At 43.4% G+C, this 72,089-nt stretch overlaps 2 long non-coding RNA genes across 3 annotated transcripts; one reads left to right on the forward strand and one right to left on the reverse strand.

The window, feature by feature from the left end:
• Nucleotides 1-21,765: 21,765 nt before the first annotated feature.
• On the reverse strand, nt 21,766-34,361 carry LOC146172604 (uncharacterized). Of its 2 annotated transcripts, none has more exons than XR_014702520.1 (5): nt 34,152-34,361; nt 32,935-33,023; nt 32,170-32,224; nt 28,312-28,380; nt 21,766-21,913 (listed from the first exon to the last, which is right to left on the reverse strand). It is a non-coding gene; the product is annotated as an uncharacterized LOC146172604 (long non-coding RNA). The 2 variants fall into 2 exon arrangements; XR_014702519.1 differs by having other exon boundaries at nt 28,289-28,380.
• A 2,393-nt stretch (nt 34,362-36,754) lies between these two features.
• Nucleotides 36,755-41,631, forward strand: LOC146172605 (uncharacterized). Its single transcript, XR_014702533.1, has 3 exons — nt 36,755-36,783; nt 38,015-38,071; nt 41,598-41,631. It is a non-coding gene; the product is annotated as an uncharacterized LOC146172605 (long non-coding RNA).
• The last annotated feature ends 30,458 nt before the right edge of the window (nt 41,632-72,089 follow it).

The raw sequence follows: 72,089 nt of genomic DNA on the forward strand, positions 1-72,089 counted from the left end.
TTCGACTTGTGCGCGCTCCGATAGTTTCTGTTTTTCATCCGGAGGATTTCAAGCCTTCGCAGATCGTCGGCCTCTCATAACCGAACGGAGCAAGTGAATACATCTAATGGCTGACTTCATCTGCAAAGTTGGCACTCTGAAGAATGGGTGCGCTTCGCAGTGTCCCGAAATCAAAATGCGATGGCGAAGGCGACGTACAGAAGAAGACGAATGAAAACGAGTGAGGTTGATAGCGAATGCTCCATCCCATTGCTTTTTCTTGCGCTGATTCTAACTGAAGAATTTGTGAGCATGAATTTCGTGCCGTCATAAAACTTTACTTCGTTCGACAGAGCGTTTCGTGGAACTAGCCGTGGAATTGGCTATTTTACTCAAGGGCGCCATTTGTACGGTGTGTTTACCTCTGCCAGCGCAAACTCAACGCGACTGAAGTTACCCACGAAACCATTCAACTGCAAAACTGAAGCATGCTGCTGGATTTTTTTTGATGATGTTGAACATGAAATGCAGCTTCTTGAAAAAATAGAGCATTAGCTAATTTATTCAAAAGCTATGAGATTAGTAAGAAAGCTGGACAGGCCGCCATTGGAAACTGACCCTGACAGCGTTTAACGCTAGAACCCTAGCTAGTGAAGCTAGTTTAGCAGTGCTGTTATAGGAACTAGCGGGTATGAAATGGGATGTCATAGATCTTAGTGTGGTTAGGAGGCCGAATGAGACATCTACTGTACCGGAGGATGGGCATCTACTGTGTTATCGAAGTTTATCGGAGAGGAGAGAACTAGGAGTAGGTTTCCTTGTGAATAAGTATATAGCGGGTAATATAGATGAATTCTATAGCATTAATGAGAGGGGGGCAGGCATCGTAATTACGCCTAATAAGCGGTATAAACTGAAGGTTGTGCAGGCCAATGTACCCACATGTAGTTATGATGACCAGGCAGTTGAAAGCTTCGACGAAGATGTAGCATCGGTAATGCGAAAAGAAAAGACGCAGTGTACTGTACTAAAGGGCGACTTCAATGCCAAGGTAGGGAAAAAGCAGGGCAGGAGAACAGGCAGTAGGTGACTATGTCATTGGCTTTAGAAATAGGAGGGGGTAGTTACTAGTTGAGTTTGCAAAGCGCAATAACTTAAGAATCATGCATACCTTCTTCAGCAAACGGAAGAACCGGAAACGCACATGGAAACGTCCTAACGGGGAGACTAAAATAATATTGACTTCATACTGTGTTCAACCCCCGCCATTTTGCAAGATGTAGAGGTAATCGGGAAAGTGCGATGCAGTGACCACAGGATGGTGACGTCCCGAATTAGCCTAGATCTGCAGAAGGAACGCAACAGATTAGTAAGAAAGAAACCCATCAACAAATTAGCGGTGAGGAGAAGGGCAGAAGTGTTCTGGATCTCGCTACAGAATAGATATTCCGCTCAAATCGAGGATGGCGACATTCCCCTAGAAGCAATGAACAATAATTTCAGACATATCATTACTGAGTGCGATGTAGAAGTAGGCAGTACGGTAGTTACAGAGGATACCGGTAAGCTTTCTAAGGAGGCATAAGATTGGATTAAGAAACGCCAGAGTATGAAAGCTTCCAATCAAACAGACTATATTGAATTGGCTGAGATATCAAAGGTAATCAGTAAGCGCAAGGTGGCCGATATAAGGAAATATAACATGGACCAAATTGAGCATGCTGTAAAGAACGGGGGAAGCCTTAAAGCGGTAAAGAAGAAATTGGGCATAGCCAAAACCTTAAGTATGCGATAAGGGACAAGGCAGGCAACGTCATTATGAATATGAACTAGATAGTCAAAGTAGCCGAGGAGTTCTGTACAGATCTTTATAGTAGCCAAAGGAGGCAGGACCGTAATGAGATTGGTGGTAGGCAGAAACAGTCAGACGTTCTGTCAGACGTTCTACCAATGACGAAGGACAATGTCAAGAAAGCATTAGAAACTATGAAAAGGGAGAAATCAGCTGAAGAGGATCAGATAACAACAGATTTGTTAAAGGAAGGGGGGATATCGTGCTATAAAAACTGGCCACCTTGTGTACGCAGTGTCTGATGCCATCGACGGTACCGGAATATTCGAAGAATGCAAGCATTACCCTCATTCATAAAAAGAAGACTCTAAGGACCTTAAATATTACAGACCACTCATCTTACTGTCTGTTACGTATAAGGTATTTACTAAGGTAATCGATGATAGAATCAGGACAACCTTAGACTGTAATCAAGCAAAGATCAAGCAGGTTTTCGGAAACGGTACTCTACTATAGATCATGTCCATACCATCAACCAGGTAATATAAAACTGCTCGGAATATAACCAGCCCTTATGCATAGCATTAATTGATTACGAAAAAGCAGTTGACTCAGTTGAAACATCAGTGGCTATGCACGCATTGCGAAATCAGGGGGTAGACGAGTAGGGCGTGAATGTGCTAGAAAATATATATAGTCGCTGCACAGCAACCATAGTTCTGCATAAAGAAAGTAACAAAATTCCCATAAATAAAGGTGTTAGGCAAGGACACATGATCTCCTCAGTACTATTCACAGCTTGCTTAGAGGAAGTATTCAGAGACTTGGAATGGAAGCTGTTAGGGATAAGGGTAGAGGAGAATACCTCAGTAATCTGCGATTTGCTGATGACATTGCCTCGCTAAGTAACTCGGGGGATGAACTGCAAATAATGATTGATGACCTTGACAGGAAAAGTAGAAAGGTAGGCTAAAATCAATATGCAGAAGACTAAGGTAATGTTCAACAGCCCCGGGGAAGAACAGAAGTTTACGTTAGGTAGGAGAGCACTGGAAGTAGTAGGCGAATATGTCTACTTAGGACAGGTAGTAGCCGCAGATCCGAACCATGAAAAGGAAATAACAAGAAGAATAAGATTGGGATGGAGCGCATTTGGCAAGCACTCGCAGATTATGACTAGCAGCTTACCGGTATCGCTCTAGAGGAAAGTATACAACAGTTGCATCTTACATATACTCACCTATGGGGCTGAAACGTGGAGGATAACCAAGAGGTTCTACTTAAGTTGAGGACAACTCAGAGGGCTATGGAATGGAAAATGGTAGGGCTAACATTAAGAGATCGGAAGCGTGCAGAGTAGGTTAGAAAAATAATAAAGTTACTGACATTCTAGTGGAAATTAAGAAGAAATGGGCATGGGCAGGACATGTAGTGCGAAGAGAGCATAACCGATGGTCACTTAGGGTAACAAACTGGATTCCAAGGGAAGGAAAGTGTAGCAGGGGGTGGAAGAAAGTTAGGTGGGAGGATGAGGTTAAGAAGTTCACAGGGGTCAAGTGGATGCAGCTTGAACAGAACCGGATTAATTGGCGAAATATGGGAGAAGCCTTCGCCCTGCAGTGGGTATAGTCAGGCTGGTGATGATATATATATATATATATATATATATATATATATATATATATATATATATATATATATATATATATATATATATATATATATATATATATAAGTTAGCACACAAGTCCTTGACGTGCCAATACACCTCTTGCCGTGAAAATAAGAGGCCTGGGGGGTACCCTGGCGATTATTGGTTGATGCTGCGTTTCGTCATAAGTTGACATCTTGCAGAGGCGCCATCGTGCGTCATTTACACGCCACAGTCTAAAACTTTAGAGCGTGTGCTGTAATTTGGCCGCAGAGCCCCTGCGTAGAAAGCAAGTAGAAATCTCATACCTCATATAACATCATGCAGCGTATGAAAAGTGACATTGTATGACATTTGTATGGGGTCGGTATGCGATACTCGGCATGAGCCTATTGTGACTCAGCAGTTTTTAAAGGTATGTTACTGACATCAGGCAGCTTTGAACGTCGCCCGTTTAGGTAAGTTTAGATGCTCAGGATAATATTATGTGATGAACTATATACACGACGTGCGAAGAAGCTTTTATTGAAACTGTTCAGACCAACAACCTGACTGTGTCTAGTGTTCTCCGAGGATCTTATAATCGACAAAGCATTTATCGCTACGCCTGTGAAATAAGCCAACGAAGAAGTCAGAATTGAACTCTCACCTCATGCTATGAGCCAAACACGTGGACATCTTTTGAAGCAATCGACTTAATTTTAAAATCGTTAATCGGTCCAAATACACCTCATTTGATAATTCTGGCAGATTTTTGCGGATTAGAGCGTAGCTGCGCGCGTTTTCAAATGCCTTGACTATGAGGTGCCTCGCAGGCAGCAGTCGCGTTTATGGACTACCGACACACAAAGCATATCTGATGAATGCCAGCGAGCACTTCTGAGATACGTAAAACTCAGCGGAGTTCAAAAGGTGAAGTAATAATATCATATTGTTACGGACCAGGAAGCAGGAAGAAGGAGTAGTGGCGTGGGCAGGAGCGCGAGCACTCCTGCCCGCGCCACTGTCTCTTCTTCCTCCTTCCTGGTCCGTAACATTATTATATTATACAAGCTGAAGAAGTGCAAGCACTGAGGGCGTATGCAACGTCACACATTATTCTTCAGCCACCTGCGCCAGTTCTCCCTCCCTGGAAATTTATACAGTTAGGAGACAACAAGCCAACTGACATTCGCAGACCGACATCTGCCAACTCGGCATCGTTGCTACGCCAGAAATTTGAAGAGCATACTCACCTGCCTCAAGATTCCATAGCAGTGTACATAGATGGAAGCGTGTAAGGCTGTGAAGCCAAAACGGCAATCTTCTGTCCACGGAGACCTAGCCTGAATCAGACAACTACGTTTCAGCTTTCGGAACAACTTACATCTTTTTGCGCTGAGCTTGTGGCAGTTCAGGAGGCACTCTGCTCCGTGATTTCTATAACCATGCTCCCTACAGCCCACGTTGTCATCCGCACTGACGCACTTCAAGCAGTACGTCCGCTCCGACGTGTCAGCCGCTGCCCTAACATTTGACAGGACATCCACCAGCTTGCGGCTCGCATCCCACAATCAATACGCATTGAGCAGGTCCAACAGGATCTGCGGCCTTCCCAAAGTCAAGCTGATTTTGCAACCCGCCTCGTGAGCCAAGACGCATCAATCCCACGGCTTCTCGAAGTCGACGATGCTACCCCCCTTTTGTCAAGAAAGGAGCACTTTCGGCGCCGCACACGTGGACTTATCCCTCCGTGTGCGATATCCGTTCCCCGCGGTCTCACCCGTGCAGAGGAAGTTGGTGCTTAGGAAGATCCGGGTCGGTGTTGCCCTTACACCAGCTGTAACTAGGGCGTGGTCATACTTTCAACACTTATATCCTCGCCCAGGATACCCGATCTGTAAAAACGAAGATATCGAGGTTGACATCCACCATTTGCTGTGGGACTGCCCAGCACTCAAGCCAACACGAATCCGGCACCTGAGCATAGCTGGCCTTTCAGCAACCAATCCTGCCTCATACGTCACTTGGACGCAGGGACCTCATCATCGCTCACTTCAGGACTTCATAAAATCAGCCAACATTTTTCCATTCATTTAATCATTTATTCATCCTTCATCTCATACGCTACTGATGCCCTGAGGCAATAAATATTGATAAAAAAAAAGAAGTGCATAGCATATGCAGAAATACAACATCTAAGTCGCATTGAGCGGTGAAATCCGTCTGGCCCGGAAGCATCCTCGCCGGCCCCCCATCTACCTGATTCTTAGTGCCAGATATTTCGGTTGTTTGCTTGGTTGATTTATAGGGTTGAACATCCCAGAATAACTCTGCGTTTGTTCACCATCAGATAGCCAACATCCTTGGTTTTAGGTGGCGCAGCCGACATACCTGCCACGTGCTATAAACCTTATCTTTATGTGGATGAAGCTGGTTTGCAACGATGATTCTATCGCTGTATGGCTGAAAGGCCGCGAGCACGTTGCTCTGCTTTACCGACATCGTGAAAAGGTCCGGGCGGCAAGAAAGCGAACGCACAACGTTTTCTTTTAAGATATATATTTTCGTGACAGGCGATACTTCTCTTGCCTTCATGGATGAACATTACGAAAACGTGTGCTCTGAAGTTATAGGTAAAAGCGCGACAACATTATAAGTCTCAATTCTTTTTAATGACATTTGTACTCTATGCGTAACCTGTCTCCTCGAAATCTACTACTTGTGGCTCGCGCTGGTCTATCGGGGCCCTGGCAATGTGAGGAAGGCTTGTTATACCATGAATGAAATATCGGTTACAGGAAAAGTCTACACAGCTCTTTGCAGCTTATATCAGTACATACTAAAAGCACGCTTAGCTGATGATGTAGAAAATAGGGCCATGGACAAGATCATATATCTGCTTATCATGACAGCGTTAAAAACCCGTTTCTCAAAAATAAATAATTCACTCATTTTCATTGCCACCGTCATCTTCGGCTTTGTGAGAAAAATCATGGGTATAGCTATGGCAGCTGATATAGACGGGGACAGATAATCCTTATAATAGCTTAATTACACCACGCGACCACTTGACATCGCCTATTGATAGAAGGTGCCATAACAGGCTGTCAATACAGATAGGAGATTGAGGGGAATCGAACCCTCCAGGAATCTAGCTTTAAGAGTCTGACATATTGTACCCCTTGGTCATTCAGGAACATTTGAATGGCTATGTTAAGAGGTACTTTATGTCTACATTATGTGGTATTTGACATATTGTTGTAGCCGACAGCTGTATTCCAGGAGAATAATTATTAGATAAGAAAGATAACAAAGAAATAGTTTATTCACTAAGCCTGTGCAAAGTTCATGACCACTAATGAGAATATGTATTTGGCGACGCAGACAAGCCGCGTTAATGCTGCGGCGTCATACCAATAAAAGCAGTGTTTAAGAACCCCACGTATGAGACAAGCGGAGGAAGCTTCATTGTCCACTGCAAAAGTGCAGTCGTGCGCAGTGGAAGAAGCATTGGTGTAGGTCAAGTCCATGGTCCCGAAAGCAAGCGTAGACCTGTTGACGCATGTGGAGTGGTCATCCTTGCATCCGACGCTGCTTGCTCCACGAAACACCAGGCACGACGGCACATCTTGCATCAGAACCAGCGCCTTTTCTGACCGGCAACCCCGTGTCTTTGCTGCCGGCCACATCTTCGGTGCAGTAGAAGCTTTGTTCAAGAACATCGTGCTCCTCGCTACGCTGTGGGGCCAACAGGTCCGCGTTGCCATTGAACAGGCCATCTGGCTTGGTCCTAGGGGCGGACTGCTCTGCATTTGCAGACACCAGCAGTGCTGGGGGAAGCTCTCCGGAGCTCTCACAGTTGGAAAGCTTGATGTCATGTGTGTCCGAGAACTCTACCAGCTCTGCTGGCAGTTCTCGACTGGTCTCGTGCCGCGAGTGGCGCTGGCGCTGACACTGGAAAATTACCCCAGGCTCCTTTCGCGGCAGCCGGCTGCTCCGATTGGGCCGAATTAGGGAGCCCGAGAGCTGCATGCCATGCATGGCGTATGTATGGAAGTCTCCTGAGCCGAGACACAATAGTGCGAGCTCCTCAGAATCCCCCGAAATCGGACTCGGCGGAGAGGGTAGTGGGGCCCGGAGTGGGAGGCATTGACCACATCGTCAGCTAGGGCCACGTTTCTGAACCCGAAGGGCCGTCCATACGCCTGTGCATACTTGTCACTCCTGGGCAGAAATCAGGCTGTTAGCTCGGAGTAAATGTCCCGGTAGATTCGGAAACTGGTCTTCTGACTTGGTCAGCCAGCGGCTAGATACGTCACCGCAGTCGCAGCTCCTACGCGAGCCACGTTCCCAAAGCAGCACGTGGCACTCGCGTTCTCGCGATAATCTTCCTTTTTCCCCTTCATGAATCCTTCCGCGGTGACCAGTTGGACTGATTATCATTTAGAAGACTTCGAAAAGATGCCCTTACTATATACTTGCAGCACGAATTCTACCCTTTAGCAGGAGGCGCGGAAAGGATCCTTTACCTAAGAGAAACATGCAAAGGTTTGTCATTGAAAAAATTAATTGCGTTGCATAAACAATGTAGGCCCGTTAGATCATAAATACACATTTTTACTTGAACCACCCTTTGCTGATGACGAGCAGAATAGTTCACCCAAAAATTGCAATTCCTGTCTACAATGAATTACATGATCATGGCAATTGGGAAGATTATTCTGCCCTTTACCAAGGCAAGGCACGTATTTTGAAAAAAGACCGTATCGCAGAGACCTGTACCTTATCTCCTCATTGGTCGGAAGCATTTAATTATCATTTCACACACTTTGAACAGCAGTGCCCGTTCTGTCCTCACCTTCTCTTGTTCCGTCTCAGCGCTACGTTCTTCCGATCTACTTTGTTTGGTTCGGTTTGGTTTTTGGGGTTTAACGTCCCAAAGCGGCTCTGGCTATGAGAGACGCCGTGGTGGAAGACTACGGAAATTTCAGCCACCTGGGTTTTTTTAAGCTGCACTGACATCGCACACAACACGGGCGAATAGCTTTTCGCCTCCGTCGAAAAGCGGCCGCTGATGCCGGGATTCGATCGCGCATATTTGGGAACAGTTGTCGAGCACCGTAACCACTCCGCCACCCTGGCGGGGCCCATCTACTTTTTGTCTCACCAGCTGGCCCTTACCTCTAACTTACTGAGCCACGTGCCACTGCTGGAGGGTTTTTTGGGTCTGTGTTGTTTGCTTCATTCTGATCGCAGTCAAGAACTGACAGCAATAAAACCTTCACAGAAAGGACCGAAATAAGCACCTCCCCCACTCGGTCTTTTGTTAAACCTAACTTTTTGTTAAACATGCGTACGACAACACTGCACGTAAATAATTAGACAACCGCGATAACCATATAACACTTCAAGAAGCGTCCCTCTAATGCTAAGACAATAAACCTGACTAGCATAACACGTCTAACACCTAGCGAAAGAGACAAATGAGATGAGAAAGAGGTATGGCTTGATGTCCCCAGTTAATAATTGTTGAATTTAATTTCAAATCGCCTCAAGTATTATCACTTTAAATGGAGAATGAGAGAATGAAGAAAATGGAGAGAAAAAATGGAGGATGAGATAGCTGTCTCTTTTCTTTTGTTGTTTTAGCAAGCTGCTTTTTTAATTTAGTGAGAAATCTATGTGTGAGAAATCCGATCTCACCATACAAAGGCTGCTAAAGAGCTTTTGCAATATCCATACAATTCTTGCAATATTGGAATGTACGCTGTTATTTATATACTTAAATATAATCCTGTATTCTTGCCGAAATGCTTTTTCTGTTTTTTTTTGCTATATTCAATTCTGTTTAAAGGACACATTTTTGGTTGCGAAAATTCACTTTTCTGCAAGTTAAACTGCGTACCCTTGTAGCCCGCTTACTGTGGCATCTCGAAGTTTCACTGAGGAAGGCGGCGAATAATTAATTCTGTAAAAATTTCACCATCCAAAATTTCGCTTTATATAAAATGATATTCTTCATGTCAGATGTCTATGCGGCTACCTATGCTCGTCGGAGTTCATGTTTTCTGATCATTTCAGGTCTGTTATACCCGCAAATGTAAACACAAATAAAGTCAAAAATTGAAGTTCTCGGCAATTTCGCTGCGAGTAACAACATGTGCCTCGTCGGCAGTCTTTCAGGTGATTATTCGTTGACAGATTTCAATAGTTCATGGCTGATAATGCTCGATTCGCCACTTACGTCGAGATGTCGGTGCCCTCTTGGGACCGCTATTTCGTTCGTTCAGCATATCTGTCAGCTGTTTTCAGAGAGTCCTCGAAGCGGCGCCATCTAGCGAGAAATAGCAGAAATTTTGTGCAAGTGAACTTTATGAAGAAATCAAAAAACAATTAAATATTGAATTTGCGATACTTTATAGAACACCAGCGATAACTGTTCGAATCCACTACGTCGGATTTTTTAGTTATTATTTATTCACAATACACAGCAAGCAGTTAGATTACTGCCATCTTCCATGGGGCGGTGTTCCCTATGGAATGCCTTTGGATGTAAATATATGTAAATCCAGTGGTCAACACAGCAAGGAGGCGACATGAAATGTTAGCGTCCCGTAATGATGGCAATATCGACTTTACAGCACCAAAATAACTTATCGCCTTGTATAGTTGTGTAGTCCCTTTTAAGTTGTATTCAGAAAGCTATTCCAGCTGAACTCACTGTTCACCTTGCAGCGAGAGAACCAGGAAGAAGAGAGAACAAGTTTTGGGAACCTACCGTTGACGTTCCTGCATGACGCTATTACTTTTGCCGCAATCGCGTGTGTAAATTTCCTTGTATATGAAAACACCAGCATCGCCATTCTCCCCGTGTGAGCGTGTGGCAAGTTTCAGCCAACCAAGAAGAAGGAGAAGAAGAAGAAGATCGGAATTACGCCTCGGGGATCCACTCTCAAAATATTACTGCTATAATGCTGGGGTTAAACATGCTCCGGATAAATGACATTCGGGCGTTGATGACGCCTCTAGCAAATGGTGGAGATTGCGAAAGCCGGTGGCACGGTCGGTTACCAGGTAAGGTAGACTTGCTAATCTCGCGCAGTATTCCTTTTCAGCGAAACTAAATTCTTATGTTGCGGGAGCCCTATTTAAATCCTAATAGAGAACGGGGCATTTAAAGAAGGAAGAACTGAGCCGCCTACAACCTAGAAGCACAAGACGCTTCTGCGGGGTGCTGCGAGTGAATTTTTGGCGAAGTGCGTCATAGATGCGTATCTAAGAGCGCAAGATTCCACTCGTAGCGCATCTACAGCGGACGCTATAGAAGCCCTGCCAAGTGCATCGGGCGCGGTTGATATCACGCAGCAACATACCACAAGGTGCTGAAAAGATGATATCTTGCATAACGAGGAGTCGCCAGGAGCACACTGGTATAAAGACATTTTGGCCTAGGAATTAATCTTTCAGACGTCACCAGAGGCTACAACGCTGGTCTCTTAGGAGAACTAAACCAACGCTCACATGTGAGTCTCTCTTCTCAATGCTACTTTCGTGGCTTGTGAACCTGATTTCTTCACAATATATTCTACCCGCTCTTTTTTCTCTTCGACATTATTGGTTTCTAAGTTTGTTCACTAATGAGCGCTCCATCCTGAAAAGATCAATTTTGAAGGGTTTGGTTGTTGTTTTATTTTAACGAAGTAGCTGTAATAGCCCCTTTCATCCGAACATCCAACGTTGGAGTTGTCGGCGTCATCATCGTGAGCTTTTTAAATGAAAAATCGCAAGCAGACGCAAGTAGCTTGCAGCGACAGCTGACATGGGCACTGATTCTTTGACGGCCTGTGTGACTTAACGAGACCAATGGATGCGTTAAAGTTGGGAGGAGTTGTCATCTCTGATTGCTCATTTGCGGCGGGTAGGTTCAATAAGAATGCACCTTCCGGTGCTCCTGGATGCCGTCACTGTATAGCAGGACTACGCAGGCACGTACATTCGGATTGGTTAAAGTTGAGCTTTCGGCTGGCCACATACGCTTTCGCGTGAAACCCTTTATTACCGAGCTTAAATGTTTTTTCTAATTTTTTTCTCCACTGAACAATTTTTATTTTTTGCACATTTTGTTTCGGTTTACAGGTTACTCCACCAAAAATGATGAGCGAAACTACTGTGTCCGGGGAAAAAAACAAACAAGATTGACATTGAACAGAACAAACATTCACTAAGGCAAATTATTTTAAATCAGCATTTTAACGCAGTTCGTCTACCCTTTAAAATTTTCTAGAAACATCTACGGGGCACTTTGCGCTATTAAAATACCATGAAACGAAGGCGTGCATTGCAGGGTGGTATGAAGTCCTCCACTACAGCACTTGTTTCTCTCTACTTTCAATCCCACGTTCCTCCTCCCTCCTTTTTCTTACGGCTCGGTTAAGGTGTCCGCGGATAATTGTGACATCGCCTTTTCTTTCCTGCAAACCAATTCGAAACGCCGATGATACTTGGTGTACAGTTTCTGCTCCTGTGTGCTGTGTGGTGTGGCGTTCAAGGAAGCGCCAAATGAAAGGCGAAAACAGACGCCTGGATCGGTCTGTCGGCGGGGTCAGCTTCGTATATGCGGGAATTGCCTGTTGACGTCCTGACTGGATGTGGTGTCATCATGACGTCAGTTTCATTTATTTGATATGGTCGGATGTGACGTCATGATGACGTCCCCTGGTCATGAAGTCATAGTCAGTCATCTCTGACATCTATCCCTACCACTTCGTATCAGTAACTAGCGGTGGCAGTCCCCATGGCAACCGCGCTGGCGTGACACGAGACAGTGAGAACTGAAATAAGTTTATCACTTGCCCAGCGTGGCTACGCTACGATGATTGACAGCTATAGTGGTACAGGACACCGGACGTGAGTATGAGGAATTAAAGGCTTTCGCCGGAAAACGTTAAAATAATGGTTTGATTTTGTGGACACTGGACTAAGAGGATAACTGAGATGAAATAAAAAATTTTATACAATGACCATCAAAAAACAGGATTTTTTTCGAAACTCCACAGCCCACATCACGGTCCCCTGAAAACTCGAAACAGTCGGATACTGCTGAATGCGCCTCGGTTTCGAGGGGGACGTGGAGCGGCGCTTGTTTGCAATGATGCTGAATTCAAAGCCGTTGGTTGCAATGGTAGCGCAGGCAGACGAGGAGTAAATTTACTAAACATGGTGTGTGGTGAGTTGGAACAACGTATAGTTGGGAATATAGACAAAGCGTGACCTCGAAGCTTCACTCTATGCATTAGCAACCAGTGCAAAACCTACAACAAAAACACCAGCCGGTGAATAATTATAGGAGTTAACGTTTCATTCAAGTTGTTAGACGCTCATACTTGGTGTTCTAGATCGTAACCACAGTATCACTGAATGGATGTAACGCAGTGCAGGTTCCAGTCGCAACGATCATTTCAGTGAAGCGCATCGTCTTAAATGTGTTAACACATATAACGCAGTTAAAGTAGTCGAGGATATGGTTGGCATGATGCAATGTCCAAGACTAAATATTCAAGCGCATCGCATTTTTAGCAAGGGGCCACTAGTGAATTAAATGACCGAAACACTGAAAGCTTTTTCAATCTCAATGATTCACTGTTAGTCGCTGTTAAAGGTTGAGCCTGGAAAGAGATATTTGCTGCACACTATACAGACAAAAAAAGAAATTATTCTCGGCAAAAGGATTAGTAAGTCATTTTATTTCCCCTGTTACTGATTCATTGTTGTCAAAGTACTTGTTCGTACAGAGAATGTGTTACGCGGCCTCTTGGTTTAGACCCTCAAATAGTCACTCAGTTCAGTTCAGTCGTTCAGTCGTGTCCGACTCTTCGTGACCCTATGGACCATGTCACGCCACGCTTTCCGGTCTCTCACTATCTTCCTAATATCACATAACATCATCTGCAGTGCCTCGAGGATGCCATCTAACCATCGCGTTCGCTGCCTACCCCTTCTCCGGCGACCCTCAACCTCTCCCAACTTCAAATCTTTCTCCAGCGACTCCTCTCTTCTCATCAGATGACCAAAGTAGCTAAGCTTTAACCTTCCAATGAGCAGTCAGGGTTTGTGGTCGACTATATCGACTGATTTGATCTTCTGGCTGTCCAAGGAACTCTCAAGAGGCTCCGCCAGCACCACTATTCAAACGGGTCAATTCTTCGGCGGTCAGCCTTCTTCACAGTCCAACGCTCGCATCCATACATCACAAATGGAAAGACCATAGCACAAGTAATACGAATCTTAGTTGGCAGTGTAATTTCTTTGCTTTTTACTAGGCGGTCAAGGCTAACCATTGCTCTCTTTGCCAGAAGCAGGCGTCTCCTAATTTCATGGCTGCAGTCTCCTTCCCACGTAATCTTGGAGCCCAAGGAGAGAAAATCTGTCACAGCTTCCACTTCTTGTCCATTGATGCTCCAGGACTTGATAAGGCAAGACGCCATGATCTTTGTCTTTTTAATGTTCAGTTTAAGCCCAAACTTCTCACTCTCTTCTTGTACGCTCATCAGAAGTCTCTTGAGTTCCACTTTACTTTCTGCCATTAAAGTGGTATCATCCGCATATCTAAGGTTGTTGATACGTTTTCCAGCAATCTTCACTCCAGCTGAAGAATCGTCCAGACCGGCCTTCCTCATGATGCACTCAGCATATGGGGTAAATAGGCAGGGCGACAGTATGCAGCCTTGCCTCACTCCTTTCTCAATCGGAAACCAATCAGTAAGACCATGCCCAATTCTGACTGTGGCCTCTTGTCCTTCATACAGGTTCCTGAGGAGACAGATGAGGTGAATTGGAACTCCCATCTCTTGGAGAGCTTGCCACAATCTGCTGTGATCTACGCAGTCAAACGCTTTCGCATAATCAATAAAGCAGAAGTAGATGGGTTTCTGGAACTCTCTTGCTTTTTCCATGATCCAGCGAAGGTTGGCAATTTTGTCTCTAGTTCCTCTGCCCTTGCGAAACCCAGCTTGCACGTCCGGAAGCTCCCGATCCACATACTGCTGTAGCCTTGCTTGGAGGATTTTCAACATCACCTTGCTAGGATGCGAAATAAGCGCGATCGTGCGGTAGTTGGAACAATCTTTGGCACTGCCGTTCTTTGGAATGGGGATGTAAACTGACCTCCTCCAATCCTGTGGCCACTGCAGGGTTGTCCAAATCTTGTGACATAATGTATGCAGAATGTTAACAGCGTCATGGTTGAGGTTTTGAAGCAACTCAGCTGGAATGCCATCAATACCGCTAGCTTTGTTCTTAGGAAGGCTGGCTAAGGCCCATTCAACTTCACTCTTCAGGATGCTCGGCTCGAGATCAGTAATCACAACCGTCTTATGTTGGGTTTGCACATTCGGGTCCTTCTTGTACAGTTCTTCTGTGTATTCCTGCCACCTCTTCTTTATCTCTGAGGCTTCAGTGAGGTCCTTGCCTCGTTTGTCGTTTATCACGCCCAGCTTAGCACAGAAGCTTCCTTTGATATCTTTGAATGTCTTATACAGAGCTCTTGTGTTCCTTAATTGGCTGTTGTCCTCAACTGCTTGGCACTGTATGTTTAGGAAGGCATTCTTATCTCTCCTTGCTATTTTCTGAAAATTCGCATTGAGAACCTTGTATCTTTTCTCTTTCCCCCATAAATTTGCCATCCTCCTTTCCTCAGCTATTTGCAAAGCCTCTTCGATAACCAGTTTGCTTTCTTGCATTTCTTATGCTTAGGAACTACCTTAGTAGCAACTTCTTGTATTATATCACGAACATCAGTCCACATCTCTTCGGGCTCTCTGTCTTCTAGTTCTAATTCTTGAAATCGATTCCTCACTTCCACAGCATATTCTAATGAAATTTGATCCAGATCATACCTGAGAGGCCTTCTAGTTGTCTGCGTCTTCCTCAATCGAAGCTTAATTTTGGCAACAAGAAGCTGATGATCGGTGCCACAATCGGCCCCAGGCCTTGATTTTACTGCTCGTATGGCGCTTCTCCATCTCTGCCGGCAAAGAATATAATCGATCTAATTCCTGTACAGATCGTCCGGTGAAGTCCATGTGTACAGGCGCCTCTTGTGCTGTCGAAAATGAGTATTCGCTATGGTCAGGTTGTTTTCTTGACAAAACTCTACTAGCCTCTGCCCAGCTTCATTTGGCTCGCCAAGACCGAACTTGCCTATAATTCCGGATATTTCTTCACTCCCGACCTTAGCATTCCAGTCTCTTATGAGAAAAACGACGTCTGATGAGGGGGTGTGGTCTAAAAGGCATTGTAGGGCCGCATACAATCTCTCAACGTCAGCTTCTACAGCAGTAGTGGTCGGTGCATAGACTTGGATAACTGTTATGTTGAAAGGGTGACCTTGGATCCGAAGTGAAATCATTCGGTCGTTTTTGGGGTTGTACCCTAGCACTGCTTTGCCCATTTTTCTGTTTACTATGAGAGCGACCCCATTCTTTATCTTGGATTCGTGCCCACAATAAAAGACATAATGGTCGCCGGAGTTAAATTCTCCCATTGCGGTCCACTTGAGCTCGCTGATACCCAAGATATCAATGTTCAATCTGTCCATTTCTCGCTTGACGAAATCCAGTTTACTTTGCGTCATAGATCTTACATTCCATGTTGCTATGTGATATATCTCCTTGCAACATCGAACTTTCCGGTCGCTTCCCGACACATCCACAACTGAGCGTCCTTTTGGCTTTAGCCCAGCCGCTTCATTCGTCCTGGAGCTACTAGGAATCGCCCTTTGTTCATCCCCAGTAACATGTGGGACGCCTTCCAACCTGGGGGGCTCATCTTCCGGCGCCATATCTTTAATGGTATTGTGACTGGCCATAGGGTTTTCTTGACAGGAAATACTGGAGTGGGTTGCCATTACCTTCTCCAGTGAATCACATTTGGTCAGAACTCTCTGCCGTGACCTGTCTATCTTGGGTGGCCCTACACTGCAGAGCTCACGACTTCATCGAGTTTCGCAAGCCCCTCCGCCACGACAAGGCAGTGATCCATTAAGGGGCAAATATCAAATAGCCACTACAATAATTAATTTGCCAGTACAGGCTTTAACTGCAACAGATACTAAGGCCAACTACATCCACTCTTTGCTTTAAGAATATGAGACCGTTCAGATCATTACTGCCCCGCCGGAGTGGCGCAGGGGTTACGGCGCTCGAATACTGTTCCCAAGGACGCGGGATCGAATCCCGGCCTCGGCGGCCGCTTTTCGGTGGACCCGAAAAGCAAGGTGCCCGTGAGCTGTGCGATGTCGGTGCACGTTAAAGAACCCCAGGTGGTCGAAATTTCCGGAGCCCTCCACTACGGCGTCTCTCATAGCCTGAGTCGCTTTGGGACGTTAAACCCCACAACCAAACCAGATCATTACTTTTGCAGAATTAGCGAAACAAAAATATAAAGTGACGCTTAGAAGCCAGTAGACAACGACTGCTCCAAAGTCACGCGCAAACGAAGTGTATTACTGCTACGTGGATGCACGTTTGACAGCACACGCTACGTTCAGTGTTGAGAAATCCCCGCCGCTGATGCGCAGTGTGTAGGGCGCTCGACTGCTCTCAATTATGCGAGATGCAGTCCTTCTTGCGGCGGACGCTTTTCGGTGGATGTGAAAAGCCAGGCGTCAGTGTGCTGTTTGATATCAGTGCAGGTTAAAGAATCTCAGGTAGTCGCTATTGCCTACGTGCTCCGCTACGGCGTCTCTCATAGCCTGAGTTGCTTTTGGACGTTAACCAAAGGAAATCGATGCTCAGAAAGTTGGCCTTAGAAATGCAACAATAAATACCAATATTAATTTCGGACCTCTCGGTGCAAACTTGTGAAATATATATCAAATAGGACTTCTTAATGACAATTTGGTAGTGAATGGAAGTTATGGCTTAGAATCAGAGAGGAGCATCCTAAACTACACCTGCTTCATCACTCGTGGCTCGTGAAAGCAGCTGAGGCGAGCGATGAGTCTATTTTCTTCTGGGAATTGGAGAACATTAGTATGTCCCTTAGCAAAAAACAGGCACACTAAAAATGTACTTCAAACGCATTGTATTTATTTCGTATTAATTTCGCATTTTTTTGTCCCAATGCCATACAAATATGTTATAAATATGCTAGGAGTACAACACTGCATATCTCAATATCAGTCAGTCAGTTCAGGCGTTCAGTCGTGTCCGACTCTTCGTGACCCTATGGACCATGTCACGCCACGCTTTCCGGTCTCTCACTATCTTCTTAACATCACATAGCTTCATCTGCAATGCCTCGAGAATGCCATCTAACCATCGCGTTCGCTGCCTACCCCTTCTCCGGCGACCCTCAACCTTTCCCAACATCAAATCTTTCTCCAGCGACTCCTCTCTTCTCATCAGATGACCAAAGTAGCTGAGCTTTAACTTTAGAATTTGACCCTCCAATGAGCAGTCAGGGTTTATGGTCGACAATATCGACTGATTTGATCTTCTGGCAGTCCAAGGAACTCTTAAGAGTCTTCGCCAGCACCACAATTCAAACGCGTCAATTCTTCGGCGGTCAGCCTTTTTCACAGTCCAACTCTCGCATCCATACATCACAACTGGAAAGACCATAGCACGGGTTATACGGATCTTGGTTGGCAGACTAATGTCTCTGCTCTTTACTACACGGTCAAGGCTAACCATTGCTCTCTTTCCCAGAAGCAGGCGTCTCCTAATTTCATGGCTGCAGTCTCCTTCCGAGGTAATCTTGGCGCCCAAGAACAGAAAATCTGTCACAGCTTCCACTTCTTGTCCACTGATGCTCCAGGACTTGATAGGGCAAGACGCCATGATCTTCGTCTTTTTAATGTTCAGTTTAAGCCCAAACTTCTCACTCTCTTCTTGTACGCGCATCAGAAGTCTCTTGAGTTCCACTTCACTTTCTGCCATTAAAGTGGTATCATCCGCATATCTAAGGTTGTTGATACGTTTTCCAGCAATCTTCACTCCGGCTGAAGACTCGTCGAGAGCGGCCTTCCTCATTATGCACTCTGCATATAGGTTAAATAGGCAGGGCGACAGTATGCAGCCTTGCCTCACCCCTTTCCCAATCGCAAACCAATCAGTAAGACCATGCCCAGTTCTGACTGTGGCCTCTTGCCCTTCATAAAGGTTCCTGAGGAGACAGATGAGGTGAATTGGAACTCCCATCTCTTGGAGAGCTTGCCACAATCTGCTGTGATCTACGCAGTCAAACGCTTTCGCATAATCAATAAAGCAGAAGTAAATGGGTTTCTGGAACTCTCTTGCTTTTTCCATGATCCAGCGAAGGTTGGCAATTTGGTCTCTAGTTCCTCTGCCCTTGCGAAACCCAGCTTGCACTTCCGGAAGCTCCCGATCCACATACTGCTGCAGCCTACCTTGCAGGATTTTTAACATCACCTTGCTAGCATGCGAAATAAGCGCGATCGTGCGGTAGTTGGAACAATCTTTGGCACTGCCTTTCTTTGGAATGGGGATATAAACTGACCTCCTCCAATCCTGTGGCCACTGCAGGGTTGTCCAAATCTATTGACATAATGTATGCAGTGTGTTAACAGCGTCGTGGTTGAGGTTTTGAAGCAACTCAGCTGGAATACCATCAATTCCGCTAGCTTTGTTCTTAGCAAGGCTGGCTAAGGCCCATTCAACTTCACTCTTCAGGATGCCCGGCTCGAGATCAGTAATCACAACCGTCCTATGCTGGGTTTGCACATCCGGGTCCTTCTTGTACAGTTCTTCTGTGTATTCCTGCCACCTCTTCTTTATCTCTGAGGCTTCAGTGAGGTCCTTGCCTCGTTTGTCCTTTATCACACCCAGCTTAGCACAGAAGCTTCCCTTGATATCTTTGATTGTCTTATACAGAGCTCTTATGTTCCTTAATTGGCTGTTGTCCTCAACTGCTTGACGCTGTATGTTCAGGAAGGCATTCTTATCTCTCCTTGCTATTTTCTGAAAATCCGCATTGAGAACCTTGTATCTTTCTCTTTCCCCCATACCTTTTGCCATCCTACTTTCCTCAGCTATTTGCAAAGCCTCTTCAGATAGCCAGTTTGCTTTTTTGCATTTCTTTTGCTTTGGAACTACTTTAGTAGCAACTTCTTGTATTATATCACGAACATCAGTCCACATCTCTTCGGGCTCTTTGTCTTCTAGATCTAATTCTTGAAATCGATTCCTCACTTCCACAGCATATTCTAATGGAATCTGATCCAGATCATACCTGAAAGGCCTTCTAGTTTTCTGCGTTTTCCTCAACCGAAGCTTAATTTTGGCAACAAGAAGCTGATGATCGGTGCCACAATCGGCCCCAGGCCTTGTTTTTACTGCTTGTATAGCGCTTCTCCATCTCTGCCGGCAAATAATATAATCGATCTGATTCCTGTACAGACCGTCCGGTGAAATCCATGTGTACAGGCGCCTCTTGTGCTGTTGAAAATGAGTATTCGCTATGGTCAGGTTGTTTTCTTGACAGAACTCTACTAGCCTCTGCCCAGCTTCATTTGGCTCACCAAGACCGAACTTGCCTGTAATTCCGGATATTTCTTCACTCCCGACCTTAGCATTCCAGTCTCCTATGAGAAAAACGACGTCTGATGATGGGGTGCGGTCTAAAAGGCATTGTAGGTCCGCATAAAATCTCTCAACGTCAGCTTCTTCAGCAGCAGTGGTCGGTGCATAGACTTGGATAACTGTTATGTTGAAAGGGTGACCTTGTATCCGAAGTGAAATCATTCGGTCGTTTTTAGGGTTGTACCCTAGCACTGCTTTGCCCATTCTTCTGTTTACTATGAGAGCGACCCCATTCCTTCTCTTGGATTCGTGCCCACAATAAAAGACATAATGGTCGCCGGAGTTAAATTTTCCCATTCCGGTCCACTTGAGCTCGCTGATACCCAAAATATCAATGTTCAATCTGTCCATTTCTCGCTTGACGATATCTAGTTTACCTTGCGTCATAGATCTTACATTCCATGTTGCTATGTGATATATCTCCTTGCAACATCGGACTTTCCGGTCGCTTCCCGACACATCCACAACTGAGCGTCCTTTTGGCTTTAGCCCAGCCGCTTCATTCGTCCTGGAGCTACTAGGAATCGCCCTTTGTTCATCCCCAGTAACATCTGGGACGCCTTCCAACCTCTGGGGCTCATCTTCCGGCGCCATATCGATAATGGTATTGTGACTGGCCATAGGGTTTTCTTGGCAGGAAATACTGGAGTGGGTTGCCATTACCTTCTCCAGTGAATCACATTTTGTCAGAACTCTCTGCCGTGACCTGTCTATCTTGGGTGGCCCTACACAGCAGAGCTCACGACTTCATCGAGTTTCGCAAGCCCCTCCGCCACGACAAGGCAGTGATCCATGAAGGGGATATCTTAATATAAATATGTTTAAAATATGCTTTTTGCCTATTGAGCATATTTCTAACATACTTAAAATGTACTTTCTTCAGCTTGGCAGGGTTCACAAAATCTTCCACCAATAGACTGACAATGTACTTTGAAAGTATTACTAATGTGCTTGACCTATTTTTCATGCTGGCAGAAAGTACCCTTGGAATGGATTAAAAATATATGAAAAATAGGATGCAATTATATTTTTTGGAGCATTACAAATATGTTGCAGTTATATTTTCCAAACCAAGAAAGATATACTAATAACACACTAAAAGCATAAATTTAAACCATTCTCGGAATGCACTAAAAATACATGAAAAATGTGATGCACTCATATTTTTGATGCATTACAAAAATGTTGCAAAAATACACCAAAAATATAGCTGCCAAATGCTGAAAATACGTCCGACATTTTGCAAACTAGCTACCGAGAAACATAAATGAAGGGCAATACCGACAAACACCTCAATGGGACATTTGTGTCCATTGTCATGACCCTTTTTCATGCTCCTTGGATGGCAGTTTTCAAAAGTCAATGTTACTTAAGCTAACTTACCGTTATTTCCGTCCCTGTATTTTACCCACCCAGTCTGAATATATGTGACACAACTTCCTTTATATCTTTATTTGAAGCATTTGAGTACAATGACCCACCGTGGTGGTGCTATGGTTAGGGTGCAAGACTTCTGTGCCCGAGGATGTGGCATCGAATCCCGGCCGCAGCAGCAACTTTTCGATGGAGGTGGAAAGCAAGGCGCCTGAGTGCTGTGCAATGTCAGTGCACATTAAAGAACCCCAGGTGGTCGAAATTTCCAAAGCCCTCCACTATGGGGTCTTTCATAGTACTCGCAGCAAACAATTTCGGCCATACCATATCACACATTAAATCACAATACAGTCCATGGAAAGGAAATACGCTTATGCCACTCAATATCTATTTACAGAGTTTAATTTTCAAGAAACAGTGCTACAATACACCAATATATAGAGTAACAAAACACTGATCTCGTGCTAAACGAAAGCAAGTAGAAAGTCCGGACCGCAGATCTGGATAGGTTCCAAACTTTGGACGCAACGTGGACTGAAAAGGAAGAAAACAAGACACAGATTAAAGTAGGCTTTTTAACATTCCAATTAACAATCCTATACTGCTACAAGAACTAGCTTTAGAAACCAGATGGTTTGTTCCTTCTCAACATGGTTATGAATGATGACAAAACAAAAGTAAAAAAGCTGAGCTGGAGTTGGAAACCACAATGTCTGAAACGCCGTATTTGAAATGTAGACTATGGCAAAGCCACCAACCTGTAATGGAAACCACAATGGGGCATTCTGTTTTTTTATCTGATCCTGACATGAATATAATAGTTCCATTTTTCAGAATAAAGGAGTGCGGGTTAGAATCTTGGAAGCATATTTTTTTTTTTTATCAGAGAATGAGAAATGAAACATACTTCCCGTTTATGCATGAAATTCCATAGCGTGCATCAAAGAAAGGACCGAACACGAGCGCTCGTGTTCTGTCCCTTCTTTAATGTGCGCTATGGAACCTCATGTAGATTACCCGCTAGCCCGAACCCTGACCCTTCCTGTTTACGATTCTTTACTTGCTTTCTTCAATGCACTCGCTGCATTGTTGAATTTGTGACGCAAAAAACTCTGGACCATAGAGTAAGGTAGGTGGGGAAATTTTGACATCACATGAACTGAAGAGGAAGGAAACAAGACACAAATTAAAGCCCTCTTTTTAACATTTAAAACAATCAAATACTGTAACAAAATAATAAATACTGTAAGCTGTAACAAATATGGCAGCCCCTATTAACGCATAATATGTGAATAAAATTCTCAAATGCAGCCCGAATCTGGCCAGGTTAGATATACCAGTACCGCCCTTCTAAAAGCCGGTGTCATGATCACAGCTGACCGCATGCTTTCGTTGATTTATAAATGCAAGAATGGACAACTCTCGCAAAAAGAAAAAAAAATATAAATGTGCCGCTTCTTAACATTCGCATCCACCATAGCTTATGCTACTCCGCACGTTCAGACGACAAGGACGGTCGACTCTGGCAAAAAAACAAGAAAAAAAAAACATCTGCCGCTTCTTAACGTCCGCCCTAATTCATCCTAATTTACAACGAAATTTTGTTTTTACACAGCAGCATTTATATATAAAAAAACACTAATATTACGAACTTCACTGCATGAACAGTTTGTCTTTTAGCGGTGTAGAAAATACAAAACCCAAGCTTTCGAACCCTTCCCTTTTCGCTTAATCTTGAATGCATGCATTTGTGACTATAATACAAGCGAATTTGGAAGAAACAGCAAACGAAACAAGTAAAGCTTTGGTAACATACAATTGCATACCTCAAAATATCAGTACAGTTGAAATTTTCTGTGGAGCCAAGCTGCTCCAAACAGGTGCTCTACCATTAATTTTACCCACAGAAAACCTTTTGACCAAACTTGGGACATCTCAATTAAAATCCTGACTGACGGCTGGAGGTACAAACATTGCCATCAAAAATTATCATGAGCTTCATGTGTTGATACAACTGCCATGAAATGGGTGCTCCCACTCAATACGAAACCAATTGGCGCTGTGAATGTTTTAACGGTGCCTGAAAGCCTGCAACTGCATTGCAGGTATAATAGGAATGGGATGTGCAAACTGAAAGTCTCAGCAATATAGACCACCAAGTTCAGTTTGATTCTTGTACTGTAAGTTCTCAATGGTTTTCTCACATGAATGCAAACTAGCGCCCATACTGTAAACGTGCCTCGACTCGACGCTCTACCACCAGTGCTTGGAGTGGAGAAAACAGCCATTCCTCCACTTCAGGGCCAATTAGGATTCATGAATCCAACTCGGCATTTCCTCTGACAAGTTCTCTCTCCACTCGAAGCACCGCAAATGGCATATGGGCGTACTTTTGGCCCGAAAACTGTGTGCTAAAGTAGCACGCTTAGTTTTTCATGTTGAGTCTTCAACAACCTTCGCAAGCAAGTTCGATGTTAAGAGCATAGTGGAACTTGTTTTGCGGGCTAAATGAAAAGGGTGGCTGTGAAAAACGACCAAAAATGCTTTTGCGCCTGGCAACAGTCGCTGCTGGTGACTCAGTACATGACATATGCTTTGAGAAATGGTGTGAATACTTCAGTTTATTTGTTTGGTGTGAGATGTTCTCGCCCTTTGCTGCTTTGCCTTTTTTTTTATTGCCGTGCTTTGACAGACATCAAAATACATTTGAAAAAAAAAGTAAAAGCCGGCACTTTTTATGAACATGGCTTTGGCCTTCAGAGGGCTCGGGGGCAAACGGTGAAAACCAGCATGCTGCTTCACAGTGCGTTTCAGCGCATACACACTGAATTCGGAGCCCTAACTGAAACTGTGCTTGAAGAGAATGCCTTCGCTGGCAGCGAATATGCTTCCGTAGGACAAGCACACCAATGCACTCCCTCGACAGTGCCGCGCGTCCGAAGATGCACTACGTACCCTCAGGTGACAGGCAAGCCATTCATGCGTGGGGTGCAGCACAGATGTCCGCACAGCCCCACCGCGCCTTCGGTGCACCCCAGCTTACTGCATGTGACATGCTGTTCCCCCACGACAAGTTTGCCGCCGTTCATCAGACAAGGCGAGCTATGGAAGGAGTGCGCCTCCCCCACAGCTCGAGTCCACCTGCAAGCAAGCTCACCATTAACCGTGAAATGCGCGCCTCAACTCTGCACTCAGTAGGCTCCGAAAAGTTGTTCACTTCATCGGCAACGACTTGAAATGTACCCACACCACAGACGCATAATGCGATAATCAATTACAGTACTGGTACCGGCGGCTGATCACAGTTATAAAAGCTCGGCACGGGCAGCAAGAGGCTACGGCCACACCTGTAAAACGATAACGTGCCAGATGTCCTGGGTCGCTGTCACTTTCAGCCAATGCTTTAGAGAAAGGTTTGGTGCATCCTCGTCATATCCACTTTCGTGAAGTTTGGTATACCGGTAGAACAAAGTCCACACAGCGAGCAAACGATGTGATATCCTCAGTGTTTACAAGTGGAGTGGTCGAGGAGCGGCGCCAAGGCAGCGGCACTGCGGACTAGAGAATCTTGAGAAAACTAGAGTTCTCTCTGCCACTGTGGGAGTTATTCGAGTGAAGGTTGTTTTCTGAAACGAAAAACGGGCCTCGGGGGCCGCTTGGAGTAGAAGTTAGAGTGAAGGCGCAGTCGTGAATATGGCGGTAAGACTAACTGCCACATTCACGACATGCCTTCACTGCAACTTCTACTCCAGGCCGCTTGGAGCGGCAGATGTTTTTTTTTTCCTTCTTTTTTTTTGCCAGAGTCGACCATCCTTATAGTCTGAACGTGCGCCGTAGCATAAGCTTTGATAACTCTGATCAGCTGCCGGTACCAGTACTGTAATTGATCATCGCATTACACTTTTGTGGCATGGGCACATTTCAAGTCGTCACTGGTAAGCGAAAGTTTCGTGGCTTGCCCTGCGCGATGGCTTCCCCAGACGACGATGAACTTGCAGGGGAGCAGTGTGTTACATGCAGTAAATTGGGGGAACTGGAGGTGCGGAGAAGCTGTGCGGACATCTGTGCTGCACCCCACGCATCAGTGCCTTGCCCATCGCAGTCGAGGAAGCGCATTCATTTGCTCATCCTACAGAGCGATATTTGCAGTCAGCAAAGGGCATGGCTTTTCAAGCAGGTTTTCAATTATGGCTCCGAACTTGTCCGAAAGAGACTGGGCAATCAATGAACAGAAGGGTAAATGAACATCGGGCAGACACAGGCAAAAACCTCCCAAAAGCAGCTTCCCAGCATTTCAATCAGATGGGCCGTAAGGTTATTGAAATTTATTTATTTATTCTCCATGTTGGGCTTTAAATCTTCAAGGGACACAAAATATAGGGTGGCATATCTAATCCATAAATTTATAAGATTGGAACCAACAGGAGCAAATATTGTTACGTGGAAACTCTATGTATTTACAGTATATTTACAACAGCCTCAACAAGCATAGCCGCTAGCAGCAACATGGAACCAGGCCCACTTTGTTGTCATCTCCTTGTCCCTTCCAAGAGGCAAGTGAAGGAAACACTTCGTTGTCGTTATCTTGCAACAATATCTTGAAAGAAGCATTAGTATTCCTTAAATATATTTCCTCTCTGCCACAACTAGCCATGACAACAATCCCATAAAGTGTAAATAGTACACTTTATTCATAGCATATGTACATACTCTGTATCCCCGCCCCCCTCCTGTAATAGCAAAAGCTCCAAGTGTTTTTTCAAACATGTTCGTTTCTCATTACTTCTTACTTTGGTTTCCCCTTGAATCGTTTCAGATAATTCCATGCTTGGCAGGTATAGTATACTCTAATTTGTTGTTATTTTAATTTTTTTTGTCCTTCTCTCCCCTTTCCAAAACCTCTTGATAGCTGTTTCCATGCAGCTAGCTGTATTGCTCATCAGGTCCCTTTGGAATGCTTGTCCCTTTCAATGTATGAAGGAGCACTGAACAAGGGTAAAAGGGGTACAAGAATGCTGAATTGGGTGAGTTGGTGCGTTTGCATTTGTCCTTGTCTTCTTTGCGCTACGTTTCCTAAAATGTAAAAGGGGTACATCTCAGTTTGCAGGTCGAGCCAACGTTTCGACAAGTGGACTTGTCTTCGTCTGGGCAAAGCGATCATCAGTGGCAGGGGTTTAAATACGCTTTTGCTTCCAAAGAAGAAAAGCTGTGGAGGTGAAAGTAGGTGAGAATAAAGCAGGTGAAGGAGTGGGGAGGGGAGGATGGGTGAGAAGATGAGAAGAAAGTAGGTCATGGAGTGAACAAAAAAAAAATCATCTTCAGTATGTATGTCTCAGCCTGGAACCAGGGATCCTTTGGCCAGCAAAAGAAGTAAAAGCAGCATACCAGGAAAAACTACAATACCGGGTAGATGATTAGTCACCACTTAAGAGAATCCCTTAAGTATATTCCCTATGCAACATAACTATTCGGGGAAACAATCCCACATAGCGTTAATTGTACAGTTTATTCACAACGCATGTACACTCTATTCCCTTCTGCAATAGCATAAGCTGTACATGCTTCTCCAAACACATTTCCCCCTTATCACTTGTTGCTTGAGTTTGTCCTCAAACTTTTTCTTTTGCATGTCATTTGTGGTTCACTGTGCAGTTATTATCCTGTGACTTTGTACTGACCTCCCCCCCCCCTTCCACCACCACCACCACCACCACCACCAGCTTTGCAGAAAGATTTAAGAATTGGCTCCCTTAGATATATTCCTTATCAGGGCACTTTGCAAAGCCTGTCCCTTTGTAAGGTGTATCTGCACCAAACCCTCTTAAGTGGTGACAAATCATCTACCCGGTATTGTAGTTTTTCCTGGTATGCTGCTTTTACTTCTTTTGCAGGCCACCACAAGATCCCTGGTTCCAGGCTGAGAAATACATACTGAAGATTTACTATTTATTTTTTCACTGCATGACCTACTTCCTTCTCACCCATCCTCCCCTCCACACTCCTTTACCTACTTTCTTCTCACCCACTTTCCCCTCCTAAACTTTTCTTCTTCGGAAGCAAAAGCATATTTAAACCCTTGCCAGTGATAATCACTTTGCCCAGACGAAAACAAGTCCACTTGTCGAAACGTTGGCTCGACCTGTGAACTGAGGCGTACCCCTTTTACCCTTGTTCAGTACTTCTTCATACCGGGTAAACCATCTTCCTTTCGTTCTACCTGTCCCCTTTCAAGAAACACGTGTCAGCATCGAACCTGCTTTAGGTGCTGACAATCGTCTACTTCGCGTATTAGATTTTCTTGCTGCTGCTGCTTTTCTTTTTTTTTTCATGTGATGATGAAAGCACTGGTTCCATGCTCATAGAAATTCATACCCAAGGAAACATTCTTTCACTTCTCGCTCTGCTTCTTTCTCCCCCCCCCCTCCCTAGCTTTTCTTCTTCGGAAGCAAAACCGTATTTAAAACCTCCACCAGTAATTGTGCTGCCCAGACGAAGACAAGTCCCCTTGTCGAAATGTTGGCTCGGCTTGCTAACTGAGGCTCCCCCTCTACACTTGTTCAGTGCTCTTTCATCCTACAAGCGAATTCCCTACTTTGATCTAATAGATTTGCCACCTTCATGGTCCCAACAGCGCAACATTGTTTAGACTTGATGTTAAACTCTTCTGTTCATAGTAAAACTGAAAGTGTATCTGGGACGATTAGATTTCTTACTGCTTAGACTGTGCAGCTCTGTCAGGTCAATTTTCAGTGCCCCAATGAGGCATTTACACTACCCAACTTGACACACAGTACTTTCTGAGAGAATCATGCTTAGCAACGGGTATAAAAAAATAATGCAGAATAGGTGCCTCTTATAAAGGGCTACAGGTTAACTTAATTTTCATTGCAACAGTTGATCAACACTTACAGGACAGCCAAAACACTCAGTACCTCCAGTATTTCCTGCTGCTGCACCAGCCATCCCAGAAGTATTGAAGACGTCAACAAGTTCTGGCAACTCTATAAAACAACAGAACATTACAGAAAGAAAACATGAGCAACACTGCACATCGGAGCTTCAGATGGGCGAAGTTTAAATTTCCCAAACTTATTTAGCTACCGACAGCACAGAGCAACACAAAGATGCTACTCAGCTAGAAATCATTTGCACTATGTCGTGCAGCAACCAACAATGCTACTGAGTAAAACTTATTTGCTTTTGTCTGGGCCTTAGAAAATAACCTTTTTTTTTTAATTTGCTCCTGCACAAGGTCTGCAGACATAATCAGAAAGGTATCACTTGCAGAGTTTAGAAATCGTCCTTGAGGTGGCACCACAAAAGGCAGCTATGTATTGTACAACCAACGCCGATTGAGCTACCACTGCACAGCACCAACTATAAGATTGGAATGCAAGGAGACAGTGTCCATATTCCAGTGTACATAAAGCAATACCTACTGGAAGAAGGTGTGCCTACATACCCACCCGCCAGCTGCTCGGTTAAATGGACTCACTTGCTCAAAATAATGAGCAATGGTCTCAATTTGCCTCAGATGAAACAGACAAAGCGAGCACTCAGATTAAAATATTCAAGGTGCATTCTGAATGAGTGAGCCCAAGAAAATTTGCACTTTTCTTTCTAGATGCAAGATTTCTGGTTCCCAATTCAACGAAAATGTTTGTACTCTAAAAAAGTAGTCGCATACAGTGCTAAGTCTGAACGACAAGCACTGTATCGCAGCAGTGCTCAGATAAAAACATTTTAGCGCACATTATTTGGATTACATAACTAGTATCAAAGCCTCCCTTGACCTTCACCCACTGGAAATTCCGACGGAAAATTGCACAACTTTGTCCTCATTGACCAAATTCGCTCTTAGAGTTGCCACTAGGCACTTCTCGTTGCCATTATAATTCAATGAGCGTTCAGCGTCTTCATGGTCACACTGATGCTTTCAACAGGTCCTTTTTTCCTAGACCAATTGCAGCATGGAATAAATTATCCCAATCAATAGCCTCCAAGCATGACATTTAAATTTACGACTATACTTGCTGCCGATCTAAACGAACAACTACAATGGTTTCCTTTCTGTGCAATTTTTATTCTTTCGAGTTTATGTGATTGTGGTCTATGTTGCATTTGTTTTTGCTCTTATACTGCCATAGTCTGTTTTAGGAGTTTTTGAATTGTGCTCAGGTACAATTTATGGTATTCTTGTATTGCTGTTGTATTACTGCATTGTAGTGCCTGTTCTCGTTTTTCATTTCCTGACCGCTGATACTATGTTATCGATCCCCCCCCCCCCCCTTCCCAATGTAATACCCCACTTGGGGCCTTTAAGGGATAGAAAAGGATGATGATAATGATGAGGAGACAGACTATTTGGCTGGCAGAAAATGTCTGCTCCTTTCCAGCTCTTCAACACAGTAAAGGTTATGTGAACGCATAACTTTTTCTATCACGCAAACAAGACAGGCAGTCTTGCGCTCGTGCCAATAACTTTGGCATGTAAGTATGCGACATAGTACAGCTAGAAGCAATATAAGAGAGAACAGAGGAGCACGTGGCCTCCACACTTTGCAAAGTGCTGCCACCGACATGTGATCAGAATCAGCAGTAAAGGCGCACGCAAAGTAAGCTTGGATGGCTCCTCTTTCCGGGGATGCCCTTTACATTATTTCTTTAAACAAAGAAATAAGTGGTCAGTGGTACCATATACTCATGGATTGACCCATAATTTGATGAAGATTGGACACAGACATGGCATCCGGATTGTGTCCTGCGACATAAAACAGAGCCAAAGGCAAGTTTGCTCGAGTGAATAACCAGGAGTTTAAGTCTAGATGCCAAACTGCGCACCGGACAAGGTACTCCGATTGTATCCAGGGGATTGTCTACCAGATTCCCTTACATTGTGGGAAGCAATACATTGATTAAAACTTCCTGCTGGGCGAGTTGGTAGTTCATCTTGATGTAGGTTTTTTTTTTTTTTAGCGCAAACGTCTCGCCTTTCTTGTCTTTGTCTTTGTTTGCGCTAAAAAAGAAACCTACATCAAGCAGTACATTGGACAAACAGGAAGATTCATTAATGACAAAATTAGAGAGCACGCTGCAGCAATATCGGAGAAGTCAGACACCAACCTCGCAGTGCACTGCAGAGGCTGCTTTATTTGTATTTGCAAAGACCAAAAATGTGCAGCTGACCTTCACAATGTGAAGGTTTTGAGAAGGAATAAGGACAGGTTAACAAGGGAAATTTTCGAAGCACGTGCAATCAGGAGCTCGGAAGACCAGTGTGTTACCACGCCTTCAGTGGTACTGTTGAAAAAGGAATTAGATTACGCTTGCTGGCAGGATGTTAAAGATAAGGAATAAGTTAGCTGCAGAGGTAAAGTGAAGGGAGAAAAGATGCGCGGGTTCAGATCAATATAGTTGTCAGTGCAGCGTTGTCCTTGTGTCTATGTGCGCTTCTTCGGTTTTGTTCCCCTGCTCTGCTGCCTCCTTCCAAGATGTTACACCAACTAGCTCAACGTTCTACTCTATTATTGTTCAACTGAGTGATTTCACGTGAAAACCAAAGCCTTGAATGTACACGGCATTGCGTTCCACTGTTTAGGGCATTTAAAAGGCAATAGATGAGAAATGTATGTGACAGTCAAGCACAGCAAAACTGAACATGCCGCGCCTACATTTCTTGCCATCACTCTCTTGCGTTTCGCCCTGCAGCTCGGAAATTTCTTTCTTTCCCTACTTCTTGCTACGCTTTTCCGCTCTTTTACTTCTGAGTGAACTGCACCCCCTTCCTTCCATATTCATAGCCAACCTTACTTTATCCTATGCACTGCATTCTTTCCTTCACGGTTCTAAGGCTTATGTAAAGTTGGCTCCTTAGTGTTGGTGAGCCTGATGGTAAAGCCATTAAAAAAGCAGTTTTGCGTTTTTTTTTATATCTGCCCTTCGATTCTAAGTAGTGCGTGTGCAGTGATGTAATTTCAAGGGAAGTACATCCCCGTGGACAGGTGCACTTTACGACAACTGATTGTTACCAAAAATGTTTTTACCATTTAGGCAAAAGATGTCACTTATGGAAGAGGAACTGGGACTTCAGTTTCATTTTACTATATCCGAGTTTACTATAGTGGGGTTCCACTGTATTAGCACTGCGCTGCGTGCTCGTTTATTGTTAGTTTCGCTGAGCTAAGACAGTGCACTCTTAGACAGGCCCTCCAATGGTTAACCGGCTTCAAGACATAGCAATAAATGAACCAGCTGTGAATGGACCCCTTTCTAAGTCAAGCCAGAGCTTTGAAATCAATACTGGGTTGCAAGCAGTCACAAATTTGCAGTGATGTCAGATAGGACTGGGACAGGCATTGAAAAACATTCCTCATCATATGTGTAATTCTGCACATGCACCATGCCAATCATTTAATGTGCCAGAGAGTGCCATGTAATGATTGATCACAGGCCTTTAATTGTGACACTCAATTGTACCGTGAAAATCCTTCCCCATTTACAAAAGTAATCATTAGCTGTAACATGACCTGTAGAAATTGACACAGAGAGCTGAGGCTGTGTGATCACTACATGCATAATATGATGCTGCATTCCCAGGCCATTAAAATTGCAAACAAGCCATTCCTTTCTCCAGTAGACACAATATGAAAAATTTTAACTCTTATTTATGTGGAGGATCATAATATTGCAAAAGTATTTAAATTGCCAATGACATTTTTTTATTCAATATGAGTTATGCATAGATAAGCCTTCTAACTACTTCAACATAGCCAAAAAATGTAGTTGCTTACCTTTTGATCTAATTCCAGCCTAAGATGCTGTCTCCCCCTTTCGTTTTCCTGGCTTCTATTATACAAAAAAGAAACACCATATATTTTTTTTCAAAAATGAGGTTTAACTGCTTAAACATAAACAATTTAGAACTGATTCCTAGCTTTTAACAAGCAGCAGTCATTCATCAATAAGAGGCCCGGAGGAATGTAAGAGACTAATGGTATAATGAAGGATGCAATTTGAACATTATTTTCAATAGCAAGCTGTGGTACTTAAGAGAATAGTGAAAGCTTAGCATCAACACTAAGGCAACAGGTGATGCCACCAAGCTGCCCATTAAGGCTCAGAAAAATAATTTCTTTTACCAATGTAGTGCATGCTAAACTCGCTGAAATTGGTGTGCAAGACTTACTGAATAACATAAAAAGCTTTCAGCTGAATAATTTGACAATCTACCAGCTCCAAGATGCTGTGGAGCTGGCCAATACACATGGGGTTCACGACCACCCTGTACAGGATTTCTGGCTCAAACAGGCCTCTGCAGCACACTGCTAACTCGAATAAGGAAGTTGCTACATGATGATCTTAAAACATATCTTAATGGCCTGCAGATCTATTTAATTTCTGACTCTGTCTCAGGGATTACATTGCAAACGTAAGCATTTTATGCTGTTGTCAAAGAAGGAAAACAATACATTTTTACAGAAAAAATTAAAAGCAATACAAAGCATTTTCTCATTATGGCCTATAACACACGAATGGAAGGTACAGAAGACAGAAACCTTGCTGGTCTTCAGTCGATGGGCATCACCATATCCCTCTTCTTCCTCGAGCATTGCATTCAGTAATATTTCCAGATTGCTGCGCACAGCTACGAAGAAGAAAACCTATTAGCAGACATTCTCATACCCGTCTTTGCTTCACTCTATATTATGGCTTGTGAATGACATCACTTGCCTTAACATACAAACGGCACAGTTCAAAATTGAGCTCTTGCTCTGAAAAAGCAATGACTACGTTCATATTTGTTTTTACATATCGAACACCCTGGGCGGGGACACTTATATCCCCACCCACGATGTCCGATATGCAAGAACAAAAATGTTGAAGCCGACATTCACCACTTGCTGTGGGACTGCCCAGCACTGAAATTGACACGAATCCGGCACTTGGCGATAGCTAGCCTACCAGCAAACAATCCTGCCTCGTATATCACCTGGACGCAGGGACATCATTGCTCACTCCTTGACATCATAAAATCACCCAACCTTTTTCCATTAATTTAATCATTTCTTCATTCTTCATCTCATACCCTACTGATGCCCTTAGGCAGTAAATATCGTTAAAAAAAACAAAAAACAGACGGCACAAGCAGGCAATGTACTTTCCGGTTCTAACCAAAAAACATTGATAAACATTCGCCGGTAAAAAAATTACGGCATCTGAAAAACCCAATAACGCCGGTTTTTGGTATTTAGGACCAGTTCTTGACGAAAAACGTTCCTCTTCCGTCCCTTCAGAGTACAGAAACATGCACAAAGTATTTTAACCATGGCTCCACTTGTTTACGTCACTGCAAAATCCGGACACTGCGATATGTGCCAAAAGTCTTTCTGTGGCGTGACATCGTATTTTTTTCTCCCTTAATACCAACGTTGGGGAAAAATTGCTGCACTGTCGACATGTTGAGTACTACGTGCATGCCCCTTCTCCCCAAGGAGGGCCGTAAATATAAATAACCAAAGAACCTGGGAGACCCTGCACAGCTCTGACCCTGAGACCCAGCTGGGCGCGATCAACCTGACCGAAGAACAACGCGCACCAGCCAGCATCCAAGGCGCAGCGCCAGACGCGGGTGGAGGAGATACGCGAAGTCTATTCCTCCTTCTTGATAAACATGCATGCATACCGCCACAGCTAAATAGCAGCGCTATCTGGCTCAGTGCAAGGGCGCCAGTTTTACATCTGCAAAAAATACAATAACAGTCTGTATACTTACGGCTGAACTTGACAGCTTGCGCGACGAGCAGCTTTGATGAGCCAGTTGCCCGCCGTTTTTTATCCTCTCGGGCCAGGCAACGTTTATCCGATTGACCTTCTGTGAAGGGCCGCTGAACGTCGGCAAGGTTTTTGAGTTACGTTTGACGACTGCGTCGTGCCCCTGAATTACATTAACATACTCTACAGCAAAATACTCATCGGGAAATTGGAACAGCGCGAACTTGAAGAAGGTGTCACATGTCACCAATGGATCCCAAAATGGCCTAATCGCACGTGTGTCGCACCCGCCACCTATAAGGAGTAAATAATGTTTCTGTCTCTTCTTTTAGTAGTAACTCACACCATTTAGCCCCAAATCTAGCCCTTGTTATTCTATTTTAACAATCTTTTTCCTCATTTATTTTTTTTTTTTCACTTATGACATCTTTTTGCCATGTATACAAGCATGGCCTCGGAGATCACCAAACGCGCGCGTTTGGTGATCTCGGAGGCCGTAATACAAGCAACTTTTTTTATATATTTATTTTTCAAATTTTATAGGCCTACACGACACACTTTTGTCTCGCTTGACATTGACACACACAATGTTCTTACACAGCTCCTTCTGCATCTGCTTTTGTGTCTGCTTAGGTTTTGTAACGCACCATAATGCGTACAGCTTCATATACAAAGGCGTAGCAATTTCATTATCAACTCCATTTCGGCTTTCTTGCTGTCTCGGCATCATTTCACTAGAACTGCTAGCCGAGAGGCGCACACGACCACAAAACATCAGTCATGATGTATGTGCACCCCTCGAATGTATTCAGGAAAACAAAAGGGACGCAGGAGGTTTAGGAGGTATGATCTAGTCCTGAAAGTGGTATACGTGAGTCCCTCTTAATCACTTGAGTAAGAGACAGAGAAGATCGGCATCGTGGCCATCGTGGCCACGGACGTTCCGCCACGCTACGCTCTGTGGCCATTTCAACGTGTTAGCAAACACATCGCAAGACATCGTCGCTGCCGTATTCAGCTGATTGTAGTACATATGTGAAAGAGCATATGTGTGATCCGTACTAAGCTCGCCATACGTGTCTGACACAACGTCCCGTATATTTGCTTGTGTTATATACGTGATCGGGATTGGGGTAGGGGGTCGGTAGAACACTGCACGGGAACGGGCCGCGGGCCGGGGCTTTCTGTGTATACAGCTTCTTTCGGAAATGAAGGAAACCTGCCGCTGAATTTGGTCCAGTGATTTATTTGACGCCGAATAAAAGAAAGCGTATTGTAGACAGATGAGTAAAATGTCTTCCCAAAACTCTCTTGACGAAACCTTTGCTTCTACAGATACTACTGCCCTTAATTCTCTGTTGAGAATATTATTACTGTAAGATTCTTTTTTTTTTGTCTCATCTTGGCCTATTTTTATGTACTGGCGGTAAGCAGTACATTTTTAAGGCGTCTGCGCATGCAGACTTTGTCGGACCTGGGGCGGGCCTAGTGGAAACGCGGGCCAGGTACGCGCCTAGTTCATGTGTGCATGGGCCAGGGCCAGTCCCGGGCTTGGAGTTATGGGCCCGGGCTGGGCTCGGCCTTTAAACGGTGGGCATGGGCCGGGCCCGGACCGGAAAATCAGGTGCAGTGCTCTAGTCATGGGGTCGAGTGTGTGTTAATGCTGGAAGCACGTAGAGCATGAAAGCTTGCAGCGCGAACCCAAGACCCTTTTTGCAAGAAATTTCTATAAGCCAGCCAGATATATCAACTGGGAATTAAGTTCTATAAACAATTAGACCATGCAATTTACCATGGGCAGTGTCAAATAACTATATATGGTCCTTGAAGAAAAAAACTATGGCAATTAGAACATAACCGTTCAGCGGTTCAATTGTGCAAGTGCGTTACTGCAGGAAAGCCAAATTCAATTTCGAGTGACGCGGGAATTAATCCTGTGCCCTGAACGTCCGTTTCAACTTGGATACCGCGGCTGCGCTCATGTACCCATGCATGTTCAACGGACAGTCTTTCACGCTCTTCAGCGTTTGAATTTTTATCCCGAGAATGAAAACGAGTGAATTAAAGCGATGTAGGCCAAGGATTCTGTGGCTTAAGGGCTACTGTTGCAAGGTAGTTTTCACAAAATACAAAAGGCAGGTGACGCATAGTACCACTTAATTTCAGTGGTATGTACATTTACGTTCATGATCTACACTATTTGCCAGATATGTGGCAGTTATCTATTTAATCACCACACCAACCACACCAAACCATAGACCCATAGAGTTAATCGACAAACACACACCGCTTTGCCAATTGAAGGCCTAGGCCTAGCTGTAAAGGCAGGACGATTTCTGGATACGTTTTATTGGACTGATTCGTCGATGTGCGTTCTGTGACAAAAGGGGAACTGTGGAACCTGTGGAACGACGCGCGCTATGCCTTTAAGGTGCAAACGCCACCTTGAGCAAGATATGTGCTCATGCACAGAAAAACGGAAAATCGGCGGAATGCACATGGCTGCCGAGACGTACGTCTCATATGCCTCTTCGAGCGGTGGAACTTCTGACTTCGACGCCCCCAGTTTGGCGAGATCTACGATGACGACAATTCTACCGACAACTCTGCAGTAGTACAAGGCGGCCGGAGAGGTAAATATATACGTTCGAACTCGGTTGGCTAAAGACGCGCGGACAGACTTTACTCAAACCTGGGCTTGCTGTTCAATCTCTAACCAGTGAAGATCATGGTGTTAATTCATTTTATTTGACAACATAGAGCCGAGCCTAATAATTGTTCTGGGGTCGGAAAGCGCGGTCTTTGAGGAGCGTCTCATTTGCATAAGTGTGTGCGCAGTCGAGATCCCGTAAAAAAAAAAAAAAAAAAGTGGCAGGGGGGGGGGGGGGGTATAAGTACGCCAAACATCTCGGAAGATGCTACTTTGAATCTCTCACTGCCTGGGATGGACATTACACTGACGCCATGTTTACTGACCTTTTACAGTAATTGGCACGGTATTCCGTACAGCACCTTCATAGACTAAGTGTCATCTTAAATAAGCTCTCTGCTCCCAGTGGGCTACAACCTATGAGAGTAGGAGGGGGGGGGGGAGGGGGGAAGGGACTTTGTTTTAAGCTGCATCATATATGCAATCACAAATAATGGAACTTCCAGCAACAGGCACTTAGAAAGAAAACCAGAACGAGGAGACTGGGTCCCCGCATAATCTTTGTTTAGCTGTTGAGAGACCTTGTCGAGATGCAAAAACAGGATTTCTAGGAGGTCCCTTTTTGTGAGGTGATCTGCACTTGCTTAGTGACTGGAGAAGTGATTTTAATGGTTTACTGTGAATTTCACATTCCTGTGGTGATAGACAACATTGAAAAAATGGAACTGCACAATAAATGAGATAATGAGGAAAATATTTTTCTGCCACCACCATCACAATTACCCTACATCTCTCAAATAGTTCCATCAATGTTTTTCTGCCGCTTTGGAGCAGGAAAACAGGCCATATCAGTGTGAGTTCAGGACTAGTCTTTTATGCATTACCTCCACGTCTGGTTGTTAAATAGCTTGTGCTTGGATTCTGTGAGCTGAAAAACTAATGCATCACCCTTGCCCTAACTCTACTATTTTAGATCCATGCAGTAAACATATGTACCAGGATATATTATTTACATTATTAGATATATACCATAGTAGGAAGGGCCACTGTGTGTGTGTGTATGTGTGTGTGTAAGGGTGGGGGGTACATGCTCTTCAGCATGTTGCATAGAGCTCTGTAATCAAAGCTTTACTTGAATGTATGTTAACGGTGTGCCCGATGTTTCATGAAAGTCGGCTGATTTATTGTCTAACATCTATGCTCTTTGTTACCAGGTTACACAGAGCATTGATGAAGACGAGGATAGAGAGGTGCCCCTGGATTGATGCCAGGTATGAAAAAGGCTTTTGGCAGAGAAAGAGAATGCTCATGGCACAAAGTTGTCAGTGTTTGATTATATATTTGTTTCAGTTGCCCCCACTACAAGGAACTTCATATTCGCACCGTACGAAGTTTCTCGATTTATAATCTGGTATCTAATTTTCAGCACAGTTCAAACTAAGCACAGTTAGCATAGTTTGCACATGACATCTCACACTGCATTCTTTCCTTGATGGTCTTTATTTTGAGATGTTTCAAAATACCTTTTATTTCTCTGTTGAGAAACTTGGTGTCCTATTAGAGCTGCCACTAAAAAGTGATAAACGTGATAACCAATAACCCTGCCTTTCTTACACCAGGCCAAAGCAAGATATTGCTTGCCAGTAGGCACAGATGTGCATGACAGTCTCCTGGAGCAGCCGGCAACAGCGCAGGTAAAATTGTAACATTTTAGTTTGGCCTGTCCCAGAATTTGTTATGGAAACGTTACAGTAGCTCTTGTGCTTGTTTTTTTTTTTTGTAACCTATTGTGCTGCAAGTAGAAAAAAAAAAGAAGATTGAGGTCTAAAGATTCAAACTAAAACTGCAACCAGTGTCTAAGATTTCAATTTTTTTTGTCAAGTTTCAAGTTTATTGCGCTTCATATATGATAGCATTACATACATAATAAATAAATACAAAAGGAGCCCCATAGTGAAATGTACTGTACTGGGACCTCCTCAGCTAATTAAAACGAGTTATGAAACGGAGCAGTGGTAACAGCAAATGTACAAAGTAAAAATATAGTATGTTATAACAATAATAATTTTTTCTCCCTTGCCTCTATAAAAAATAAATGTTATAGAGGCAAGGAAAAAAATTCATTCTTAAATTATAGAATACCCCACATGGAAGTAACCGTAGACACGACAAGTAGTATCATATCATAAAAAAAATGAAGAACAGCAGCATAGCGTAAATACAAGAAAATACAAGTATCCATTATTCAAATATTAATACAAACAAGTGAACATGTGCAAAAAAAGTTTTAAAAGTAACTTTTTATGAAGTGTGTATGAAGTATTTCATTAGTTGGTGGCACTGAATGATTGAAGAATTGAAGAACAAAATGAGCGCCATTAAACAAATGTAGCAAAAGACTTGATTTGATGTCCGGAGGTATGCTATTCCATGCTTTGACTGATGTGAATCCAACTACAGTAATTAGTGCTCACTCTTGGCAGGAGAAAATTACTTCTTGATGAAAATCTAGTGGTATTGGGGTCAGTAAGATCTTGACGATATATAAACTAGAGAAGATTGTTGTCACTAACAAAACAATATGTGAAAGTGGCTAAGTTATACGTGAGTAAGGCAGAGATGGGAAGAATGTTAAGTTTCTGAAAAAACTTGGGAATATTGCCACGGTATGGGCTGAATGTAAATATACGTAAAGCTTGGTTTTGTACGTGTTGTAGTGGTGTGATGTCACGTGTGAAGGATATGTGAAATCCCAAGTCGTAATGCAGTAATTAAGATGACTATGTATGAAAGCGTAGTATTATGTTCATATTCATGGAGAAAGGACCGTGCAGGTTTGAAATCCATTTATCGCTCTGAACGCTGATAGCCTCAGTGCCAGTTGGCTGTCGGCAAGAAACAGGAATTAGTGGCTGAGTTGCTGCTAAAGCAAGGAAATGGCTTGACAAAAGCTGAAAAATGAGAGCACCTGTAGGAGGACAGGGTTTCCAATGTCACCAAGTTGCAGTTTCCAAAAGACACAGTGTTATCAAGTGTGTTTACCATGCTTAGAGGACACCCTATCTGAGGTTGATCATCAATAAATATAAAGTCACTCACTAAAGCCTGTTAATTTGCTTCTGTCAAGCTTTATTGATGACTTTAAGATCATAATTTTAATGCCAATGACACCTATAGTTGTATGGATTTACTGAAAAGTCAGTGGCTCTTCAGATACTTTTTATTTTTTTCTTTCCCACCTTTTAATACCTGACCCATATCCCAAAACAGCACTTTAAGCCCTGGTCACATTGTTGCATAAACAAGGATGTGACTTTGATATGCACCACGCTGAAGGTTTTTTAGTTTTCTTTCAGCTTGAGTGTTACTCGCGCTACCAAGAGTGAGATTCTGTGATCAGTAATGCCTGCGATAATTATGCAAAAAGCAGTTCAGTGACTTAGAGAGGTATGTCACTGTGATTTCGGAGGGAAGTGGATAAACAAAAATATGCTTCAAGGTTTAGTCAGGGCTTTGTCACATTCTATGCATCAAGGTTGGTGGGGCCTGAATTACTCTTTTCTCCTCTAATTTAGCAGCTGCGCAAGGTGGAAGCAAAAAATTGCTAAATATATACTTAAATATTGTTTAGCAGAATCAGATCTATGTACGTATCTAGCTTGACTATTAGGAGGAGCCATGTGTGGCTCTGGAAGAAGCAAAATCATGGTCAGTCAGTGCTACCACGTGCATCTTCATGTTTTTGCTGCAACAAGAGCACGCCATAATTACCCCCCGCTGCACACAATTACTCGTGTCTGCCATAGGATGCCACAATGTTAGGAGACTCAGGTTATCATAAAAGACATAAAAGATGAGTGCTTGACCTATGGCAATGTAGTCGCTTAAGATTTACATTTTTCCAATGTACATTTAGTTATTTAAATGTTTAGTTCTGGAGAATTGCTGATTTTAACTCTAATGCTGCCAAGACTACTAAAATAGGTGCTTTTCCTGGCTGAATATCGTTCCAGATACTGAAATTACGAACACTTTTTGGCTTGCAGTTGGCAAGCGGCCATGTAGCAAGCTTGGCCTTCCAGCGTTCACCATGTAGCATTTCTCCTTTTCCTTCCATTGATACCCCTTAACATCCAAAGTGTTTACATATACGGCTTTAGGTGGGCGTTTCAATCAATTTCAGTTATAACAGTTGCTTTTAAAATTATAATTGCCATATGAGCGCTTAAGCCTGTTTTACATGCAAGTGAAAACTCCAGCAATTTCTGCCGGAGTAACTAAAGAACTTATTTTGAGCTGTCACGGCAGCTCGAGTTCTCCAGTTCCAACCTGTTGGAAATTTTTTGCTGTGTCGATGCCGCTCACCACTGAGTTCACTCAATTGCTTGCATGTGAACCAGCCTTTATGTGAAGATTTAAAAAGTAATTGAACAAATTTTAGTTAAATAGGAAACTAGCAGGGATAGCTATTGTCTCTTTAAACGTTTATCGAGCCTCATAAACTGATTATAAAAATGAATTGCGTGTAGTGGCCATCCTCTCTTTTTTTTAAAGAATTGGATCTGTTGTGTCCACTTTTCTGCTCCCCATCCTTGGTTTAATGAAACTGCCATGCAACATTGATTAATATGCTACTGTCATTTAATAGTTGTAAGTGGCGTGCAGTGCTGTTCATGAAGCTTACCATGATATAAATATTTTAAGCTTCAATAATTTCAGAAAGGAAAGCTGGGCTAAGTTCTTATTGAGTGAGGCAAGATTTTCTCCTCTGGACTCACATTTTTTTTTTTATCAAAGCAGGAAGAAGTGCCAGTACCTTATCCTGTGCCAAATGATGCAGACAGCTCAGGTTCTGATGAAGACTGAGGTCCTCAAGTGAGCATGTTTCTTTTTTTCTGAAATGCTGAAGATTTAAATGCCATATAAAACATAAATTAGAAGGATGCAACTTTCAGTATACATTAATTGTAGTTCAAAATTGAGTTTATTATGTGTATATAATTGTAAAGGATAATTCTATCTTGACACCAAAAGCTTTGAATGAAGTCCAAATGTTAAGCATTTTGGGCAGATAACCTTTCTCTGGCTTGCATGTTCAGTACATGCTCACCTTTATGCTGACCCTAACAAATGTAACAAAAATGGAATTTATCATGCAAGGAACCATATCGCACTGTTTGTCAGTAAAATACACCTGTCATTGTATCAGTTAGACTCTGCTATTTGGCACTTATGTATAAGTGGACTGTAGGAAAATTTGATGTGAACTAACATTTTCCTCCAATTAATATTTGTGGAATATCTCATTTATTTTAAGATGCTGAGTGCAGAGCTCAACAAAGTACTTTGCAAGTTGCTGATGAGAGGACACAAGTTGCAGCCCTTCTCATGTCCTATGTGATGCACCATAAAGTCAGCAACCAGGGGGATGACAGACCCGCTGGACCTGCTGAATATCATCTTGTACCCAGGAAAAGCTCCAAAAATTGAAATATACTTGCTTTTCAAAGCTTTGGGTGTACACATTCCTGAAGCTGAGAACCACTTCTATTGTCTTGATTGTACCAGGTACTTGGGTAGTACAGCTCAGATTGAGATTCACTGCGAGAACTGTGAATGGGATATTGACATAGCCTTTCGCTCTTCCTTCCTTGTAATTCCTTTGAAAGAGCAGCTTCAACGAATTCTTGGGCAGCAAAACTTCAAGTTGCTTCCGCAAAGAATCGGAGGAAGTGTGATGACGTAGTGGATGGCATAGAACATGCCAGGCATGTCGGCTGATTTTTCAACTCACAATATTTCACTATTGTGGAATACAGATAGAATTAAAGTGTTTTAAAAATTAACTTTTGACATCTGGCCAGTTCAGTGTGATATTCTTGAGCTGGACCTTGCAGTCTGAAAGCAGAACATGCTTATGCCTGCTATTTGTTTTGGTTTTTCAAAGCCAAACTGACCACTCTTTTTACACCCTTTGCAAAGGAGCTACAGAAGCTTTCCTTAGGATTTCCATTAGTTAAACATGGAGAACAGGTCCAAACAAGGGTATTTGCAGCTGCGTATTCAGTGGATGCCATTCGTTCAGCAGTCAGAAACTATAAACAATTTAATGGTTTTTATGGGTGTGGCTGGTTTTACTACCCCGGGGGCTCTTCATATGAATATTGAGATCCTGCTCCAGTGTGCAGGACTGCTGTGAAACATATTGAAGTGGCTAGAAAAGGCACACCTTAAGTGCCTATTTATTAATAGAGTCAAGGGACCTGCCGTGACCTCGTTTTGAGGTGGTGGATGATTTCATCCCTGATTACCAGCATTGTGCCTGCTTTGGTGTCATGTGACAGTTACTCAAACTGTGGCTAGAAAGCAAGTATGACTGCCCTTAGTAGAAAAGAAACAAATTGACTCAGCTAAATAGCCCGGTGTTGACCATCTCACCTCTGATAGAGATCACCTGCACCCCAATGAGGTTTGAAGACTGAGCTAGGTAATTGGAAGGTGTCAGACCCCCTACAGACCCCCTACCATGCTCTGTAGAGAGGAGGGCTCCTGCTACTTTGTCGAGCAAATAGTTACTTTGGGCATACCACTTCTTTCTTTTTATTATTATTTCTTTTATTTTCTATTATTATTTTTTTGCTGGAGGTGCTGCGATGTGCAGGTCTGACTTACTCCTTTAGACTGAACCAGCTCTGCTAGATGCTTTAACAATAGTTACACGAGTTGTGTCGATACATTTCCTAACTCCTCTGTGGTGCACTGTTATTCACTGAGGCTTTTTTTGAGCTCCAGAAGCCTGCAGTATTGGTGCAATAAGCATTACCTTTAGTAAGTGTCGGTTTCCTCTTTCACTCCTTGTTTCCACTTGTGCAGCTTTATGCATTTTGGAAGTTTTCCAGTCATGGATGCTTACTGAGTTTTTTATTGCCTTTACTTTTACATTTGTCATTTTTGCTAATTCTTTTTCCAATTGTATACATACATATATATATATATATATATATATATATATATATATATATATATATATATATATATATATTAATATGTACATTTTACTTCTCCCTGCTAAGTTTTCTGCCATTGTTACAAGTAAGCTTGTTTTTTTTTTCCTGTCATGTGGCTTCTATGAGGTATGTATTTATAGTTGTGCTTCATTTACCCTTTCATGCATCTTTCCCAATTTTGCCTGCTTGGCGAGTATTTGGGTACAGTTTAAATCTGAAGTAGTGAAGGATGTGTTCTCTGTGCATCTTCTTTTTCCCATTATTTTTTGTCTCTATGTTTGTTTGTTTTTTTCACTTTCTGGCCTTTTTCATTTTTTTTTCTTTTGCACCTCTTACAATTGTAGTCTAACGGGCCTGGAGGAAAGTGGTGGCACATGGAGCACTGAACACAGGGCTCCACTTGGGAAGAAAGAGATAAATGAAATAAAAGTTGTTCCTCCTCCTAAATCTGCTACTAATATATCTTTGTCAGTTAATGAGAGTGGGCACGTTCCAGATATCTTGTCTTTGGTGAAGTGAATTCCTCGCTGCTGGCTTACTCAGGCACATTAACAAGATCTTGCCTTTATAAGAAAAAGTTGCTTGCCAAACTGCACTATAAGCACTTGCTTCCACTCTGATCAGCTTTTGAAATGGTAATGAAGGCTTGGAGCATCATGTTTTGAAAGGGTGATATAAAACGGGAGAGAGGGGGGCAAGTGATCTGAAAAGGCAAGCTGTTGGGTATACTTATGATCATCTTGACATCTATTCATTAATAGCTTTCTGTTGCCATTGAAAGTCACAATCAAGGAGTCCAGCAAGGTCATATAACATTCACTGCTCTTGTGAATGCTTGAGGCAGCGAGGCTTGCCGATTCTGAAAGTCGACAGTTGGAACTTGCATGTTCTGGGCAGGGTCGGTGCCAGAGTTGGCTAGAGCTGTTGTGTCAGTGACAGAGTGGCAGGGTCAGTTGGTGGCAATATCAGTAAGAATATTGTAGATGATTTCGTCTTCATAACAAAATTGTTCAGCGATTACCAAGCCAGCGGCTTCCTCCCATTTGTTGAGTGTTATGGCAGCAGTAATGGGGCAAAGGGGGCAGGTGGGCATCAGCTTCTTAGGCTTTGACTGTCTAGCACTAATGCAGCGCTAGACAGTCTCTGAATGTATTTAGCACTAATGCAGCGGTTCAGGGCATAGCCAAATTGTCTAATGCTTGTGTGTCTGCTTGTAGTGCTTTCACACTAAAAAGAAACAATGGGGACATAGTGGATTCAAACCCAGGAATTACTCATGGGAAGCAAGTATGAAGTGCTGTAGCTATAACTGCAGTGGATCCCCCCATGTGCAGACTGCAACACACTTTTGCACTGTGCACTGGATGTCCTCATCTCCATCAACTGCCACCTGTGCACAAAAGCTTTCGATGTCCTACTCGATTGAACTGTGTTAAATTTTTTTTTGATGCTCAAACAACTGGGTTACAGGCAACTACACAGAATGGCTAAAACAAAGGCTCATAACGCAAGATGAAGCCGTGGTTGTCTCTGGCTTCGTGAATGGGCTAAGCTTATTGTTTTGACTCCATTGCTCTTCGGGTGTCACTTGCTGATTCTAATGGATGGCTCGTATTCTCACTAATTTCATTTTGTAGAACAGGTGCTGTTATATGTTTATTCTATTATTTTCTTTGTGCAGTCACCATTCTTTGTTGGTTTAAAATGTGTAATAAATTTTTTGAATGTCTTGCAACCTTCGTGATTATTGTCCTACAATGATACATACGTCACTGAGAGCAGCTCATAAGTTGCAAAGGGACACATGAGTCATGATTTGTGCTTCCATATATCCGCAAAGTTTCAAAATATTGTTTAAATATGATTTCAGCCATGCCTACTTGATGAAGCAGCCAGTCTAGAGCTCGAAACTTCATAGCTTTTTGCAGATTCATTAAAATAAAGATGCCAGATAAGAGATTTTCTTTTTTTTTTTTGCACAGAAAGGAACAACTATAGATTGCAACAAACACTTGTTTGGAAAGTTAGAGGGCATAAAGAAAAGCTGTTTTCTTTTACCATGATGAAAATAACCACATTTTGCTCAGCCTGACTGGATTTTTAGCGTTAATTTTCTAATGTCTTTTGCAGAGTTAAAAAATAGCCGTGGGCTAAAGCGCTTACATAACCCCCCTCCCCTTTTTTTTTGTCCTTACTCACTTTTATCCTACACTTCTGCAATATGCCCCATTTTATTCTATCTATATTAAACTTAAGAAGGACAAGATGTGATTATTGGGATTAGTGCGAGAGTGATGCATTAGTTTGGCACCACACAGAACAGAAGCAAAGCCATTAACAGTCAGACATGACTAGTCCGGCACTCACTCTGATACAGCCCATTTTCCTCCCCTAAAGAAGCAGAAAAGAACAGACAGAACTATTTGAGAGATGAAGGGCGATAGTGATAGGGATGAAGGTGGCGGTGTAAAAAAAAATTACTTGCATCAGTTCTTTGAATTACATTTTTTTTCATGTAGTCGACTGTCACAGGATGGAAGCCCGTTATACTTTGTGGCACGGGCAGAGGCTCTTTATTTTTCTTTCCTTTTGCATGCCTCAACATAATATATGTCACAGGATGGAGGGGAAACTATTAAAACTTCTGTGATAATATAAGCAGGTGCAGATCACCTCACATGAAAGGGGCCTCCGAGAATGGTGGGGAATCCCTGCTTTTACAGCTCGACAGGGTCTCCCCTGTTGCTAAACAAATCAGTCGGATTAAGCAGGGACCCCGTCTCATTTTTAGTTTTCCTCTTCATACCTGTTGCTCATAAGTTACGTTATTTGCTGTCCTATATATGAAGCAGGTTAGAATAAATTGGCCCTCTCCTCCTACCTTCGGAGATAAGATCCTGGGCCGCAGCCTCCTTAGCCCACATCTTAATTCAGCGCTGCTTGGCCACCAGCTCATTAATGGCCAGAGATTAAGGCCCGCAGTAGCAACAAATCCCTTTTAAATGAAAAAATATTGGGAAAGATGATCAGTTTGATGAATGTAGCTCAGTTTGACATTATCAATATTTAAAACCACGCAAAAGTTGAAAAAAGAAATGTGTTCCAGAATGAGTAAAAAGTGCAAAATAGTTATTTTATGCAAGCCCGATCTGCTCGGTCTCACTTTCTGCAAGAACTTTTTGGCAGTTTCTTGGAACAGGAGCTTGTGGGTAAATGCAACATTGAATGGAAGGAAGGAACAGCTCAAACGGACCGGACGTAGGAAGGAGAGACAGGCACATGAGTAGCTCATGTGTCTGTCTCGCCTTCTACACGTCCCGTCCGTTTGAGTTTTTCCTTCCTTCCATTCAACATGAACCAATCAGCCGACAAAGCCCTCTTCTTGAAATGCAACATTATGTCTTTTGCTTGTCACCATACAGTGCAATAGCGCCTATGTGTGTGTCAATTTTTCTGCTGGATTAAAATTTCAGAAATTGTTGAGCACTCTTTCTGTGAAAGTAGCTTTGTTGCACATGCAAAAAAAATATATTACCTTTGACAAAATCCACAGAAGGAATTAAGGGTTGAGCAATGAATATAGGTTCTGCACACTATTCGAAGCACTGTTTTATGTGTTTAAAAAAGCTCACGCGGTAATAGGTTGTGTAATGTCTGTGATATTGTTAGTGGCCCCAGGTCCACCAGGAGCCAGAGACAGCTTGAACACACATGGAAATGTAGTGGACCCACGGACGGCAATGAAAATGACAGGAAAACAATAAAACAAAAAGAGCATCCTACATGAACGGCATTGTTTAATGCCAATGGCTGGCAACGAGGTGTGGGACAGCAGCGTGCGTCGCCTGCATGTGGCTTGGAGCGCTGAGCGCTTGCGTCAGATAACATACGGGCTGGCGGCTGGCAGGGTACCATGATGCGTTGCCAAATGCCAGTCTCACGCGGCCACGTTACCTGACCGTTCCAGCTAACGGCCTCACTGTTCGGATGCGCACGTGTGGCCAGTCCGCACGAGCTGTCATCCACATCATTACAATGCATCTTTATTTGCACAAGGTTTAATGATCATTAAAATTAGTCCCCAGTGTCCGTTTATTAAAATTGTACTTTTGACAAATTAAATACACATTTGCAGAAATACATTTTTAGTTCATTGCCAATATGCTACCCCAAATATGATTTTGAGCACTGATATTTGAAGAAAGCTTGAAGTGTGCTTCAAATATATTTTCAAGGACTGTCCATTTTCATAATTGAAGTATACTTTAGGCACATTGCTTTCACATTTACAAAAGTACATTTTAAATTCATTTTCAAGATGCTGCCCCAAATATGATTTTAAGCATGCTTTTTCTAAGGATGCTTGAAGGGTGCTGCAAATATATCTTCAAGGGCCACCCATTTACTATACCTGAAGTGTACTTCAGACAAATTTATTTCATATTTGCAAAAGTACATACGTAATTCATTTTAAGTATGTAAAAAATGCCTACATATATTTTCACCTATTTGAACTATACTCGAAATGTACTTTCAGATACGATATTTTTGACACATTTTAAAAATACATTTTGAATATTCAGCAAGGAATTTGATGAACATATTTCAGACATATTTTGAGCACATTCGTGAATACAAATTACATTTAAAATGCGTAAAAAATATGCCACTGTGTATTCCAAACGTACTTCTTTTTGCTAAGGGGTGTCTGGGGGAGGGGGGGGGGGGGGTAGGACGATTAATGTAGGTCTATTTTCAGTCAAATACAAATGTTTGTGAATGCAGAGTAGTAATTTCTCATTTTCCTCTTTACGGTGACTGTAATATATATATATATATATATATATATATATATATATATATATATATATATATATATATATATATATATATATATATATATATATATATATATATATATATATATATATATATATATATATAATTCTGAAGGGACATTCTAATTCAACAGACCTATATACGAAGTCTTTGTCAGTACTGGACTCAATTATAAGAGCTTGGCGTTGTGATTATAATTTAAGAACTAACCTACGATAGGGTGACAGCCTATCTGTACTCCCCCCCGATTGGGTGTCACCCACCTAACAGCGTGTCATTGCCATCCATCCGCTTCTGACGTAGATCGGAAGACCTATAGTGAGCCTTTTCACTGGCTGTGCGGACGTGACGCTGGAGGAACGCGCCGGGACATTAGCGACGGGGCTCAGTCACGTACATCGGCATATCTAAGTTTAGAAGGAATAGGATATGCATTCGGTTTAATTGCAACGCCCTTCGATGTTCGATATGCTACATAAAACATGTTTTAAATACGAATGTGATTGACGGAATGCCGATATTTCTTGCGGTGTTCGTAATTTCCGTAAACATCGTTTTAGAGAGCTTTTAAATATTTAAACCATAAAATTCAGTATGCGCAACCAATGAACATTTGCAGCTGTAACATGATATGTGTACCCTGCGAATTGTTTCTTCATTGTTAATTTCTTACAATATGAGGTCAAATGAATGTAGCCCTAGCGAGGTAATTAAATCTTACCAGTTGTCAGATATTGCTATTAAGCAAGGGTTCTGATCTTTTTACAACAACAATGACGCGCGCTGTGTTTGGTTCTGACCCTGGAGCTCAAATGCTGAGAATTGAGAGGATGCTGATGCTGACGATTCAAGAACCAACTATAAATTCGATTAGCTTAGAAAAATGAGCTATTAATCTCGAGAACAGTCAAGTAAAAAGAGCATTGCGACACGAGGCAGCGGGTGCCAATGAGCATTCAGCGAAGAATCGCATCTGTCTGTTGCTTTTATTAGTAAAGGAAAAGCTAGGAAAACAGCCTCTAAATATTTAAACACATATAAATGTTCATTTCCGCTTTACTGATGTTTAAACTCATGCAAGGTGTGGCCGTCTCGGTTCAAGTAAAGGACGCTTCTATATTTTTGTTTTTCTCCACCTACGAAAGCACAAGAGCTCAGCATTTTATGTGAACCTATTTTGAGAATAGCCTCTTTTTGTAACAAAGAAACCCTGAGGCGTGTCAACTTGCCCCACGTTAGAAGTGCAACCATAATTTTCACCCACCGCCGCTTAGCACATTCGAGATATCACTGAATACTTCGTGGTTTACCATATCGTAAATCACATGGTATAGTTTAGCTCCGTTAAATTGTGAAGCTTCTCTGCTCTCGAGTATCCAGCAAACTAATATTTCTTTTTCAGACCGAACTGCGCTTATTGAAGTCAAGCAGGAAGGTTATGAATATGCCCACTTACGCTTGATGCTCCTGTTGTCTCTAGTGCGAAGTCGTCCGGTTGAACGAGGCAGACATGTAAGCACTAAATAAATTTGCCACAACTCCTCTCTGGACGGAAAAATATCATAAAAGACTGCTTGCATTCATTTATATACATGGCCCTCCGTAATCACCACTGAATACGAGCGTGCTTAACTGTATACTATACGTTGAATTATATTTATGTTTCTGAATCGATACGAACTTTGGCTATCCCTCCAAGAACGTTTAGTGCAAACTCAGCAGCTGGTACGTGAGTGAAACCACCGTCTTCTTGTTACAAAAAAACAGAAGAATCGTTTTTTCGTTCTGGCAGATACAACTGAGGGCGGCAAAAGAGTAACGCCCCGAGGCGAGACCTACAACAGCGGTTAAATCAAACCCACGTTCAGCGGCAGTTTATGCCTGCAGGACGCCTACATCGTGAGCAAAGACATGCTAGCTTGGTATTTTGTCGTGGAATAATATTCGCTAGCAGCCTTCCCTCTGGTTGACCCTAACATGATAAAGTAATTGTCCTCGTAGCCACATCTGGAGCTCTCGGTTAAGCTGAATCTATGCCATCTAGGTAACAGGATTCGCAGTGCTGCCCTCGCTGATGGGTATCACTGCTGCGCAGAGGAGATAAAGCAACAGCTTAGTATGGCGCAGTAGAACGCTGTTTAATGATGCGACGCAGTGAATCTCGAGGATATGCACAATTTGTGTCAGCCCCCCCCCCCTCCCTATAGAAAAGTAGAGCGTCGCGAAAACAATCAATCAATCAATCAATCAATCAATCAATCAATCAATCAATCAATCAATCAATCAATCAATCAATGTATTTCATTTTTCCAGAAAACAAGCTGGATGGTCTCCTGGGCTAAAAGCTCCTCAAGAAGCGTGACTAAGGCCCAAGAGACCAATACGTGGCAGTAGCATACAAAACGAAGACACAGCAGCAGGATATAGCACCAACAATCGTTATATAGTTGGTTGAAGAAAAGTAGAAAACATGATATTTACATTGGAGATTAAACAGAAAGACAAAAATCAAACAATTCTAATTACATCCTAAAACTGTACACCCGAAACAGTTCAAAACCCGAAATTCACATCCGGGATGACAAAAGAAAAATAAAGTAGTGAAACAAATTCAGTAGCTTCAACTTAAAAAATGAGTTCTATCTAAAAAAAAAAACAAATAAAAGAATAAAAACAGCAAACAGGAATTTTATTGCTTAAAAAAAATCAGAAACAGCAAACAGGAATTTTACTGCTCTGAAAACAAAGACATGAGCTCTTTTCGATTGGGGATTACTATGTGCAGAAATTTGTTCAGTATTGCTGCTAGATTGTGAGCCAGAGATTGGAGCTTGTAAAATGTACGGAATCGTGGAATTTCCCATATATTCAGATTTCTGGTGGGTATATTAGTATTTCGTCATTGTAAGCTTGCCAGTGATGCCATGTAGTTTGTATTATCAGGAGAGGAAAAATAGTATGTTTTTAGCAATCGGAATTCATAAATGCGTTCTACAGATACAATTTCATATAACCGAAAGGCATTTCTTGTACTGGAATTTGTTGTAGTGGAAATATATTCCATATTTCCAATGTGGCGAATTATTTGTTTTTGTATCATGAAAAGCCTGTTTAAATTACCTTTCGTGGTTGTACACCAAACTAACGTGCAGTAAGATAAATAGAAAGAAACAAAGCTTGATAGATTAAGATTTTTTATTTTTACAGGTAGTACGCTGCGATAGCGTGATAAGAATCCAGTTATCGAAGATAATTTCTTGCTTAGGTAACCAATGTGAGTGTCCCAGCTTAATTTGGACGAAACATATACTCCAAGGATTTTATGGTCATGAACGATTTGTATTTCTTGGTGATCGAGCTGAGAGAAAATATTAGCTTGCACTTTCTTATTCCTTGCGCAAAAAATAATTGCTTTTGTTTTGCCAGCATTAATTTTAAGTAGATTTAGTCTTGACCATCTTGACAATTTTTCCAAAACCTCGTTGGACTTCAGTACTAAATAACTGATGTTAAAACCAGAAAAATAACAAAGTGCTATCATCGGCATATATAATAAATTCTATTGTCTTGTCTATAGTTTCAATGTCATTAATGAAGGCATTAAATAAAAGTGGGCCTAGTACGCTGCCCTGCGGGATGCCATATTTCATTGGTAGAAGCAATCAGTTATATCGATGTATGCTTACAAACTGAGCTCTACTTTTAAGGTAAGGTTTTATTAGGTCTGAGCATCGCCCACGAATTCCATATGTTTCAAGCCTTTGGATTAGAATTTGGAGGTCGAGGCAGTCAAAAGCTTTACTGAAGTCCGCGAAAAGAGCTACAGTGAACTTGCTATCGTCTATATTTTGCAAAATATGTGCCTTTAACGTTAACAGGGCCATCTCCGTGGGCTTGCCTTTCATAAACCCAAATTGCGCGGTAGTTATAACTTTATGGATTTCGAAAAACTTGGTTACTCTGAGAGATAGAATTTTTTCAAGTGCTTTGCTAAAAACTGGAAGGATGGATATTGGTCGGTAATTAGTTGGCAAGTTTCTATTTCCGCCCTTAAAAATTACTGAGACTTTAGCAATATTCATTGCATCAGGAAAAATTCCCGATTCCATTACTAAGTTAAAAATATGGACAAGAGCAAGCGCAATTATACTTAAGACGTACTTTATGGGCTTAATTTGGAGGTTATCTGCTTCTAAAGCTTTGCTGTTTGGCAAGGCCATCACTATATTAAAAATTTCAGTCATCTGTTGGCTTAAGTAAAATACTATCACTAACGCTATTGTCGTATATTAATTCTTCCGAGGGATTGCCTCTGGGGGCGGGGACAGCAACGTTAACAAAGTAATGATTTAAATACTCAGTATGTTCTTTTCCACTAAGTTCTCGGCCACCCACCAGCATTGAATCAGGAATAGAATCAGGAATCAGAGCATTGAATCAGGAATCAGGAACTTTTCGACGACCCAAGACACTGGTAATTACTTTCCACGCAGCGTCAGGGCGCAGCTGAGTAACAGTAGGAAACATTTGTTCATAGTATGCCAATTTTGCACTTTTCAGCTTATCATTAAGGGTATTGCGAAAATGTTTAAACTCTCTAAGGGTCGATTCTAATCTTGTCCGTAAGAAAGATTGATATAGTCTATTTTTTAACTTTATCATCCTTAGATGCTCTTTTGTTATCCAAGGCTTCCTGGCCTTCTTACAGCGTTTTATATTTTTAAAAGGAAAATGTTAACCATAGACAACTACAAACACCTTGTTGAATTCATTACATGCTTCGTTTGGGTCACCTTTGGATTTTACAGAAGACCAGTTTTGGGACATGATCGCTGGTTTGAACAGTTCCAAACTGTTTTTCGTGATGTGTTGTGTAACAAAAGGTGTGTTTGGTTGAGCAGTTTCCACAGGATTACTGCAGTGTGTCATAAAAACCGGACAGTGATCACTGACATCAAAGGAGATTTTACCTGCACTGTAAATGGTTGTATCTATGTTAGTTATCAAAACGATCGAGAGTCGAAGATGCATAACATGTAATACGAGTTGGTGAAACAATCACATTTGAGAAACCGAAAAAGAGTAGTTGTGCTTTGAAATCTTCCACTTGAATACTATCTTCCAAAATTTTTATGTTGAAATCGCCGCCGTTGATCAACATGAGGTTACATCGTGAAGCAACGTTGAGAAATGTTTTATAAAACTGAAAGAAGCGTATGACATTCCCTCGCGGTGGGCGGTACACAACTGAAATTATTTCTGTTTTGTTTTGCAGCGTCAGAATTTCATAGTCATCAGTGATCATACTTAATTCGGAACGAATTTCACATTTTTTTCGACTTGCAACAAGAATGGCAATACCGCCACCTCGCCTGCTTGGACGGTTGAGAAAAAAATTGTCACACTCTTCCATTTCTAGCATTTTGCAGTTGTTTGAGTACAAAGTTTCACTTATTAGTATTACGTCCAACTGAAACGAAAACTGGTTTGAAAAGCAGAGCAATTTCATCCTCTTTACAGCCAGCCGAACGTGCATTGACATTCAGAATGGATTCGAAAGAAGTCTGATGAAATTCGAGTTTTGATGGCAGTATCAATTCGTGATACTCCATTTTACCTTTTTTTTTGTAGTTAGCCTAGCTAATACACTATTTACTGCGTATTGCTGGATACATAACTGGCATGGGGCTGGCTTGAGAAGATTTTAGCAATGTCATTTTCAGTTAGTATCTGAACAGTCGGCATGCCGTCTGTTTGCCTGGCGATGATCTTGCCATTGCTCACCCAGCCTGACTTCCATTCCTTTTCGTACTTTTTCTTGACAGTCATAGCTAGTAGCTTCTTAAGCGTTGGACAAAGATGTTTGTTTACGTAGATGGGTTGCGAAGTACCAAAACCAATGTCCTTGTTCGTATGATGCATCTTCTTGTTTTCCTGAGCACGTTATCTCGTTTAGCTCGAGAATGGAACTGGATGGTGATGTTTGTTTTATCACAGCTTCGCGTGGGCACACGGTGGCAGACCTCGATGTCTGTCACGGAAATAGATTCTTTTACAGCGTCTTCGATCATTGTCAGGACATCGATAACCGATTAATTTTCAGCTTTAATCACGTCCTGTATTTCCAGGTTGTTTTTCCTAGAGTACTACTCAGAAAGGGTAAGCCGATTTTCCAAATCTTTCATTTTGGTTTCCACAGAAGTGACGGTTGCATGCAGTTCTTAGTTTTCGGCAACGTTTTGCTCGTTTTTTGAAACCACTTGATCCAGTTTCTTTTCCAGCTTGTCAATTGTGTCATACGCAAACTGAAGGCTCTGGGTTATACTCTTTTGTTCATTCTTGAGGTCGCGGATTTCATTCCGCAGATCCCTTTTCATCCACTCGCGAAAAACCTTATGCTCTTGCTTGATTTCCTCTTTTAACTTGGTGATTTCAACTTTCACGTCGTCCTTCATCTTGCATCAGGAGAGAAAAAAAAACAGCTCTGCAGAAAGTGATAAACGCAAGTCCCCCACGGGGCAGACCACAAGGTTTCACACTTGGCAGTAGCGGCGTAAATAAAATCAAAATGCAAGGACCAAGAATACACAAAACTTAAGCTAACCTGTGAAGTAGAACAGGAGCGGTTACAGTGGTGCTCACATCGGTCGTCGCTACTGCCAAGTGAGCCAGGGGCGATTCGGTAATTCCTTTTGTAGCATCCGGATAAGCAGTGTTGTGGGCGTATCGGAGCGCAGGCGCAGTGGGTAATGCCGCACGTCAGAGGCCAACTTGTGTCGCTGAGCGCCTGGCTTGCTTGATCGCAATGCAGAAGCAGGTACTGACGCAGGTGTTCGGGCGAAGAGCGTATCTGTGAAGTAGAAAAGGTGCGGTTAAAGTGGTGCGCACATCGGCCGTCGCTACTGCCAAGTGAGCCAGGGGCGGTTCGGTAATTACTTTTGTAGCATCCGGATAAGCAGTGTTGTGGGCGTATCGGAGCGCAGGCGCAGTGGGTAATGCCGCACGTCAGAGGCCAACTTGTGTCGCTGAGCGCCTGGCTTGCTTGATCGCAATGCAGAAGCAGGTACTGACGCAGGTGTTCGGGCGAAGAGCGTATCTGTGAAGTAGAACAGGAGCGGTTAAAGTGGTGCGCACATCGGCCGTCGCTACTGCCAAGCCGGTGATTAGTGCGCAGGAGACAGCATCCCAGCACAGGAAAATAAAGCAAGGCGTTGTCATTCTTAGCTCGACGCGATACTCATGTTAGTAACAATCACACTCGATTTGGGGTCACTTTGGCGCGACCTTTGTAACGGCTTAGGAATGCATGTGTTCAGGCCATGTGCAGAAAGATAAAATTGGCCGAACTATGCAGATGCCTAATCAAACGATTGATGTGGGCAGGAGGCGGTTCCACGCTACAGAATTGTGCGCTCTCTCTAAAGGTCCGCCAACCTAGGAAGAATTTAGTCTGAGGTTGCAGTTCAGAAAATTGAAGGCCCGTTCGCTATGCTCTGACGTCGGTGCAGCTCTCGTTACGGCCATGACCCGTTCCCTGCATTTCAGTCTGATGCCGTCGCTTGGCTTTTGACAGGACGGCAAGCTGAGCTCGCTCTTGTCTACGCCGGCCTCGACCTTAGCAAGCACGAACAAGTTTCCTCCACATCACCAGTGCACGGCTACACGGCAGTAGCTGCGCATTCCACACGTTTTTTTTTTTTCGAATTGTCTAATCGGATTTACCGGGTTTAACATCCGAAAGCAAGCGACACCTGCTTTACGGGGCACTTTATGGCAGGGCTCCAAAACGTTTGGCCACCTGGGGCTCATTAACGTGCACTAGCATCCAACAGTACACGCGCACATTGCCTTTCTCTTCCATCAAAACGTAGCCACCGCATCCGGGATTTCGAACCCACGCCCTTGGGATCAGCAGTCGAACGACCCAACCCTGAGCCACCGCGGCAGAGGCTTGATTTTTTATTTGTTTTTTAGCTTCTTCCCTCGCCAGCTCGCATACGCAATCTTGGTTGAGCTCCATCTCGTAGAGCATTTGCGCTTCAAATCTGGAGCCGTTCACATAAGCGCGAGATAGCCGAGGAACTGCACTTCTCGCGGCAACTTCCCAAAATAACATATTACGAGAGCGTGATGCAACAGGAGCGAAAATAATGAAGAGAAAAGCCGTTGTACGAGCACTTTTTTTTCTTTTATTTTATCTCTACCTCTGTCCGTGACATCTCCCTTTGTTTTCTCCTCCTGCTGGCCTTCTTTCTCTTATCAACGCCCATCTCCTTTCTCTTATTCTTTATTCCAGGCTGCTTGGATTGGGGAGCTTGGAAGAATTTTATCTTCGCCAAAGCTCAGCTTGTTGTCCAAAGTCCACCTTGTAAAAAAGAAAATGAAAGCGTGTTACTACAGCCTAACGCCAATTGGCTTTGGGCCAAGAAATATTTTGAGTCAGCATCACGTCTGCGCGTATTTGGCCGCTTAACCACGAACGCTCATATTGAAATTTAGGGGCATTAGTTCGTAATCTTTTCTTTTAGGGTCCTTCCGCTTCCTTTTCACTATTTGTCGGCGTGAGGTATGATCCTGGAGCCAGCAGATGATGTCAAAATGATGATATTATTTGACAGAAGGCGCCAGTAATGTAGAATAAAAGAAATTAATCTAAATTATTCTGCATAGTGCACACTTGCGATTGCGAAAAAGAAATGTGTGTCTTATTTCACTGCATACAGCCAATGAATTCAGCGAACTGACAGCAAAAAGGGAAGGAATTCAACGGCGTTTTGGGTGATGTTTTCGTGATGGGTTGCAACTCGTACTGCGTAAGGATGTAACTATTCAAAGGGTGATCTAGCTTTGTTTGTGAGCAAGGTTTAGGGGATATGTAGGACCAATAACATGCCTTTACGTGTACGATAACAGGACAAAAAATTACAAAATCGTTTCATTTAGCTTTGACGGTGTGTGAGGGGAGTGCATGTAGTACCATGAAGGGTATTAGGCAGCCCTATGATCTGCAAAAGCAAGGATTTTGGTTTAAAAATTGCGTTACATGTTTACTAATAACTCATTGAGGCCAATGTATACATCATTACGTATACACTCAGATGTGCACCAAGAGTTGAATTCATACAGAAACCGCTTGTTGCATGGGCATTAGCTCTGACAGCGACTTGGATTTTAGTCTCACCACATTGTATCGTATGAAAAAAAAATGCAGTGTTAGATGGTCACAGAATGCATCTCAACGTACATGCGACTCTTCATTTTCTTACTAGCTCCACAATACCCAATTTTCTTTTAAATGCACCTTCAGCGCTGGCCTGGTGGCTATAAGGCGAAGCCATGCTTAGTACGGCGCCGCCGGGTCAATCAGTCAATGGCCGTGAAGGCCGCATGTCATCGGGGGGGGGGGGGGGGGGACGAAATGCGAAGCCATCTGTTGTCTGAGCGGTATTAGGGCACTAGAAAATGGCAGGCGCTCGAATGCGGACCGGAGATCTCTACAATGCCGTCCCATTTAATCCACTGCTGTTCCGAGTTGTCGACTATTAATTGTATATCATAGCATCCACACCATAGCATAGGATTTTCTTTGCAACGTTGGAATCCGGCAGCTTCCGCGCACTGCGTACGTTTAACGTAACCGCAGGTGGCGCAATTGCGGCGCAGAATTGGTAATGAAAACGAAAATGTGATCATATATCGCGCACGAACGCATAGCGGTTAGAGGTTAGCCAGGAATATATTTCTCACATGTCTTGGTCGCATCGAACTTATATTGAAACCTACACCATATAGGGGGTCTCCATGTGACGTCAAAGACTACGTCAGTGCGCAGCTGACGCTATCTTGGCATCTATATTCTGACAAGAGCAGTCGGAGTCTCAATTATTCTCCTGTGCGTTGGTTTTCTCCGTCGCTCAACCTCATACCAGCACCGATGTGATGAAAACTAAATCGGTATCATGAGTGACACTTCGGGCAGGCCTTCCTTCTTAGCTTTTACCAATCAACGCTTTTGTTCCAGTAATTGACACCTATTCAGAGTTTGTGTCTGCTTCGGCCCTGATCTTATCTGTTCCGGCTTAATGCAATATGTTCTTTATACACCGTTGCGAAAGTGAATGTATCAACAAACGCCCACTAAATGCGTTTGCACGCTTGATTATGGGTGGACGAAAATATGCATCGTAGTTGTGGATAATAATTGGCGTTTATTTGAGTCCGCTCACACTCGATGGACTTGAACCGCGTTTTCTCGAACGTGCCCTATTTGGGCCACATGAGAAAGTGAGCTATTTTACAAAGACCGACGGCGTATCCACTGAAAGGAATTTGAGAGGAATTCCAGAATCCTTGCGATAAAGTATTGTGCCTAACCTTTTTGGAGGAAATGTTCCCTTCCACCTTCGTGGGCTGGCTACGTAATAATAGGGGTTGGAAGTTTCGGATTTCAATCTTTGAAATTGCGCTTTTTGAAGTGTTCATTCCGGAACATCGCTTTTGTTTCTTTATTTTTTGTTACAAAATAAATTTTTCTTTTGAGTGAGTTACAGCCTTTTTTGCGTTATAAAGTGGTAATCCTGTATAATTCAAAAAGTATGCTAGAGTTTTTTAAGGCCAACGTCTTATTTACCACTAATCAGGACGCACATGATAGATCTTGGAGCTGCGCTTTTAGAAGAAATCGCTGACTTCATTAAAATTCAGTCTTGCTTTTTGGGTGCGGGACACTCACGTGGTCTGCTTTATTATGGAAGGTATCGAAGTTCTCAATCGTCACGGTAGCCAGGACATGATGTATTGCGCTACCCAATCTAGTGGCGTCGCTAGGGCCACCCGCACCAGGTACAAATGCACGGTGCTCCCCCCCCCCCCCCCTCCCCACGCCGCCGTCCCGCCTTTTAAGCACCGGATCGCAACTTCCTTTGTACCTCCTCTGTAGTGCCTTTCCGCGTTTTGAAAGTGTCAGTTGCATCCGAGGGTCGAGAGAGACAGGAGATAAATGAACAAGACAAAAGACTGCCGGAGAGATACTGCTAGCGGTCCTCGCTCGGGAAAGGAGATGTGAACTGCACATACATAAAAAAAGGCGATGCGGCGGCGCGGCCGTCGACGGGTGTCGTCTAACACGCTCCTGCGCAGGGGTTTCCAATCGGTGTTGGTTAATGCTGTTGTTTCGAGGGTACACGCTCGTGCACAGGCCCGGCCCAACGTTAAAATGGCATGGAGTCTCTAGCATGATCTAAGGCATGTGTTTTCAAGCACTCCTCACGCCATAATTCGTTCTACGAGAAGATCACACTTTCTAGTCAGTCTCAGCGGTACCAGTGCGCGTCTTGTCGCGTCGTTACACAATAATTCATTTCGCTCCCCGCCCCTTCCTCCTGCTCCCGCTCAACCCTTGCGGACCGCATCCTTCCGCACCCCCGTCGCAACGCCACTGACGTCGCGATTTCGTGTCTGTATCCTTCACGCAGGTGAGAAGCCTACATGGCGGTTAACAGCTGGTAGTAAAAAAGGTGTTCCCACCCTGAAAGTGAAAGCAAAGGCAGGCATTCCTTGGAGGCACCCCATTTTCTGAGGTGTCACAGATCTTCCTTCCGCAAAACAAGTCTGTCTTCTTATGTTCCTTCGCCGAATATCTATGGCAATGTTGCTGTAAACAGCACAAGATGGAGCCACGGTTATCATCGCTTGGGTAGTGGCTCGTATTGCTTCACTGACACAGAAAACACACAGTCGGGACTCTTCAGACGCGCTTTAGGGCTTTACTTTTTTCCCTCCTTTCCAAGCTGCCGCACACGGGCCTATGGGCAGCTTCAAGAGGCGGCGAAAAGTTTAGGCGGCCGGTGACACGGGAGTATCGCGCTCACCCTCCCTTCCCCCTAAGAATACTTTGGGCAGCACTTCGTATCAAAACCTCCCCTTGACGACCTGAACAATGCCATTCCAAATGACATGTGTCATTTTAACCTGTGTAAAATAAATTATTCTGCCCGCACCGTCTTGCGACACAACTGGCTATTGCATGCGACAGGCGGAAAACCTTGCAGAAAGCAAGTAAGCACGCAATCGCATCACGTACTCGAAGTGCGCTCGCTGCTCTCCACTCTTAGTACTTTGCACATGGTGGCTCGGTATGAAAGGAACGATCAGTTTATACACAAAAAAGACGATTCTTTTTTATCTACTAAAGTGGAAAATGACTTTTGGAGATTACGTTTGTATGACAAGAGAATTCTATTCAGCAACAGAAAAAGTATGCTTGGCACATCTAATGACGAAGTATCTATCGTTTACATTAACTGAAGGATAAAATTTTGTTCCCTTTCATATTGAGCGAGCCCGTGCATGTCATGAAGGTTAACTAATCTGTATTTGCACTATGTAATAGAAGACAAGGTCGTTAATTAGCAATTAAAATACAGGTTATAGAAACAGCTAGGTATTAAGGGGGTGCAGATAAAATGACTTAATAGCTAGACATTCGAAGTAGGTTAGCAGGAAGGCGTATGGGGGGAGGCAGGAGTTCGAATTTAAGGTAGGCATATATGCACGATGCCTCTGCAATTGCAGCATTGCTCCTTGCAAAAGTAAAACAAAAAAGGCAGACGAAGTACACTCTTAGCAGCGTAATTTTTATGTGTACCTTGCATTGGGCTTAACCTTTATTTTAGAGAGGTATGCGTGGCTCAGCATCTTTCTGTTCGATTTTCTTTGGCAGTTTTTAAACACTTACATACTTGTTCGCAGAGGGCACAAGCTAAATGTAGATATATGGCCTTAGTCGCTTTGGGACGGTAAACCCCATAAACCAAACCTAACTAAACCAAAAACGTGTATAAGGGTAACTTATATAGCTGACGGACAGAGCACCTTACACGTTTAGGCTCCTGAACTCTCAACAAAAAAGAAGGCGAGGGGCCCACATTCGAAGAGGGGATACAAAAAACATCAATACACGCCCAGTCGGTTAGAATTGTTCGCGGCGGAATGAGCGGCTTGGATGACTTTGAGGTCGGTCTCACATTAGCGATTTCGTGCACGCCTAAATAAAGGCGTAGAAATTGATGAATTTTGCGCGTAATATGAACCTGCAGCTGCAGGGCTACATATTAAAATGTATCCAGACCTCACTAGGTTACGCGGCCGGGGTACTTGTACTGTCGATCATGGATATATGGAACTCGAAGGGGATTGCGGACTGGCCACCCACAACGCCCGCGGTTTAATAGGAGAACAAATTGGGAGGGAAATAATATAAAAGCTTTTCCAGGCAGAAAAAGAGGTCGATGTGATACAACTTTTTTACTACAGTATGGCGTGGATTTTCTACAATTAGTATAAATTGATTAGTCTTTAGAGCTGCCTACGAAAGATACACTACTCTGTTTGTTCAACGACGGTCGCGAATTTTGTTGAGATATCTCTTCTGTTCCACTAGGCGGAGAAATCCTCCTCCATCTGCGCCCAGAGGAAGAATAAAAAGAAGAAGCGCTTATATAGGAAATCTTATCAACCATCCTTCACAACGTGGGCCAGCTTGAATCTAATCTACTAATAAAATATCATCAAAGTCGGCTTGGTAAAGGAATAAAGAGAAGTAGGAAACTAGGTTATAAAAAGAAAAAGAAGACAGCCTCGATGGACGCCGTTGATGCTTTTTGCTTGTACCCGCTCATTCCGTTTCTTTCGCCAGTTTGATCTCGCGTTGGGGTTCCTTTGGGTTTGTAGAATTACCTGGTACTAAATATTGACTTTGATTTGCGGCATCACTATTGTTTTTAATTTAGCAGGGTAGATATGTAGGCCAGTTGGTGCGGCATTGGAAAACTAAAAACTGCAGCACACACAGGACAGAGCTAGGCGATGACCCAGGGTGTTTCTACTCTGCACAATACCGAGACACACATCCACACTGCTCATCATTAAATCCCTGAGATCTTTCATCCATTCTCTCCCAATCACCGGAGACCAGAGAAGTCGTGATCAGCCGGAAAATAGGGAGAAAATGTCGCTTAATCCCACGATCAAATGCACTGAAGTCTTAAGCCATGCACTAAGGGCTCCGCTTATACTCCGCCACATTTTCTATACCCTTTTGTTTTTCGTAACACGCGACACCCGTAACCTGAACGCGTATTCTTGACCATAAACACACAATCCGGAGACACAACCAATGTGCTTGTTGCCTGTTTCCGTTTGACTGCTGTGAGCTCTTCCTTCATTTTTCATCTTCATTTAAACACACTAACGTTAGAGGAGCTACCGCAGAACACTATACTTTAAATCGCCCAAGCAGTTACCCAACAATCGCTCTTCCTGTTCGAGCATGGGCGTGGAACCAAGCTCTACTTTTTATTTTAAGAGAAACAGAATGGTCAAATTTACATGACTTAATTGAACTTGACCTTTTATGGTATCCTACCATGTGTGATTCTTACCGTTTACAATTTGTTATTTCAAGCCCTGCGAGCAATACATCCGTGCGGCTGGTGCATGTGGATTGTAAAGCAAGGCGGATGTTATGTGCGGGATAGAACTTAGTGATGAAATCATTATTACTCCAAATTAACTGTAATCTACAGTGCTTACTATTGATTTTAATGGCCAAAATATATTAAGAAATTTACAGCTGTTAATATTGAAGCTCAGTCCAGTTTTTCAATTTTATTTATCGGCAATGAATTTCGCAATATAAATTTTTTTTGCCTCGTATATTTGCCTTCCAGCAATGCAAATTTTAAAAACTCCTTCGCTGGGCATAGTATGCTCGCAGAAATCACATTACTTGCTTCTATAGGATTTACTGCGTATTTACTGGTTTTGCGGCGACTACTCACACAAGTGTTCAGTGGTAACTACTGAGATGAAATCTTGTTTTCTAAAATGCCCACCGCGTAAAAGTGAAATACCGTTCGTTTTATAACATAATTCCAGTTCCATTAACCAAGCTTCCCGTAGCTTATTTTTCACATAGAAATAAGAGCTCGCGCCAGTTTTCGTCGAGGTATGCTTTCGGCTTTTACGTACAAAACAGGAACGGACCACAGCAGCCGTTGCTTAGATAAACTATAGCGACCCCTGCGACGACGTAAGATCAAGATGTGCAATGTTGGCCCCGGCTAATGAGCAAAAGCTAAAATACGAGATTCCTAGCTGTTACAATGCAGAAATTCATTCGAGCGCCTATTGCAGCAGCAGTAAGAGGAGTTACGGGATCTCTCCTGCTCCTCTAGATCAACGCTAGCGCCGTTCTGCCTAGGGTTGTGGCACTCGCGCTCAGTAGTAGACATAAGCTACAAACCCACTGCGGACACATTCTGTACATAGAATCCGTACACGGCACGCGTGAGCCAAATAATGCTTAGTAGTTAAACGTGTCGGGAAAATGCACACGCGGCCTGATATAAAATATTTTGAGGGAGCTGTTCTTTTGCGGCGTTCAGGGTCGTATGATAGCATTTCTCTTCACATTCGGTTTCACTCTGCTCCTCGATTTCCACTTGCTACAAGGATTAAAACTGATGACATGCGCGTTCGACAAAGAATGCACTTCCAAGTGTGTGCCGTCCATTTAAGTGTAGATGTCCACCGAAACAAGAAGAAGATACTGCACCTTCCTTTCCCAAACGTGAGGCTAATAAAAACGTTAAATACTTCGGTAAAATATATGCCAGCCGTTTACCGGTGAAAATTCAAGGAATAGAAATGCGGCATGGAAGACGTTACGCGTGCACTCTTAAGACGAAGCTAAAGCGTCCTCTGAATTTTTTCTCTTCTTCTGAACTACCTGCGACTGGCACTTGTGTGCCAATCTACCTGAGCCTTAATTACTATGCCCTCCTGTAAGACGCGACAATGAAATAACTAACAGGATTTCAACGTATAATTTCCAGTACAAAGTTACCCACTGGACCGTCGCTTAGCTCGCCAAAGGAGAATTTGCGTTTCTTAGGAAGCCCTTGCTGTTTAGCCATTGGCCGATACCACGTCGAAGAGCTTGCTCACCCTTGTCGTGTGCTCTCCCGAAGCAGCGGGTGCTGCTGGTGGATTTGGGCGAGGCCCTAGATGGTGGGAGGATGACGCAATGAACGTCGAGCTTGTGGCCAAAGGTCCCCCTTGAAAGCTTTCGCTGCAGGCGGCGTCTGTACATCGAGCGTGCTGCAATATGACGCGAGCGGTCGATGAGAAAACCGTAAGACAAACCTTAACAGAGTAAATTCGACAGAGGCGCTGAAGGATAGGCGTTGCCTTCACTCACAATTCAGCGTTGTGGTTGATGTGCGTGCAGGCTCTAAATAAGAAGTACTCTCCGTGTTTATCTAAGCCGCCAATTTAGCCGAGGGAAGCCCTCGCAAGTCAGTTGAGGTTAAATCTTGCATTAAAAAAACGGCGGTCTTTGGCCCTTTGAGTTGTCCGTAACGCAGTAGGCATAAATGAGCAATCTCTTTTGGATAAAACAGCCAATTGTCTTTTTCCTGCCAGTCACGTACCTCATTTCTCGATTAAAGTCCTCGCGCTATACCATATGAGATCATTCGAGTTTGACTTTAAATACCGATACTACCTTGACAAGTTTCACCAAAATATATCTCGTGAAACACTGCTACAAGCTCTGATGACACAGATACCCGTAGCAGATATATCGTGGAACCGAGATGTGAAATACCTGGCGCATGAGAGAGCAAATTTTTCGTTATACTGTCGGGGACACGAAGACAGAAAAAAAAAAACATAGCCATGAACGCGGACGTTTTGACCCTTTGCTCGGGTCTGACGATGTAAATGAGTGCAGTGCAACATGCAATGCATGAAATAAAGCATCTTGCTCCTTGCCTTGTCACGTTCTCTTTGACCTTGCATGCTCACTTAGTACGCGATGAATGGGAATTCCCGCCTGTGCTCCCTGCAGCCAAATGACATTTGCGGTACTCCGCATGAAGCTACCAAGACCCGAATGACGAACTCCTCCAGTAGCGCGTGAATATAGTGCATGTTAGATAAATTTTGTTTCTTGTTTGTAATATTATTAAACGTAATAATTTGCACTCCAAAGTAAGAAAAAGTGCATTTTGCTGCATCATCCGGGCAATCGTTTGCTTGATAAATATGGCAGCATCCTCGAGATTACCCCAAGCATGATGAGCAACTGTGACTTTAAGATATTTATTGGCAAAAAGAAGAAAGAAAAAGGTGGTTATCTGCCGGCTATGCCAGTAATATTCCAGGAATTGCTGCAGCTACCAAAAATTACATTCGGAACAGGTTATTCACCTCCCTCAGCTATTCATGCTTCTATAAAAGACCAAATTGAAGGCCTCGAACTCAATCTCACAGAATAAACAACGCTGGCTGGATGTCTCATTTTGTGACACTCTTTTTCATCAAACAGCTTCGTCGCAGTGACGCTTACACGTGGAGTAGAAATCGCTGGCTACTGATCATCATGCCCAACTTAATCATGCGTTATGCATGCCGCTAACATGCAGATCGCTAATTCGCAACACGAAATATTAAATTGTTCAGCGGGCGCCATAAATTTAGACACTTGACGTGAGTAGCCAGCACACTGCAATATACTGGTCTGACCATCGCATTCCCCGCCTTTACAGAGGAAGCAATGGTTTCCTGGAGGAGGAGCGAGATCAACGAAGTAAACATTTTTTTAATCTCTATCCAATCCCCACTCGGACGCCGAAAATTGTCTCGCGTGCACAACACCATATCATTAATTTGTCATAGGGCCACCACTGCAGATTTTCACTGCAGCCTGAGTGTTACATTGCGTACCTTTGACGTCTTCGGCGATGATTAGGCGGTAGTCGGCGAAAACGAGCTCAAACTGCATGGAAGCGTTGTGAGGGCCGTGGGCGAGCCACGTAAATTGGTAGGGGCAGCCTTCTTCGACTGGCGGCATGCTTGACAGCCCGGAGGCTGCAGATCTGGACGCAACCATCCATGCATATTAAAGGGAGCGCCAGCACGTCTACTTCTAATGCAGTAACTGTTGCTCCTCAGAAAGAACGGCTTGTATATGACGACTTGGACCACAGTAATTAGAGCGACCCCTTTAAAGTGGAAACCATGGTGCTCCAATTAAAATTATTGGTAAATTCCCTTAAGCGTAGATGTTGTACCGTTTCTGCGTAGAGTTGCTGCGATGGGGAGAAAGGCTAGTCGCTTGCTGCTCGTTTGCAAGGAGCGTTTAAGAGGTACAGTTTTGTGACTTTATTGTAGATACTCGATAAAACGAACCTGAAATTCAATTACACGCAAGCGAACTAAATTGATGAGCAAGACTGAGCAAGAGCGTCCAGCTGAGGTAACTATTCGCCGAAAAACTAATTCAGCACGCAAAGTATTTTTCGCACCACTGGGTTACTTGAAACGCGCACTCAAAAATAAACCGACAAACAGGTGTACGATTAGCTGGGGGCAATAGTTTCAACAATTACCGCGACGCGACTGCGCTGAAGCGACGTCTACACCTACGTAGACAGATAGTTTAGAGCATGCGTGGACTCATGTTTAAAAAAGAGCTACAACCGGCACTCAAAGCCATTGTGCGAATTGCACCGAGATAATTGGCACATGGACTTGTGCTCTCACACGTGCGCTCTATACGCGCCCATCTGTGAGGAAATTCTCGGCACTTAACCCCCGAGGAACCGTATTGCCTGCGTCAACAGGCGGAACACCTCACTTGTGCCCAGTGAATCCCGGCAGCAGTGGGAACCTTGAGGAGGATACCCCGTATGGAAGGACTGCCGCCGCACCATGTTCTCCACGGACCATCAGAGCCGCCATTCGCCAGGCTCAAAGTAACCGAGAGTGCTTTCTCCAAGGCTTTTCCAGTACACACGTCCCGGCAATCGCCAGCAGGAATTGGCAGGCCTGGGTGACCTGCGCTGTGCATCTTTCAGGACTGAATAAATAGATTGTTCTTGAAGAGCATCAAAAAGTGCAGCGCGAGCACTGGCGCGAGACAGGCTTCTTTCTCTTCTTCTGCGGTGCATGTGGCACATACCCTCAGTGGGGAACTGGCCAGAATACATTGCAGGTTTCAAAAGAGAAGTCATGATGTCGATTTACACTGTATGATAGATAACTTATCAATAAGGAATTAGTGTTGCTAAAATATTTTGGACAATTTTGATTCGATAGGAATACAAATCATTGAAAAAAGGGTTAAAATGTATAAAAATGCTCAGCTTCGTGTGTAATAAAAATGGGAGAAGCCACTACAGACAGAGGTTCAAGTGCTCGTAAAAAGGTTCGCACAGTGAGGAGCTCAAACCTAGAGTTCAGGCCTCGTACACGGACCTCTAAATAGAGGACTGCATTTGAAACTGATTTTGGTAAAACCTCAAACATAGTCCTGAAGCGCGCTTTTCCAGAAGCAACAAAGATCGTAGTTTGTATTCATAATATCCAGAGAAACGAACACAACCAAACTCAAGAATTGGTCTTAGATAAGTTTATAGAGTAACAAAAGAGTCTATGCGCATACCGAATTTCGTATGGCTAATTCTCATCAGGCGACCAAGGGCTTGCCTTGCAGGCAATTGCTTTTGATATGAGGCCACCAGTCTTTTTTTCGTCGATATTTATTGCCTCAGGGCATCAGTAGGGTATGAGATGAAGGATGAATAAATGATTAAATGAATGGAAAAAGGTTGGCTGATTTTATGAAGTCCAGAAGTGAGCGATGATGAGGTCCCTGCGTCCAAGTGACGTATGAGGCAGATCGGGCATCCTGGGCGAAGATATAAGTGTTGAAAGTATGACCACGTCTTAGTTACAGCTGGTGTAAGGGCAACACCGACCCGGATCCTCCTAAGCGCAACCTCCTTTGCACGGGTGAGACCGCGGGGAAGGGATATCGCACACGGAGGGATAAGTGCACGTGTGCGGCGCCGGAGGTGCTCCTTTCTTGACAAAAGGAGGGTAGCGTCGTCGACTTGAGAAGCCGTGGGATTGATGCGTCTTGGTTCACGAGGCGGGTTGCAAAATCAGCTTGACTTTGGGAAGGCAGCAGATCCCGTGGGACCCACTCAATGCGTATTGATTGTGGGAAGCGCGCCGTAAGCTGGTGGATGTCCTGGCAAATTTTAGGGCAGCGGCTGACACGTCGGAGCAGACTTACTGCTTGAAGTGCGTCAGTGCGTATGACAGCGTGGGCTGTAGGGAGAATGGTTATAGAAGTCACGGAGCAGAGTGCCTCCTGAACTGCCACAAGCTCAGCGCAGAAAGATTTAAATGGTTCCGAAACATGAAACGTAGTTGTCTGATTCAGGCTAGGTGTCCGTGGACAGTAGATTGCCGTTTTGGCTTCACAGCCTTGCAGGCTTCCATCTACGTACACTACTATGGAATCTTGAGGCAGGTTAGTATCTTGCTCTTCAAATCTCTGGCGTAGCAACGATGCAGAGTTGGCAGACGTCGGTCTGCGGATGTCAGTTGGCTTGTTGTCTCCTAACTGTATAAATTTCCAGGGAGGGAGAACTGGTGCAGGTGGCTGAAGAATAATGTGTGACGTTGAATACGCCCTCAGTGCTTGCGTGGAATGTGACAAAGGGGCCTTGAGTCTGCGAGCATCACGGCCTGCTGCACCAGTTCATCGATGGTGTTTAGCTGCGCATTCTCCTGTAACGCTACGACCGGTGTGATTCGTGGAAGGCATGTTATGGTCCTCATAGCTTCTCGATTTGTGGCTTCAAGGCGATCCCATTGTGCCCTTGTAAGATGCTGGAACTGGGCCTGATAAACAATACGGGGCTGCAGAACCGCCCTCACTAACTGGCGTGCAACAGACGAGCCAGCGCCACCCGTTTTAGGTGCAATTCTTCTTATTAAACTTATAGTTTGAAGTGCTGGCTTTTTTGCCTGAGAGAGCCAAGCAGTCGCTGATCCTGATTGTTGAATTGTTAAGCCCAGAATTTTCAGGCTCGAACTTTCTTGTATTGGGGTGCCTGATAGAGAGAGACGAATTGGATTTGAGGCAAGTTTACGGCGTCCCCAGCGGTTGGCGACTGACGTGTATGAAGTTTTACACACAGAAAGTTGAAGGCCAATGGAGGATGCGTAATCAGAGGTTACGTCTAATGCTGACTGAAGGGCGGTCTCTTGAGTGAGAAGATCATGGTGAGTGCTCCATACCGTGATATCATCTGCGTACTGCAAAAACTTGATTTCAGGGATATCATGTAAGCGCCATGCCAATGGGATGAAAGTAATATTGAACAACGTCGGAGACAATACTGATGCCTGGGGCACGCCACGTAGTGAAACGAATGAACCAACAGTGTCACCGCTGAGGCGTATTGCAAATTTTCTTCCGTCCAAAAATGATGCGACAAAAGTGCGTACTCTAGGAGGGAGATGAAGCATGTCAATGGCATTCAGGATTGCAGCATGACTGATGTCATATGCCTTTTCAACATCCATTGCTAATATGGTACGTACATTGCGGCTACGGGTAGATGATAGAACTGCTAATGCCAAGACAGCCAACCCGTCCTCTGTACCTATGTATGGACGAAATCCAATTTGAGCAGGGTGATAATAACCGTGCTGTTGGGAGTGGTATAATATACCAAAGTATTTTAAGGATTCAATCTATGGGATCGGCGAACCGCAATATGCAAGAGTGATATAAAGAAGCTGTGCCAGTGGGAAAACGAGTACTGGGGATTTCTTCGCGTTAAGAATTCTTTTTACTTTACCCAGCCAAACTTCAAGGGCATTCAAGTAGGCTTGCAATAACTGGTATAAAGAATGAACATCTTTTTCAGAAGAGAAAAAAAAATCATCCGCATACGCATACACTTTTATATTTGGATGAGCAGGAATATTCCTCATTAATATATTACCAATCAATGGAGATGGCACCGATTCATCAGCCACACCTCTAGTTTGGTAATGAGGTTCTGAAGTTAAAAAACTTCTAGGGCAGAAAAAGTTCCCATTCCTAAGAATTCTTTTAGCCATGAAAAAATGTAAAAAGGTGGCCAAATTTCGTTTATCTTATTCAACAGCCTAGAGTCTTCTACACTGTCATATGCTTTCGCGATGTCCTAAGTTATCAATCCCGACACTTCTTTCCTCTTCATTGCAATCCTAATTCTACTCTCGAAGTTTATATGAGCTGTCCAAAGGAAGCACACTTGACGAAACCCAATCTTTGCATCAGTAAAGGCATTCAGGGTCATAATGTGGTTTTTGACGCGATGGTGAAATATGCGTTCAACAAGTTTTACAAAGTGTGAAGTTAGAGAAATCGGCCGAAATTTTTGCATGCCAAAACTTTTTTTTTGTATCTTAGAAGATTAGCATAATTTTAGCAACTTTCCAGTCATCTGGCAACCAAGCAGTCTTCAGGGAAAAATTTACAACATTCAACTGTTACGATCGAGTTGTTGTCTTGTCCTAAAGCTCTCAGCATATCGACTGTAATACCGTCGCGCCCAGGAGCTGCAGGTTTCAGAGCAGCCACTATACAATGCAACTCCGATGGCTCAACTGCAACAAATCCGCACATGGCGTAGTTCAAAGTAACGGACACATCGTTTGCGCTTGAAAGCGAAAAGCAAGGCCTTTTGCAATCTGTTCAAATATATATTTTGCTTCATTTGGTGGTAACACTTCTGACTCGGTTACATGTGATGCAGATGAACTCTGGTTGCGTTCAATGAATCTATGCAATGCCTTCCGATTATTTTGATTGGAGAGATAAATATTCATATTTGCATTATATTCGTCCTTAGCTTTACGAATGGTTTCTTTTTAAATGGTGCGGCATAACATTTACAATTTATCAAATTCTCGGGACACTGATTATGAGAAAGGCTCTTCCACGCAGCTTTTCGACGACGCTATGCTTTTTCACATTCTTCGTTCCACCATCGGCACGACATTTTGTTAGAGACCAACGATTTCACAGCGACCACTGAACGCTCAGTGGCATCTAACCGAGAAGAGAGTGTTTTTTAAGCACGTTCAGATTGCTGAGATGATGGATGCGGGAGAAAAAGAAATTAGCAAGCTTTTTGAAGAGCTGAAGAGTTCATGGTTGACAAATGTTTGTTCACAAGTAATTGCTCTAAGGGGAGCGATTAAATAAACCTTGGCAGTGGCGCTAAAGGTACCACCATCCACCCTAGACCATGATGAGACCCTTAATCCATTCGCTGCTAGCGTTAAATCAATTATTGAACTAGAAGTTGTTTTAGGTTATGCCTGTACAATTACAGCAACGCACATCATTTACAGACATCCAGTTCTAAACACGTTGCCCACATATATCTGAACACGCACATATATCTGAGGCACACATCTTTTCACGTTCTTCTTCAACTTCGTCTTCCACCCGTGGGCTTCGCCTTAAGTGAAACCTTAAGTGCTATGTACGATGTGAGGGCGAACTTGAGGTTGTCGTTTGCAT

This window comes from Amblyomma maculatum, unplaced genomic scaffold, assembly GCF_055883805.1.
Source record: "Amblyomma maculatum isolate TAMU_Amacu unplaced genomic scaffold, ASM5588380v1 scaffold_13, whole genome shotgun sequence".
Classification (NCBI taxonomy): Eukaryota; Metazoa; Arthropoda; class Arachnida; order Ixodida; family Ixodidae; genus Amblyomma; species Amblyomma maculatum.